At 43.1% G+C, this 60,948-nt stretch overlaps 1 protein-coding gene across 3 annotated transcripts; it reads left to right on the forward strand.

Annotated features, from left to right (window-relative positions):
• The first annotated feature begins 29,400 nt into the window (after positions 1-29,400).
• LOC115194264 (mitogen-activated protein kinase kinase kinase 7) lies at positions 29,401-57,437 on the forward strand. 3 transcript variants are annotated; one of them, XM_029753851.1, is made up of 17 exons: positions 29,401-30,165; positions 30,781-30,891; positions 31,009-31,074; positions 31,211-31,256; positions 32,724-32,862; positions 33,750-33,874; positions 35,245-35,373; positions 35,855-35,985; positions 36,235-36,316; positions 36,626-36,744; positions 37,025-37,172; positions 48,460-48,540; positions 51,030-51,097; positions 51,971-52,073; positions 52,678-52,739; positions 53,230-53,345; positions 55,231-57,437. In XM_029753851.1, the coding sequence occupies exons 1-17, from the start codon at positions 30,085-30,087 to the stop codon at positions 55,409-55,411; spliced, it is 1,788 nt and encodes a 595-aa protein (XP_029609711.1). In that variant the 5' UTR covers positions 29,401-30,084; the 3' UTR covers positions 55,412-57,437. The 3 variants fall into 3 exon arrangements, with proteins under 3 accessions (XP_029609711.1, XP_029609721.1, XP_029609730.1); XM_029753861.1 differs by having other exon boundaries at positions 29,401-29,738; XM_029753870.1 differs by lacking the exon at positions 48,460-48,540 and having other exon boundaries at positions 29,402-30,165.
• Positions 57,438-60,948: the final 3,511 nt, after the last annotated feature.

The raw sequence follows: 60,948 nt of genomic DNA on the forward strand, positions 1-60,948 counted from the left end.
GATACAAAGCACCTCAAACATCTTGGCTCACCACTTACTGAAACAGTTTTAGATTGAACAAGATTTCACATTCACAAAGCAATTGGCCCGCAGTTAGGAACCGTTTAGTTAAATGAAACTGCTGGGGAGGCGGTCGCATTAAGCCATTTGTGGGGGATATTACCATAATTTAAGAACAGTACAGGCCTGATTGCCTGGGTACACTGTCTGTCGAGGTACATTTCCTGACGTGCTAACTTTGTTAAAACTGAAATCATTTTATTGCATTTGTATTCAACTATTTATAGGCCTAAACCCTCATATGATTGAATACCATTTAGCTTACAATCAAACTCAGACAGATTTTAATTCTAATCTGTATGTAATTACCTTTCCAGCAACGCAAATATCAACCATGTGCATGTGGGTAAAACGAAACTAAGTCTCCAATGACAAAGCATTAATTGTGAATGCGCACTGTCAAATGTCATGTCAGGGTTGAGCCTGAACCCTCAATTCAACCTCTTTAATAATCAATGCCAATAAACCACGCTAATACCAACGTATTTAATACTCAATAGGCAAACACTTCTTCACCTTTAACATACCACCTTTGAAAATCAAATGGTAATTCATTCCTAACATTTGTTAGAAATTGCCTCATTGCTTATTATGCCCGGTCCTTTCAGTCAACCGCCAGTCGCTTGTAGCAGCCATGGGATGAGTGAGGCGTTAATGATGCTTGGTACACTACAGATATGCTTGCTGCTGTAGCCTGGCACAGCCCAGGCCAGCGTTCTCTAATTAAATGATGGCATACTGTATGCCATCATTACTGCTGCATACTGTATGCCATCATTACTGCTGGGAGAGGGAGCTAGCTCATCTGCTCCCATTGGGGGCCTTCATATCATGACAGCAGGGATGTTTTCCACTCCTTTAACTTTCAACTAGGTACTTCACACAGAACACTGAACACAAGCCACAACCGTCTTTATTTTTCTAACCGCTCAAAAGTATGATTTGTTTCTAATGGTTTGAAATGTACTGCTTACTTAGTTTATATGGGGATATCACGACCACAGATCAGTTATCAAATATTGGATGATGGCTGGCCGCCCCAACCCTTTGCCTTTAGGGCCAATTGTTTCCTCTTGTGTGATAGTCCATTGTTTCCTGAACCCTACTTATGTACCTCAGACAGACATCGTCTGGAACGTCACGAGTCAAGGTCCACAGATCCTCTTTTTTCATATTTCGCCTATCATCATCTCCATCTCAGCATAGAATATCAGTGACACTTGGGTAATGATAAGCAGACAAAATAGATAATATTATTCATGAAGATTTGCTGCCCTCTGAACTACATTGTTTATGAGAGAAAAGGGACGCTGGTTCTTGATGGTGCACTTCAATGGACATCACAAATCCTCTAGGCCGATTGTCCTAATGCAGGGGAAAGAGTGGGAAGATTTCTTCTCTCATGATGATGGCCTCAGCCTCACACAGCTGTCATTGGTGTTCTTCTCATTAAAGATGAACAGGATTCTGTGCATAACGGTGTACACAGGTTGCCCCTTATGACTTAGTTTCTTTTAAAGATGTACCTTTCATGAGACCAAAAGCCTGGATAGGACCCACTGGCTCCACCTCCCTCACTCTCTCTGTCATTCCCTTTGTGGATGGACAATGAAAAGTGTCTTAGATGTGAAATCCGAGATGTAACAAACAATGTCGCCGGGTCTCCTTTTTCTGGCACTATCTCCACCAGCCGATCGAGGAAACAAAGGGAGGATTAACGTTTTAATAGATTTAAACAACAGTGTTTCTACTCGGCCATATTTGATCTAATCCCCCCGTTTGAGTTTCGATTTCAGCCTCGCTCATCGAGTCATTCTTTTCAGACCAACAGAACATGCTAAAACTTTATTTAATTCCTCCCCTCTCACTCCCTTTTTTCAATCCCCGAATGAGTCCCTCTATATGTCAAGTTAATTTTGGTGCTCTTAAATGATTGGGAAGTTTTGTAAAGCTAGAAATACAGAGTTATTTTTCACAGCAAAACAAACTAAACTGCCAATTTCAACCTTGGCACAGGGGCTTGAAGGTAAATTGCTCCTCCTTCACGTTGACATGAATGGCACATCTGCATTGATAATGCCAGTTTCAAAGCACTGTACTGTAACTCTGGGAAATAACAACAGCAACTCAGCTGGCAATCTTCACAAATAAACAAATCTTAAAATGCTGGGAGTAAAATGTTTTTCACATTGACTATGTCAGCACATTAATAGCATTGACATGGAAATATGTCAATGACGTCGTTCAGCTGGTGGCCAGTGGGCATATTGCAATTGGCATTCTTTGATATGGTACAGTATGTTTTACATAGGAATGAGAAACATGTTGGTCAATTATACTACATCCATCCAATCATATCACATGACATAAATCGTTTCAGATAGGCTCATTATGGAAATGCACAGGTGTTAAAACCGATGATAACGTTACATTAAAAGACAGGGTGAGAAGCTCTGGAGAAAAAAACTGCCTCCTACTCTAAGAACAGTCACTTTAACAGAATAAAGATCCTGCAAGCAGAGGGAGAAGGCATTCGGCCAGGCAATTGCTTGTCAGCCTACACGTATGTGGCATTCACGAAATTGCCAAACTGATTTCCATAGGCTCCATTTCTCAACCTGGCCCGGTAATAATTATAGGAAATGTTTCCTGTGCATGCACACCCATGGAGAGCCTGCTATGTGTTCCCAGCCTGTCGTCTGACAGCCACGAAGCTCGTATTAAAAACACAAGTTGCCAGTCTGAAAGAAGACTCATGTGGGTTGGTGGATACGCCAGCCAGCCGCACCCTGAAAATGCTCTGGAGATAATAATTGGGCCCAGCTAGCTGGGAATTCAGCTCCGGCACATTTCTATCCAAATGTGGTGAATTGTGAGTGGCTGGTGCTAGATTGCCTTGGATATAATCTCTCTGCTGAGGTTGAAAGAAGTCTCCAGAACATGGGCTGATGGAGACCGACAGGTCCCTGTATTAGACACTGTGGTGCATTGATTAGGAGGACAGTAAGGCACTCAATCACCAGTACTGAGGATACCTGTGCTGGGCCAGTCAATAGCAGACCATCTTAGGGAAAGCATCCCGAACCAATCAATCAATGAGTAAAGTATTAAATCAAGGAGCTGATGACATGAGTTCAGATTACTTTCCTGAATCAACATCATTTGTCACCCAGGTCATGTTTTGCTGGAACGAGAATTGACATTTATTTAATCTGAGCAGCAGGACATCAGTGCTCGTTGGTGGAGGACCATATTGTGCCAATGGTGTGTGGAGATGACGTCTGTCTGTTGCGCGTATGCATGCAGCAGTGTGTGTCTCAATGTGAGCATGCAGCATAGGACTCTGGAGAGTACAGCACTGACACTCTCCATTGTTCCAAATTACACTGAACAAAAATAAAACGCAGCATGCAACAATTTTACTGAGTTACAGTTCATATAAGGAAATCATTTTTTAGGCCCTAATCTAAATCAATGAACTAGACCCTAATCTATGGATTTTACATGACTTGGAATGCAGATATGCATCTGTTGGTCACAGATACCTTTTTTTTGTTTAAAGTAGGGGCGTAAATCAGAAAACCAGTCAGTATCTGGTGTGACCAACATTTGCCTCATGCAGCACGGCATAGAGCTGATCAGGCTGTTGGTTGTGGCCTGTGAAATGTTGTTCTATTCCTCTTCAATGACTGTGTAAAGTTGATGGATATTGGTCAGAAACTGGAACATGCTGTCGTACACATTGCTCCAGAGCAAATTTGAGAGAAATAAGCTTTGTGGGGATAGAACATTTCTGGGATCTTTTATTTCAGCTCATGAAACATGGGATCAACACTTTACATGTTACATTTATATTTTTGTTCGGTGTATATACATTTTACAGACAGTATATTTTCCTTTTTTTTCTTTCTTTTTTACACCCTTCAGCTATCCTCAACCCCTCTCATCTATCTCTGGAAACCATCCAGTTTTGATTACTAATTGCCATATATTTTTCAACTGTGCTGTAATGTTTAATAAATGTTCTGAAACCTTCTATTCTCATAGTTTGTACAGATTGTAAATTAAAGATACAATTTTTGCTAAGAGTATTATCATGTTATTGATCAGCTGACTATGACTTTTCAAAATCAACCAGCAGTGCGATTTGCAGAGTTAGCTCCAAGTAAACATTGCAATTCTTCAGCCATTCCTGAACCTGCAACCAAAAACAAGCTACATAAGGGAAGTACCAAAACAAGTGATCTAATGATTCTGTCTCTTCGCAGCAAAATCTGCAGAGCTGGGATGGTGCATTCGGAAAGTATTCAGACCCCTTGACTTACAGCCTTACTCTAAAATTGCTTAAATCGTTTTTTTCCCCCTCATCAATCTACACACAATAGCCCATAATGACAAAGCAAAAACTGGTTTGTATACATTTTTGCAAATTAAATATCACATTTACACAGTATCATAGTATTTAGACCTTTTACTCAATACTTTGTTGAAGTACCTTTGGCAGCGATTACAGCCTCAAGTCTTCTTGGGTATGATGCTACAAGCTTAGCACACCAGTATTTGGGGAGTTAATCCCATTCATCTCTGCAGATCCTCTCTAGCTCTGTCAGGTTGGATGGGGAGCGTCGCTGCACAGCTATTGTCAGGTCTCTCCAGAGATGTTAAATCGGCTTCAAGTCCAGGCTCGGGCTGGGAATCTCCTGCATTTCCTGTGACAAAGGGCACAACAACGTCTCCCCACTGTGGCCTTTTTGCCCTGAGGCACATTCATGCATGCAGAGATGTATCTGGGCAGGTGAACACCACTGGTTGAAGGAGCAGTAGGGACAGAGGTAGAGGGGACAGAAGGTGCTGCAGTGGACTTGCTGTAGCTAGCAAGCTCCTGGATGAGCAGCTCTCTGAAGGCAAGCTGTGAGATGGGGGGCTGTCCACAGCTCTTGGCCATTTCCTTCTGGAGGATGAAGGAATTGACCACAGCAATGTCAATGAAATGATAGAAAAATGTTTTGTACCATTTCATGGTCTTGTGGAGCACATTATAGTATCCTATCAGTGCATCTGACAGGTCCCCACCTCCCATGCCCTTGTAGTCCTTCACAGCAGCTGGAATGGGGACATTTTTTGTGGTCCATGCCCCGTGACCGTCCTTCACACGCCTGACGACGTGATCGCCACTGAAGGACTTGTGGATACTGGAGCACATGACCACCTCTCTGGTATCCATCCACTTCACAAAGAGCAGGCCATCTTCACGAATCCATCGCATGGTACCCCGCTCAGCCCGCTTAGGCATATCGTTCTCCTTTGTTTTCGGAAAGCCCACCCTGTTGGTCCGAATGGTGCCACAAGCCCACACATCCCGCTTCCTCAGGTCTGTGAACAGGGTAGGGCTTGTGTAGAAGTTGTCTACAAACAGTTTGTAGCCCTTCCCCAGCAGTTGAAAATCGAATAGCTCCATAACACAATCATAACTCAGTCCATTACCGGTAGCAAAACAGTTTTTCCCCTCATAAACCAAAAAATTACAAATGTAGGCACACACAGAATCAGCCAAAACAAACAGTTTGTAACCCCACTTGGTTGGTTTGTTCCACATGTATTGTTTGAGGCTGATTCTGGCCTTTGAGGCTACCATCCTCTCGTCGATGGACAGGTTCTGGGCAGGCTGAAAATAGGTCTTGCAGGCCTCAACGATGTTGGGGTAGAGAGGTTTGATCTTGCAGAGCCTATCAAACCTTGGTGTGCCTCTCTTCTTGTAATTTTCCCCATCAACTTCTGGGTCACTGATGTGAAGCGCCCGTGAGATAGTCTGAAACCTTTTGCAAGACATGGCAGTCATGGGGAAAGGCAGTTGATAGAGAGCTGACGTTTTCCAGTAGTCCCTCAGAGTTTTCAACTTCACTAGGCCCATGTAAATGACCATTGAAAAGTAGCAGAAAAGGTCTGACATGGAAATGGGCTTCCATGCCTCTTTCTTTCCTGCCTGCTTCTTAGCCCTGTACTTATTGGTGTTCGACACCAGGGAATCAACAACTGACGAGGTGAAAAACAGTTGGAAAAGTTGAAGAGGGCTGTACTTTGCGGTCATGTCGAGTTAAGGGCCTGGCTGCCTTTTGGGTCTGAAAACGGGTGGAATTGGTTCCACATCGTCTTCTAACACAGAGTGCCAACGACCCTCTGGCCCTCTGTCTGCAGGTTTCTCTCTTCCCCACCTCCGCTTCTTTGTCACTGACTTCACAACACTAGATGGCCGGGTAGGTGTGGAGCCGGAGACAGCAGGGGTCCGGCTGGATGAACCAGCTTCAGAGGGGGATGGACACATAGCCACTGGTGGCTCATAATCAGAATCACTGCCACTGTGAACGAAAGACAAAACTCAGTAAGAATACTTTCACGTATGAGCCCTGTATCAACACATAAAATAAACAGATGTGTATTATATAGAGTACAGGGAACATTATGGTGAAGTGCTGTTCCATTCCACGTTTATGTAAATTCAATTTAAAATATATATATATATATATATATTACACACAGTGCAGCCAATGTGTACTTTACACATTTCATTACTGATGGTATTTTATATATATTGCAAATAAAATAAGAAAATCTCCCAAAAAATCTCAAATTAATAATATTTGATATTATTAATTTCAAACAATGACATTAGCATTAGCACTTACTTATCCAGCATGGCATCCTCTCCATGCAGAAACATGTCTTCCGCCTGGGAGTCAAACTAGCTTCGCTGAAAGATTCATATTCCTCTCGCAACTCGGTCTCACTTTCTCTATCAATTTCATCTATAATTTGGGTTAAATCTGTATACCTAGACTTTGTTTTAGATTTTCCTGATTTATTAGCCATAATTTCAATATATAAACTTGCTGAAAATGCTATCGATTATGTACTGCTATGTGTAACACTCGTGGCTCCGTCAAGTAGGATTTGCAATGGCGAATTAACCTCTTTTACGCCAGAGTTTACGACAAAGGCTGGTCTTCAAACGTATAACCATTACACATTGTCATTTACCTTAGCTCATTGGCTATCTTCCAAGCTAGATTTCAAGATGATCAGTGGTCATTGGGCCAAAATACAGTCAATCAACAATAGACCGGTCCTACCATTGGTGCGCATTGAGGTCATTGATTGCTGTCTTCAAATCGGTTTGTTTCGGTCAATACGTCCCGGGAAAAGAACCATCAAGTACAGTTGTGTTAGTAACAATCAGAGGATTGCAATAAAGCCAACCATGACTAGATAAACGTTTGTTTTGTGTGTGTAATTACCACGAATGTTTCGTCCAAAGTTGAACGAGACGGAAATCACGACGCAAGCGGTTTACAAATGTTTCGTGTTAGGCTATAAAAATTGATTTTATCAAACAAAACGGACATTCACTAAGTAGTTAGGACACTTGGCATTGCCACCAGAGGAAGATCTTCAAAGGTAATTTATTATTTTATTGCCATTTCTGACTTTAGTGCTTGGTTGGAATGCTAGTAATGCTTGTGTGCGGGAGGCTGTCCTCAGATTATTATAATGTATGCTTTCGCCGCAAAGCCTTTTTGAAATCTGACACACTGGTTGGATTAACAAGATGTTAAGCTTTTAAAAGATGTAAGATACATGTATTTACATAAATGTTTAATATTACGAATGGTGTATTTAGATTTTTAAAGCTATGCATTTTCACCGGATGTTAGCCAAGTGGGACGAAATCATCCCACCTGCCCAAGAGAGGTTTTAACAAGAAATTTGTGGAGTGGTTGAAAAACGAGTTTTTATGACTCCAACCTAAGTGTATGTAAACTTCCAACTTCAACTGTATACACCTGTTCTGAAAGGCCCCAGAGTCTGAAACACCACTAAACAAGGAACACCACCAAGCAAGCAACACTATGAAGACCAAAGAGCTCTCCAAACAGGTCAGGGACAAAGTTGTGGAAAAGTACAGATCAGGGTTGGGTTATAAAAAAATATCTGAAACTTTGAACATTCCACAGAGCACCATTAAATCCATTATTAAAAAATGGAAAGAATATGGCACCACAACAAACCTGCCAAGAGAGGGCCGCCCACCAAAACTCATGGACCATGCAAGGAGGGCATTAATCAGAGGCAACAAAGAGACCAAAGATAAGCCTGAAGGAGCTGCACAGCTCCACAGTGGAGATTGGAGTAACATCAATAGAACCACTTTAAGCCGTACACTCCACAGAGCTGGGCTTTACGGAAGAGTGGCCAGATAAAAGCCATTGCTTAAAAAAAATAAGCAAACACATTTGGTGTTCGCCAAAAGGCATGCGGGAGACTCCCCAAACATATGAAGAAGGTACTCTGGTCAGATGAGACTAAAATGTAGCTTTTTGGCCATCAAGGAAAACGCTATGTCTGGCGTAAACCCAACACCTCTCATCACCCCAAGAATACCATCCCCACAGTGAAGCATGGTGGTGGCAGCATCATGCTGTGAGGGATGTTTTTAAATCGGCAGGGACTGGGAAACTGGTCAGAACTGATAGAATAATGGATGGCGCAAAATACAGGGAAATTCTTGAGGGAAACCTGTTTCAGTCTTCCAGAGATTTGAGACTGGGACGGAGGTTCACCTTCCAGCAGGACAATGACCCTAAGCATACCACTAAAGCAACACTCGAGTGGTTTAAGGGGAAACATTTAAAATGTTTTGGAATGACCTAGTCAAAGCCCAGACCTCAATCCAATTGGGAATCTGTGGTATGACTTAAAGATTGCTGTACACCAGTGGAACCCATCCAACTTGAAGGAGCTGGAGCAGTTTTGCCTTGAAGAATGGGCAAAAATCCCAGTGGCTAGATGTGCCAAGCTGATAGAGACATACCCCAAGAGAGTTGCAGCTGTCATATCTGCAAAAGGTGGTTGTACAAAGTATTGACTTTGGGGGGGGGGGGTGAATAGTTATGCACGCTCAAGTTCAGTTTTTTTGTCTTATTTCTTGCTTGTTTCACAATAAAAAATATTTTACATCTTCAAAGTGGTAGGCATGTTGTGTAAATCAAATGATACAACCCCCCCCAAATCTATTTTAATTCCAGGTTGTAAGGCAACAAAATAGGAAACATGCCAAGAGGGTGATTACTTTCGCAAGCCACTGTATTTATTTGAATTGACTGATTTCCTTTCATGAACTGTAACTCAGTAAAACTGTAGCATGTTGCATTTATATTTTTGTATAGCTAATAGTAGACACCAGAATTCACAGCTATCTAGAGACTTGGGAGCCCATGGGCACATAAGCCAACTGGTTAGACATGATTAAACCACAGGCAACAATAACTGGCGACTATTTCTTTTTTTTTTCAGACAAATATTTTAGGAGGATAGCGAATTACTTAAATGTAGCTAACTAGATCACTGGCCAGGCAGTAGCCACTAACTGTGGACACAAGCACAAGCATTTCGCTACACTCGCATTAACATCTGCTAACCATGTGTATGTGACCAATAAAATTTGATTTGATCTACAACCTATTCTTTGGTTAACTTGCTCATACTAAGCTGCACATACCAGTCCGCTTGTGGAAAGGTAAAAATAATTATTGGTTTTATTCTTATCGGACAGTGAAACTAGATTGGTAGCTAGCTGGTGAGGCTTTCATTTATTTCACAACTAATTTGGTGATCAAAGTGAAGCTGGGTTTCCCAGGTTGCTTGGTCGGTGCTAACTGCTCATGCCGGTGGCAAGAGCTAGCTAAACAGACGGCTTCGTAGAACATCTGTGTGACGTAACGCACTCGAAGGCTCAACCAATCACCTGACAGGTTATATGTCGAGACTCATAAATATTCATGAGATTGCACCCAGCCTTCCTATGGAAGGAAATTTTGCATACTGTAACACCAAATAGCCAAAGAAACATCCATTAGGTAGGGCATTGTGACAACTGATTCATCAAAATGATTCGATCTTTGCTTAGCTTTCACAAAGTTCTATCAGCTGCATACTGACGGACTCTTCCGCAAAAATCCACAAGAGCAAAGCCTGACAGGTCATCTTAAAACAGCTGATTTGTTGCTTTTATAAAACAAACTGAAAGGTTTATGCTGCCAACACAGAGAACACCGACTGCATCATGGGTGAAGCTGGAAAATAAGGCACTGGTTGTATGTGACCTTTGCTTGACAGTTTTGCTGATGTGCCTGCTGAGGCTGGCATGTATAAATGAATCTCAATTTCCTTTATTAATTGCATGTGTCACTATAAATTTGTTTCTAAGTGGACCTGTCCTGGCATTTAAGCTTGCTGCAGTACATTGAGAAGTCCCTCACATTCTCAATCACACGGCATCATACACTTTTCTAAATGAGATCACCAGTCTACCTTTAATAGCTGCAAACAAATGCCAATCTTTAGACATCCAGTTGGAATTACACAACTAATGTCACTTTTACATACAGACTTTGCAAAGCCTTCACTTTTTAAACAATACATAGCAATGAAGAATGGGGAGTAAATTAACCCTCTGTCTGAGGATTTTGTGCCCATCTGGGTTCAATGATAGAGCCTTACCTAATCAACAGTCTTAGCATCCGTGTAATTTTAACAGACAGCATGCCTCCCATTCCCTTCCCTATTGTTTGAAAAACAAACATAAACCAGATCTCAGAATAGCTTCCCATGTGACAGGCACCGGCGTAGGGTAGAGTGAGGTAAATTGAGCCGTAAACATTTTTAAAACATTTGACCAAATAGTTCAGAAGAGGTCATCATTTCATGGAAACTGTTAAGGAAGAAACCACATGGAAAGTGGTAAGCAAGTTAGGTCAACATTTTCACCAAGTCAAATAAATGTATTGTGTTTGAGATTTCATGATGCTTTTATCTAAACCAAAGTAGATCATTTTAAGATTGTTCTATACATCATTTGAAGTTTCTATAAGCTTCAATATGAGGTCTTAAACATAGCAAGAAAGTGCATCCTTACAGCTGTGTGGGATAATAGTCCAAAGGTTTGCCTTTGGGTAAGTTGAGCCAATAACCATGGGGTAAGTTGAGCTAATGGTTGGGTAAATGGCAAGTTCAGGAAATTGAAGTGTTTTCTTCCCAGGTGTAATGCAAGGCATTATCACTGGATATGAGGTAACAACAGGGCCTGGCCTATGTTAAAAGTGTTTGTTATATGTTAAGCCTGTGGTAAAAGATTCTTAATTATTAAAAGACAAAAAAGCTATTTAGATTGTGTTGAATTGTGTTTGGAAAATAAAGATATTTTAATAAAGGTAGCGCTAATATTGAATGCAGTACAGAAATCTGTAGGTGACTTAATTTACCCTGCCACATGTCTCAACTTTCCCAATAGCCGGGGTAAGTTGTGTGGCAAGAGACCGCTTTTTTTGGACAAGCTACACTATATATACAAAAGTATGTGAACACCACTTACAATTTGTGGATTCGGCTTTTCAGGCACACCCGTTATTGACAGGTGTATAAAATCGAGCACACAGCCATGCGATCTCCATAGACAAACATTGGCAGTAGAATGGCCTTACTGAAGAGCTCAGTGACTTTCAACATGGCACCGTCATAGGATGCCACCTTTCCAACAAGCCAGTTTGTCAAATGTATGCCCTGTTAGAGCTGCCCAGGTCAACTGTAAGTGCTGTAATTGTGAAGTGGAAACGTCTAGGAGCAACCACGGCTCAGCCGCGAAGTGGTAGCCCACACAGGCTCAGGGAACAGGACCGCCGAGTGCTGAAACCGAGTTCCAAAGTGCCTCTGGAAGCAACGTCAACACAATAGCTGTTTATCGGGAGCTTCATGAAATGGGTTTACATGGCCGAGCAGCCTCAGACAAGCCTAAGATCACCATGGGCAATGAAGTGGAAACGTGTTCTCTGGAGTGATGAATCACGCTTAACCATCTGGCAGTTCAACAGACGAATCTAGGTTTGGCGGATACTAGGAGAACGCTAACTGCCCCAATGCATAGTGCCAACTGTAAAGTTTGGTGGAGGAGGAATAATGGTCTGGAGCTGTTTTTCATGGTTTGGCTAGGCCCCTTAGTTCCAGTGAAGGGAAATCTTAATGATACAGCATACAATGACATTCTAGACTATTCTCTGTTTCCAACTTTGTGGCAACAGTTTGGGGAAGGCCCTTTCATGTTTCAGCATGACAATGCCCCTGTGCACAAAACGAGGCCCATACAGAAATGGTTTGTCGAGATCGGTGTGGAAGAACTTGACTGGCCTGCACAGATCCCAGACCTCATCCCCATCGAACACATTTGGGAGGATTTGAAACGCAGACTACGAGCTAGGCCTAATCGCCCAATGTCAGTACCCGACCGTACTAATGCTCGTGGCTGAATGGAAGCATGTCCCCGCAGCAATGTTCCAACATCTAGCAGAAAGCCTTCCCAGAAGAATGGAGGCTGTTATAGCAGCAAAAGAGGGACCAACTCCATATTAATGCCTATGATTTTGAAATGAGATGTTTGACGAGCAGATGTCCACATACACTACATGACTAAAAAGTATGTTTTCAAAACTGTACTGTTTACATGAATTCTGATTATTTCCAGGAATACACAACATCCTGTAATATATGTAGATATCTTTGTTAGAAAGTATACTATATTTCCCTTAACTGAGTGATGCTGAATGTAAAAAAAAATGACTTACTCCACTCTCCTCTACATATATTCTGGCTGTCAGAGTCTGAATGCCAAAAAGAGAGAAGGGGAATAACTTTATCTGAAATATGATGACATCTGTCTCTCAGGCAGCAGAATCCTCATTACAGGCAGTTTCTTTGACTGGTTGTTCAGACATCAGCTGTCTCAGTTCATCAGCCATGCCAAGACAGAGGCAAAATAGGAAAAACAGCTGCCAGAAGAATGCTCAGTAGCACCGGAGCTGCAGACAGGCAAACACTGAGACAATGTTATTTAAGAAATTCTCCAAAGGCTGGCTGATTATGTAATAAGATATTGTTTAAACTTATGATTGTGAGGCCTCTCATGCTATTGGGAAATAATAGCAATAAAATAAATACAAATACAATCTGCAACATTAAAGCTGATCTAACCCCTAATTTTTTTTTACTAAATAAAAGAAGCATACAATGACCAGAATCTTTACATACAATGACCAGAATAAATCCAAACCTCAAGGACAGTAGTGAGACCTGAGGACCACCAAACGGCCCACCATAGGCCTTTAATATATGCTGTAAATAGCAACAACAATTAATGAAACATATGACCTGCCAAGTGCAAGTGGGTATGTAGAGGGCTGTGGAAGAGGTAGCGTTTATTTAAGAGGTGCTGTGAAAAGGTACAAAACCCTAGCAGGTAAAAGGGACCTAGCAGTCTGCCGTGTCCTCCTGTCTGACCCTCTGTGCCTTTATCTTTGGGCCAATTTGATAAAGCCCTCATCCCTGCAGGGCTTTACTATCCTTCCATCCCATCGGCATGGAGGCGCTCCACACACCTGCTCCCACTCCCAACGCTTCCTAGTGATCCCACAGCCACATTCGGAAGAGCGCGGAAACTGAAAAGCTGAGGCTTTGCTCGGACCGCGGTCGTTAAAGTCAGTGGTCAGACGGAAAGCTGTTGCTAAAAGGGTGGTCATAATCCTCCTAAATCCTTGGAAGCTTGTATACCTGACCCGATGGCACTGAAAATAAATTAGTTCCCTGCTCTGTACAGATTTATTTTGGGAGGTTCCAACTCTGCCATGAGCTGCTCTCTAAGACTCTCTCTACTTTTCAGGCTTTTTCTTATCACCTCCAAAAAGGAGTCCTGCAGACACAGAGGAATCATCACAAATAACAAGGATGTCCTTGATCCCTGCCTGACCTCCCTCTGGAGGCTGGCCGTCTGTCTGACACAGACTGTCCGCCTGCCCAGCTCATGGGTACAGACATCACCTTATCCCAGTCCTCCAAGCGTCTGACACAAGACTGACATGTCAGAGGTTGCATCCAAAAGGCACCCTATTCGCTATATAGTGCACTACCTTTGACCATCACTGGTCAAAAGGAGTGCACTATATAAGGAATAGGTTACCATTTATGGCGCATCCTATGTGTATCTGAGAAACCTCCATAAAAGTCACTGTGATAGTTCCAAATGGAGCATTCTCATGAAATGAAAAGCCAGTCTATCTTTCAGCGTGTATATATTCATGCAATTCTTGGAAATAGACAAGTCAACAAATGTGTGATAAATTACTCTTTATCAGAGGCTCCGGAAATGTAATCTTAATCTCATCTCATGACTCAATTCTAGACCATTATTTTAGGCGATGTAATCTACGAGGCCTGAAATAACCGCACATTACATTTCCAATGAAAACAAAGCATGGATTCTGAACCAGTATTCACCATCGAAGGTAATGAGTAATTTGTTTCAGTCATCGTCAAACACATAGTCTAAATAACCTCACAGACAGATATGTGGACCTGCATGGCTCTGAATGAAATGGCTGTTTACTGAGATGGGTCTCAGGGGAGAATTTTTTTAAGCTAATCTACAACTCCTGACACTGTCCATGAGTCTGAAATCACTTTAAATATGATTGATTCTCTATGAAATCAGATATAGGTACTCTGAACTAATTGGAGGAAATAAGAAAGAAAATAATCTAAAGTATTTCACAAAGACCAGTGCACCACGCAGAGATATTCAACAGGCGCATGTTTCCTACATGTGGCTGATAATGGTGAAACCCAGACTGTTGGAATCAGGGCACTGATTAATGTGGTTTACTAAACATAGTAACAAAGAACACACTTTCTAGTCTACGTTCTTTAATATCTTCCGTTGTATTAAATGTCAATAAATCATTAACATTCTGTGAGCAAAAAACTGTGAGCTAGATCTTTTTTCTATTACCCTGTAAACATGCCTCCATGGCTAGGACTAACCTAGGACTAACTCAAAAGCCAAGCATCATTTCAATCAAAACCTATTTAACCTATTATTAAGGACCTTTTTGTTTTATTTTTACTTGCGCTGCAAGACTGTGCTTATGTCGTTTCGATTAACGTAGTCAAAAACACAACTTATTGAGTGGATCATAGAGAAACAACAGTAGGCCTATAAAACGTCAAACATGCTTCAAAGGAAACGGAATCTGTATTAGATAGAACGTCTCGGGCCCCGCCCGCCTGTGGGGAAAACAACCTGTGGTTACCTACGTTACCCCACTGGCTCACAGAAAATAATTGGTCTTTTTCAAACGCAATTTTACTTTTGCCTGCTTGTTTTAGTCAATTGCAAAACTACATTTAACCAAAGTACAACATGTCTAAATATTACTTTTCAACATTGCCTGCTCCAGAGTGTTCTCACTACTTCGAAAAATACGTAATATTGTAGGGCTTCCCCCATGCCCCTTTTCATGACGGTGCTAGCATCAACATGAGTGAGCGCTATATTCTTACACGGAACCCACACCGGCTGCGCGCGTGCGCCATCGTGTATACATTTATTTTGTCCCCCTACACCAAACGCGATCACGACACGCAGGTTAACATATCAAAACAAACTCTGAACCAATGACATTAATTTGGGGACAGGTCGAAAAGCATTAAACATGTATGGCAATTTAGCTATCTAATTTGCCCTATTTAGCTAGCTTGCTGTTGCTAGCTAATTTGTCCTGGGATATAAACATTGAGTTGTTATTTTACATGAAATCCACAAGGTCTTCTACTCCGACAATTAATCCACACATAAAACGGCCTAACGAATCGTTTCTAGTCATCTCTCCTCGTTCCAGGCTTTTTCATCTTTGTACTTATATGGTGATTGTCATCTACACTTTTACCACGACAACCGGCAAAACATTGTCTTTCAATCACCCACGTGGGTATAACCAATGAGGAGATGACACGTGGATACCTGCTTCTATAAACCAATGAGGAGATGGGAGAGGCAGGACTTTCAGCTCGATCTGCGTCAAATAGAAAGGAGTTCTATTTTAGCCCTTGGCATCGCAGACGCTCGTTGGCGCAATAATTGAATAACATGGATTTCTAAATTTATTTTGCTACGCTCGCGCACGCGACGTGTCCGGTCTGGTCAGCATGTTAGAAAAAATGGTGCTACAACCTAAAAGTGTTCTCCACCTGTCCTCATAGGAGAACCCTTTGAAGGGTTCCCCAGAGGGTTCTACGTGGAACCCAAAAGGGTTATCCTATGGGGACAGACAAAGAACCCTTTTGGAACCCTTTTTTCCATGCAGCTATAGCTACCAACCGGAACATTAAGCTAGCCAAGAGCAACAACACAAATGAACAGACTATAGAGCTACAAGTAGTGAGTGGCGTTACAAACTGACTATACTAAACAAGTTAAATGCCTTACCTGTGATTATATGTTTTCCACACACATAGCTACGCTTAGCCTACTTGGACACCGGGTCCCTACATTTCCCACTCTACCACGCTGAATAGTTTGAAGCCACAGTGCTCTGTGACCAACAGATGCATATCTGTATTCCCAGTCATGTGAAATCCATAGATTAAGGCCTAATGAATATACACTGCTCAAAAAAATAAAGGGAACACTTAAACAACACATCCTAGATCTGAATGAAAGAAATAATCTTATTAAATACTTTTTTCTTTACATAGTTGAATGTGCTGACAACACAATCACTCAAAAATAATCAATGGAAATCCAATTTATCAACCCATGGAGGTCTGGATTTGGAGTCACACTCAAAATTAGCTCAGTAGTGCGTGTGCCCTCCACGTGCCTGTATGACCCCCCTACAACGCCTGGGCATGCTCCTGATGAGGTGGCGGATGGTCTCCTGAGGGATCTCCTCCCAGACCTGGACTAAAGCATCTGCCAACTCCTGGACAGTCTGTGGTGCAACGTGGCGTTGGTGGATGGAGCGAGACATGATGTCCCAGATGTGCTCAATTGGATTCAGGTCTGGGGAACGGGCGGGCCAGTCCATAGCATCAATGCCTTCCTCTTGCAGGAACTGCTGACACACTCCAGCCACATGAGGTCTAGCATTGTCTTGCATTAGGAGGAACCCAGGGCCAACCGCACCAGCATATGGTCTCACAAGGGGTCTGAGGATCTCATCTCGGTACCTAATGGCAGTCAGGCTACCTCTGGCGAGCACATGGAGGGTTGTGCGGCCCCCCAAAGAAATGCCACCCCACACCATGACTGACCCACCGCCAAACCGGTCATGCTGGAGGATGTTGCAGGCAGCAGAACATTCTCCACGGCGTCTCCAGACTCTGTCACATCTGTCACATGTGCTCAGTGTGAACCTGCTTTCATCTGTGAAGAGCACAGGGCGCCAGTGGCGAATTTGCCAATCTTGGTGTTCTCTGGCAAATGCCAAACGTCCTGCACGGTGTTGGGCTGTAAGCACAACCCCCACCTGTGGACGTCGGGCCCTCATACCACCCTCATGGAGTCTGTTTCTGACCGTTTGAGCAGACACATGCACATTTGTGGCCTGCTGGAGGTCATTTTGCAGGGCTCCGGCAGTGCTCCTTCTGCTCCTCCTTGCACAAAGGCGGAGGTAGCGGTCCTGCCGCTGGGTTGTTGCCCTCCTATGGCCTCCTCCACATCTCCTGATGTACTGGCCTGTCTCCTGGTAGCGCCTCCATGCTCTGGACACTACGCAGACAGACACAGCAAACCTTCTTGCCACAGCTCGCATTGATGTGCCATCCAGGATGAGCTGCACTACCTGAGCCACTTGTGTGGGTTGTAGACTCCGTCTCATGCTACCACTAGAGTGAAAGCACCGGCAGCATTCAAAAGTGACCAAAACATCAGCCAGGAAGCATAGGAACTGAGAAGTGGTCTGTGGTCACCACCTGCAGAACCACTCCTTTATTGGGGGTGTCTTGCTAATTGCCTATAATTTCCACCTGTTGTCTATTCCATTTGCACAACAGCATGTGAAATTTATTGTCAATCAGTGTTGCTTCCTAAGTGGACAGTTTGATTTCACAGAAGTGTGATTGACTTGGAGTTACATTGTGTTGTTTAAGTGTTCCCTTTATTTTTTGAGCAGTGTATTTCAAGTGACTGATTTCCTTATGTGAACTGTAACTCAGTAAAATCTTTGAAAATCTGTTGAATTTATATTTTTCTTCAGTATAGAAAGAAACAAACCTGTCTATATAAGGTCCCACAGTTGACAGTGCATGTCAAAGCAGAAACTATAACATGACGTCCAAGGAACTGTCTGTAGATCTCTGAGATAGAATTGTGATGAGGCATGTATGTGGGGAGGGTTATAAAACAGAACCTGCCAGAAGGACAACAGTCTCCACAGCACTTCACCAATCTGGGCTTTATGGGAGAGTGGCCAGACGGAAAAGGCAAATGACAGCACGCATGGAGTTTACAAAAAAGGCACGTGAACGACTCAGACCATAAGGCAAAAGATTCTGTGGTCTGATGAGACAAAACATGTATTATTTGGCCTGAATGCAAAGCACAACGTGTAGAGAAAACCACACACAGCTCATCACCCGTCTAACACCATTCCTACCGTGAAGCATGGTGGTGACAGCATTATGCTATGGGGATGCTTTTCAGAGGCAGGAACTGGGTGACTGGGTAAGGGTAGAGGGAGCAATGAATGGAGCCAAACACAGGCAAATCCTTGATGAGAACCTGCTTCAGAGTGCAAATGAACTTAGACTGGGGTGTAGATTTGCGTTCCGACCAGACAATGACCCCAAGGATACAGCCAAAGCAATGCTGGAATAGCTTCAGAACAAGAATGTGAAAGTCCTTGAGTAGCCCAGACTTGAATCCCATTGAATTTCTGTGAAAAGACTTGAAGATTGCTGTTCACCGACCCTCCCCATCTAACTTAACAGAGCTTGAGAAAATCTGCAGGGAAGAAGATCCCCAAATCCAGATGTGCAAAGCTGATACTTACATACCCAAGACGACTCAAAGCTGTAATCACTGTAAAGTATTGACTCAGGGGTGTGAATACTTATGTAAATGAGATTTCTGTATTTCATATTGATTAAATTTGCAAACATTTCTAAAAACATGTTTTCACTTTGCCATTATGGGGTATTGTGTGTAGATGGGTGAGAAAAAAATTAAATGTAATACATTTTGAATTGGCTGTAAGACAAGAAAATGTGGAATAAGTCAAGGGGTATGAATACTTTCTGAAGGCACTGTATGTTGTAGCTCATTTTCAAAGATGCATTATGTCATATGTTTGTCTAGTCAGCATGTGTTATAATTATGATACATTACAAGCTCCAAAAAAAAATCTACAAAAATGCCCATTATGACAATAACCGTGGCTATTTGCAGGACAATTAATCGCTACCGGAAATTCCATAATCATCACAGACCATCTCCAAAAAGTGAGTCACTGTTTGCGTCGAAATTATAAAGGTCACTTGCTCACCTCAGTTCTTTAAGCCTGAGAGGAGAAATTACAACAAAGGGACAATGGATGGAGGCCTTATCAATGGGATCGGAGAGGTGGCGGCATGACGTGGTGAGGTGCAGAGCGGAGAGAAGAGGGGCTGCTGCTGTGCTGGCCCCTCAGCCCACACGCACAGCACCACCACTTATCAAGCGTGATGTATCTGAGCTTGCACGAAACAATCGGGAAAGGTCATTCTCAGCTGGTCCCCGTGTGCAACAGTCAATCTGTGAGGAGGAAACAGCAGCCACCAGCTGCGTAGGGGGAGATCAGCTTTGTCACCTGTCGCCCAGGAGGGCCTACCAGTCTGATTCAAATCAGCTCGCTGAACTAGAATGGAGGGCAGGAATTTTAAATAACATGGTCTATGAAGCAGGCTTCAAATAAAACCCTGAAGTTACCTATCAGTATGGACCATATTATTCCCTGGGCCAATCTTTAATCTAACAGTTCCACCCATTGATCTAGACTAGAGCTTTAGAGCTTCTCATTCAGGAGGGCCTCTTTGAGTCACAGGGGCTACTATATTCTAGTGGGTGTTCAGCCACCGCAAACTGCAAGCAGAATACCTCAGACGAATAATAATAATAATTAGGCTGCAGGATTATTTTTCAGTAGATTTTTTTGTTACTGTGTCACATAAATTCAGTGTAAATGAATGGAGCGTTTAGATTAAAGTTAAAATGATTTATCAAAATGACTGCATCGTGGTCCCTGGTGCCTGCGCTGTTTACTTGTCGGGGTGCAGCCCTGGGAATTGCTCTACTTACATTAAATAATTTGTGTGAATATTTGCAAAGAGTGGTCTTCTTTTCTCACCACTCTAATTAAACAATGTTAGTTATTATTTAGGACATATATATTCATAATGCCAACCTAGGAGAACTGGTGGTAACTAAAAGCCATAAACATAAAACAAATGTTCATCAGCTGCAAGAGTGTTATGTCATCAATCTTGTGATTTATTGGATGAAACAGATTATTTCCAGTGTAAGAGAGTGCTGATCCTGGCATAATGATATTAATGAAGGCATTCTAATTGTATAAGATCTATTCATATACCCAAATGCCTGAAATATGCTGTCGTTTTTTTCACTGATTAGGCCTAGACCATAAAAGGAGTAGCACATCACTCTCAGCAGAGACCAAGGCCTCCTCTCTGAAGTACACCAGCATCCCCCTGTGGTGATAAAACCACAGCACATCAACTACAGGAGCTCCACAATTGCATATCGTAAGTCCGTGACCTTTTTGCTTGAGTTGAATTCATGCTCCATGATCATGAATGCTATATGCCTAATTAACATCACAAAGACAGTGAGCCAATAATGCTACAAAAGAGATAACAATTGGGCAGACCTTTCAAAAGGGCCAACTTCAACATGATTAAATACCTCATCAAATCTACAAATATGAACAAATTGACTACGATGGATGACTAAATGTGATAAGTTAATATAATTGGTCAATCATGATTATTCAACACTTTAAATGTATCTGGCTACAGAGGGTAAACAAACGTGCTAGATTCTGAAGAGCACAGATCCCCAGCCATCTGGCAATGTTGGTAGTCTCAGATAACACTAATGGAAGAGCATTTTAAACAACCTTTCAGTCAAGTGATTAAAAATGATTATTGCTGTGGGATTTGGATAGCACTTGGGGCCAGCACAGCAGCAGCCCCTCTTCTCTCCGCTCTGCACCTCACCACGTCATGCCGCCACCTCTCCGATCCCAGTTCAATATACAAAAAATAATTTATGCTCATTAGTACAAGTTATGCTTGCCTTGTGGTTTACCAAGCTTGATGTGGGAACTCCTTTGAGTGCTCGTTGTAAACAGAGATCCATGTGTTACTGTTTCATCATGCACTGTGTTTCTAAAGACATAGCCTAATTTCTCTTTTACGAAGCGTGGTAAGCTAGGATATTGGTTGTTAAAAGTTTAGCCCAATATTACTTCTTTGAAATATTGTTCTTATAGAGCAACACTGATTTACTTGTATGCGAAAAGTATTCTCATGAGACACTTACCTGGACTGACATCAGCTGTATCCTTTTTGGGACTTGCATTTGGTCTGAGGGTCCTTCTGAAAGTGACATGGAGAACATCAGTAAGTCGGCCCAAATACTAATAGATGTACAGTAGATATTAGACCAAAATAAGAATAGCAAGTGGAAAATCAGTTTCTTTCTAAGGAACTCCTATCGATGCTTCACCGATATTGAAATAAAAAGAGTGTATTTATTTATTGAATGTATTGTAGTGACTCAACATTCAGCAGTTAATCTAGCCCTACAGAGCTTGCCATCACGTATACAGGTACAGCTGAAGACGGAAGCTTACATACACTTATGTTAGAGTCATTAAAACTCGTTTTTCAACCACTCCACAAATGTCAGGTTAACAAACTATAGTTTTGGCAAGTCGGTTAGGCCATCTACTTTCTGCATGGCACAAGTAATTTTTCAAACAATTGTTTATAGAGATTATTTCACTTATAATTCATTGTATCACAATTCCACTGGGTCAGAAGTTTACATACACTAACTTGACTGTGCCTTTAAACAGCTTGGAAAATTCCAGAAAATGATGTCATGGCTTTAGATGTTTCTGATAGGCTAATTGACATCATTTGAGTCAATTGGAGGTGTAACTTTGGACGTATTTCAAGGCCTACCTTCAAACTCAGTGTCTCTTTGCTTGACATGGGAAAATCAAAAGAAATCAGCCAAGACCTTAGAAAAAAATTGTACATCTCCACAAGTCTGGTTCATCCTTGGGAGCAATTTCCAAACGCCTGAATTTACCACATTCATCTGTACAAACAATAGTACGCAAGTATAAACACCATGGGACCACGCAGCCGTCATACCGCTTAAGAAGGAGACGCATTCTGTTTCCTAGAGATTAACGTACTTTGGTGCGAAAAGTGTGAATAAATCCCAGAACAACAGCAAAAGACCTTGTGAAGATGCTGGAGGAAATGGGTACAAAAGTATCTATATCCACAGTAAAAACGAGTCCTATATCGACATAATCTGAAAGTCCACTCAGCAAGGAAGAAGCCACTGCTCCAAAACCCCGATAAAAAAGACAGACTACGGTTTGCAACTGCACATGGGGACAAAGATCGTACTTTTTAGAGAAATGTCCTCTGGTCTGATGAAACAAAAATAGAACTGTTTGGCCATTGTTATGTTTGGAGGAAAAGGGGGGAAGCTTGCAAGCCGAAGAACACCATTCCAACCGTGAAGCACGGGGGTGGCAGCATCATGTTGTGGGGGTGCTTTGCTGCAGGTGGGACTGATGCACTTCTCAAAATAGATGGCATCATGAGGCAGGAAAATTATGTGGATATATTGAAGCAACATCTCAAGACATCAGTCAGGAAGTTAAAGCTTGATCGCAAATGGGTCTTCCAAATGGACAATGACCCCAAGCATACTTCCAAAGTTGTGGCAAAATGGCTTAAGGACAAAGTCAAGGTTTTGGAGTGGCCATCACAAAGCCCTGACCATAGAACATTTGTGGGCAGAACTGAAAAAGCATGTGCGAGCAAGGAGGCCTACAAACCTGACTCAGTTACACCAGCTCTGTCAGGAGGAATGGTCCAAAATTCACCCAACTTATTGTGGGAAGCTTGTGGAAGGCTACCCGAAACGTTTGACCCAAATTAAACAATTTAAAGGCAATGCTACCAAATACTAATTGAGTGTATGTAAACTTCTGACCCACTGGGAATGTGATGAAAGAAATAAAAGCTGAAATAAATCACTCTATTATTCTGACATTTCATATTCTTGATATAAAGTGGTGATCCTAACTGACCTAAAACAGGGAATTTTACTAGGATTTAATGTCAGGAATTGTGAAAAACTGAGTTTAAATGTATTTGGCTAAGGTGTATGTAAACTTCAGACTTCAACTGTTTATGTGGAATGAGTAATGTAAGATATGTAAACATTATTAAAGTGGCATTATTTAGAGTGGCATTGTATAAAGTGACTAGTGATCCATGTATTAAAGTGGCCAGTGATTGGGTCTCAAAGTTGACAGCAGCCTCTCTGAGTTAGTGATTGCTGTTTAGCAGTCTGATGGCCTTGAGATAGAAGCTGTTTTTCAGTCTCTCGGTCCCAGCTTTGATGCACCTGTACTGACCTTGCCTTCTGGGTGGAAGCGGTGTGAACAGACAGTGGCTCGGGTGGTTGATGTCCTTGATGATTTTTTTGGCCTTCCTGTGACGTCGGGTGCTGTAGATGTCATGGAGGGCAGGTAGTTTGCCACCGGTGATCCGTTATGCAGACCGCACCACCCTCTGGAGAGCCTTGCGTTTGAGGGCAGTATAGTTGCCATACCAGGCTGCGATACAGCCTGACAGGATGCTCTCGATTGTGCATCTGTCAAAGTTTGTCAGGGTTTTGGGTTACAAGCCAAATTTCTTCAGCCTCCTGAGGTTGAAGAGGCGCTGTTGTGCCTTCTTCACCACACTGTCTGTGTGGGTGGTCCATTTCAGTTTCTCTGTGATGTGTACGCCTAGGAACTTAACTTTCCACCTTCTCTACTGCTGTCCTTTCGATGTGGATAGGGGGATGCTCCATCTGCTGTTTCCTGAAGTCCACGATCATCTTCATTGTTTTATTGACGTTGAGTGAGGTTGTTTTCATGACACTACACTCCGAGTGCCCTCACCTCCTACCTTTAGGCTGTCTCGTCATTGTTGGTAATCAAGCCTACCACTGTTGTGTCGTCTGCAAACTTGATGATTGATTTGGAGGCGTGCATGACCACGCAGTCGTAGGTGAACCTGGAGTACAGGTGGGGGCTGAGTACGCACCCTTGTGGGGCCCCAGTGTTGAGGGTCAGTGAAGTGGAGATGTTGTTTCCTACCTTCACCAACTAGGGGAAGCCCATCAGAAAGTCCGGGACCCAATTGCACAGGGCAGGATTGAGACCCAGGGCCTCCAGCTTGATGATGAGCTTGGAGGGTACTATGGTGTTGAATGCTGAGCTATAGTCAATGAACAGCATTCTTACATAGGTATTCCTCTTGTCCAGATGGGATAGGGCAGTGTGCAGTGTAATGGCGATTGCGTCGTCTGTTGACCTGTTAGGGCGGTATGCAAACTGAAGTGGGTCTAGGGTGGCCAATAAGGTGGAGGTGATATTATCCTTGACTAGCCTCTCAAATCACTTCATGATGACAGAAGTGAGTGCTACGGAGCGCTAGTCATTTAGTTCAGTTATCTTTGCCGTCTTGGGTACAGGAACAGTGGTAGCCATCTTGAAGCATGTGGGGACAACAGACTGGGATAGGGAGCGATTGAATATGTCTGTAAACACACCAGCCAGCTGGTCTGCGCATGCTTTGAGGACGCGGCTAGGGATGCCGTCGGGCCAGCAGCCTTGCGAGGGTTAACACGTTTAAATGTTTTACTCACGTCAGTCCTTGTTAGCGGGCCGCGACGATGGCACTGCATTATCCTCAAAGCGGGCAAAGAAGGTGTTTAGTTTATCTGGAAGCGTGACGTCGGTGTCCGTGACATGGCTGGTTTTCTTTTTGTAGTCCGTGATATCCTGTAGACCCTGCCACATACGTCTCGTGTCGGAGCCAACTTATAAGGAAACAGTCAGGAGGCAGACATAAAACACTTCTATATTGTCCAACTTGAAATAATAAACACTGATAATCATACTCAACACTTACTGTACCTTCTGACCACAACTGCAACAGTTGTCTTCAAGACAGCATGGTTATCAAAGGTTCTAAAACTGTTTCTCAAACAGACATGATGCCAGGCAGTCTTTACGAACTCCATGTAGGCATGCTCTTGCACATTCTTCGATGAGGTTTAACGGCGGTTGGCATCCAATATGTTGCTTTACCGCCCCCTACCAGACTGGAGTACAACTCTTATACCTAGCCTGAATTTTTTTTAAATAACCCTACCATTTAACACTACACTCATAAAAAAAATACTAAATAACTCCACCCTACTCCACTATTTAAATATATTTAGTCCTACCTCATGCCAACAACCTGAAAGGATGGGACATCACCACTTAACACACCATGTAATTCTTCTGATGTTAAGTCTCGCACACCCAAATACCTCTCTGCAGCTGCCACCACAACCTCTTTTCTGCGACTTACATTCCATCCCTGCAGTACAGTTGATAACCATTGCTATAAATGCTAAAAAAAAAATCTTACTGAAACATATCACTTGTTGGCCTATCCCTCTGTACTGGTACAGATCTACTCACACCACTCCTCTCAGGATCCCTCCCACCCATCTTCCTCTACTTTCTTCACTGCCTAAGCATATGACAACTTCTGCACTACTCTAACCCTGGAAACCGCAACCTGCCTCTCTCGCACAGGACATTTCTGATCCCCAGCCCCATGGGCATCCCTACAATTAACACACATACCACTACTTTTCCCAGTGCTACACATTCCTTTGTCTCATGCCCTTCTGCACACTTCTCACACCTAGGAACCTCCCCCCTACACATTTCTGTCACATGCCCATGAGCGTGACACCTGTAACAACGTAATGTATTTGGCACAAAAGCTCGTACAGGATAACTTATACACTGCTCAAAAAAATAAAGGGAACACTTAAACAACACAATGTAACTCCAAGTCAATCACACTTCTGTGAAATCGAACTCTCCACTTAGGAAGCAACACTGATTGACAATAAATGTCACATGCTGTTGTGCAAATGGAATAGACAACAGGTGGAAATTATAGGCAATTAGCAAGACACCCCCAATAAAGGAGTGGTTCTGCAGGTGGTGACCACAGACCACTTCTCAGTTCCTATGCTTCCTGGCTGATGTTTTGGTCACTTTTGAATGCTGCCGGTGCTTTCACTCTAGTGGTAGCATGAGACGGAGTCTACAACCCACACAAGTGGCTCAGGTAGTGCAGCTCATCCAGGATGGCATATCAATGCGAACTGTGGCAAGAAGGTTTGCTGTATCTGTCAGCGTAGTGTCCAGAGCATGGAGGCGCTACCAGGAGACAGGCCAGTACATCAGGAGACGTGGAGGAGGCCGTAGGAGGGCAACAACCCAGCAGCAGGACCGCTACCTCCGCCTTTGTGCAAGGAGGAGCAGGAGGAGCACTGCCAGAGCCCTGCAAAATGACCTCCAGCAGGCCACAAATGTGCATGGGTCTGCTCAAACGATCAGAAACAGACTCCATGAGGGTGGTATGAGGGCCCGACATCCACAGGTGGGGGTTGTGCTTACAGCCCAACACCGTGCAGGACGTTTGGGATTTGCCAGAGAACACAAAGATTGGCAAATTCGCCACTGGCACCCTGTGCTCTTCACAGATGAAAGCAGGTTTACACTGAGCACGTGACAGACGTGACAGAGTCTGGAGACGCCGTGGAGAACGTTCTGCTGCCTGCAACATCCTCCAGCATGACCGGTTTGGCGGTGGGTCAGTCATGGTGTGGGGTGGCATTTCTTTGGGGGGCCAAACAGCCCTCCATGTGCTCGCCAGAGGTAGCCTGACTGCCATTAGGTACCGAGATGAGATCCTCAGACCCCTTGTGAGACCATATGCTGGTGCGGTTGGCCCTGGGTTCCTCCTAATGCAAGACAATGCTAGACCTCATGTGGCTGGAGTGTGTCAGCAGTTCCTGCAAGAGGAAGGCAATGATGCTATGGACTGGCCTGTCCGTTCCCCAGACCTGAATCCAATTGAGCACATCTGGGACATCATGTCTCGCTCCATCCACCAACGCCACGTTGCACCACAGACTGTCCAGGAGTTGGCGGATGCTTTAGTCCAGGTCTGGGAGGAGATCCCTCAGGAGACCATCCGCCACCTCATCAGGAGCATGCCCAGGCGTTGTTGGGAGGTCATACAGGCACGTGGAGGCCACACACACTACTGAGCCTCATTTTTACTTGTTTTAAGGACATTACAACAAAGTTGGATCAGCCTGTAGTGTGGTTTTCCACTTTAATTTTGAGTGTGACTCCAAATTCAGACCTCCATGGGTTGATAAATTGGAATTCCATTGATTATTTTTGTGTGATTTTGTTGTCAGCACATTCAATTATGTAAAGAAAAAAGTATTTAATAACATTATTTCTTTCATTCAGATCTAGGATGTGTTGTTTAGGTGTTCCCTTTATTTTTTTGAGCAGTATATATCCTAACATCACTTTGTCTGTCGGGCAAAGACAACATCAAAACTCAAAAGAACGGAGTCTTCTGTTTCACCACTCTCGCCAGCCTGTCTGCGTCGCACCAAACGACGAGCATCACAAACACAGCGATTCTTCCCCTTCAGTTGGTCAACTTTTACATTTACTGCTACCCCAGTAATCACTCCTTTCAATGGCACCCTTTTCTTGAGAGAGAAACAATTCACATTTCTTACCCCCCTTCGTTTAACGCTGAGCGCTTTCTCCCTCTGACCAGCAGAAACGCAAACAATTATCACAAAACTACTTCTGGTTACCCTTACTGATTCCACAGTACCAAACAATGTTTTCACCCACCTTGAAACCACAAATGTATCAGGCAAAAGGCAAGGGTCCACTTTTTCCAGAAACGTAATTTCTACTGCCACAGACTCATCTTCATCCTGACCTTCGGTGCAAGCCTCGGGCTCCGAACTTCACCACACCTACCACCTTCAATACTTCGACCTCATTCACTTCCATTTCCCCAGTCTTCAGCTCACTCTGCTTACACTTTGTACCATTCTTCTTTAACAAACCTTTTCTCCCTTTTTTTACGCCATTTTTAACCGACTCAAGCTTACCGTCTTCCTCCCTCTCTCTCTTAGACCTCCTCTGCCTCTCTTTTCCCCTCCATTCCTCCTCCGTATTCCAAGTATACGTCTCCTTATGATAATACTGCCCTTCTGACATACATTTTGTTCTTGCTTTCTCAAGAGACACCTTTTAACCGGTTGTCACAATCTCCGTACAATCAGCATGAACCCCTTGGGATGTAGCGCTCAACAGTACCTCCCACTTATAAAGCAGCTGCTTCGTCTTGATGTTATTCTTTATCAAAAGCTACCACAACAGTTTTCCATTTCAAACAAGCACACTCTTCCAACCACCATCCCCGTGTGTATAGCTCACTCTGGACATGTACTCTCAGCTACGTCACTTCCTTCCCTGCTCTTGTACATCTGCGCTATTATACTTTTTGAACTGTCCACAACCTAATTAGGCTCCCCTGGGAAACGCTGACCAAAACGATGGTTCCTACTCTGTCACTTGATTCTGGGGTGAATAGGGATTTACAGATTTAATCAGGGGCGAAACTTTCACTGGGGACGAGGGACATGTCCCCACCATATTCTGAAATTGCACCCCCCCCTCCCCCCCAGTTTTATAATTGGAATGTGACAGAAAACGAGGCAAGGATGTGCTTTAGGACCATGCAGACGCCTCCGAGTGGTCAGGTTGGCTGTTTTGAGAGTTTATTAAAAAATATATATAATAATAAATTATGTCCCTCCCACTTCTAAAACCAAAACTGCGCCCCTGGATTTAATCCACATTATATGGGCAACAACTGAATTGTATTTTGTCCGGAGTACCAGACAAACTCTGATTGATGGATCATGATTGATGCGCCATTTGATAAATTTACAATTTCATTTTGAAACACTAAAATGAGTAGCATTGTATTATACCTGTGTCACTCTAACAACGTTTACATTCAGGCAGTAAATCACAGCTGTCATTTGCGTTTTACAACTGTATGTATATTATTAACATGTAAGAGACTTATACAAGAGGCACACACTTATGCATGCATTTATTGTAATAATGTTAATAAAACTCGCATCCTTTTTATTATAGCAACACTATTTACGAAGTTGCATCTGCATGCCATTCGGGGAACAAAACTGGTGGGTCATAATTAAGGTAGCAAACTTCCTGGAGTTGCTTGCCTGCAAGAACTGTGGGGGGGAAAACACAAGTATATAATGGAAGAAGTCTCAGTGTCGTCATTTTAAAGTTATGTCCGGGAGTCAAATCGATTCTCTGAGTTTTAAATGTTGAGGAAATCAATCACCCAATGTCTCGAGCCACTAGTACCGGTGGGGTGCAGCGCAGTCTACCGCGGCGACGGCCTGCCATACCAGGCCACCAAGCGGCCTAGTGTCATATATAGCTAGCTAACTTGCCGAATTACTTTAGTCAACAAACGTCGTTGGCGTACATGATATGGCAATTGAAAATGTATGTATTCAAATTGTTCGCTAACTAGTTAGCCAGTCGTCGTCTTTTTAGGTAACGTTAGTAAACTGCCTTAGCTAGTTAACTAGCTACAGTAGCTAGCTCAGTTAGCTACCAGCTGGCTGTGTATGATTGTACTGAGCTGGCTATCTAGCCAGCTAACACAGCTTATGAGCTCCAGTTTTTAAAGTTTATTTATTTCCGTGTTGGGTCCGCCAGTGTCTTGGCAAGTTATGTCATGCAATATTATTTTTAGCTGTTTCTTCGAGTGCGCGTGTTATGCATGTTTTAGCTATTTATTTATTTGATTTTAGAACATCTTGGTTTTAATGAGTAACGCTAGTTAGCGATGTCTTCCGCCGATATGCTCGAAACGCCACCTGGATATCCCTTTGAAGAAATAGATTATGTGGATATTGAAGTTGAGGAGGTAAGTAGCTAAAAAGCTATATATCAACAACATTCCATTTGATTGGCACGTGTGAGGTCATCCTCTTATGTTAGTGGCATGACCATATACATTAAAACCAGGTCATGACGCTGAAGTTGCCACAATGCTTTATCTCAATTGTCATACTAACTAGTTCTACCACGCAAGGAATGTTTGTTTACGCTGGTTTTGAAAAGCTCGGTAATTAAACATGACCATTAACTATGTCACTATAGCTATGCCCATTCATCAATGAGTTTGCCCAAGCCATAGATGGACATGATAGAGAATAGTCAGTTAGCTAGCTACCTATGTTCCAAGTCGATTTGGCAGTTCTTGTTTTGATTATGTAGCGAGTTAGTTAGTTGCAGTTCCCCACAGGTGGGCCCTACACATAGACATAAGACCCCTCTCCATCAACTGATGTTGACTGCGCACATACTGTGATTGATATGCTGGATTGTGTAATGGAACTTGCCCACAAAAATAACGACAGTGTTAGCTAGGCCTAATATATCCATGTTGAAAGTGGATTTAGTATTGTCATGATTATAAGGGATTAATAACAATGCATCCAACACACTTTGCTTATGTTGTCTACCTCTTCTCTTTCAGGTCGTGGGGAGAGGCGCTTTTGGTGTTGTCTGCAAGGCCAAATGGAAAGGCAAAGACGTTGCAATCAAGACAATAGAGAGTGAATCTGAAAGGAAAGCATTCATAGTTGAGGTACTGTCATATTATACTGGGCTACAAGTAGAGATGTTCTGTAAAGTGGTGACAAGGCTGTTTATTACAACTAAAGGAAACCAATCTTGATTGTGTTGCCTTCTCTCCCCTCCCTAGCTGCGGCAACTTTCACGTGTGAATCACCCCAACATTGTGAAGTTGTATGGCTCATGCAATAGTCCAGTAAGTCAGCTTTTAAAAACTCCAATATTTCAGTGTGTTATAGCCTATGGTTTTGCCAGTTGTTGTTGTAAATACCTTGGAACAGTACATTGTTAGCCTTCTGTTATTCTTGCCTAATGCTAATTTTCCCATCTAGGTCTGCTTGGTGATGGAATATGCTGAAGGGGGGTCCCTGTACAATGGTGGGTCTCTGGGCGATTATGTAGGATGGCCTACTGCACTACCACAGTAGACTTGGCCATTGACATGGTTTGTAAATTAGTGCAACACATGCCTTGCCATACCAAAAAAGTGGAAATATTGCAGTCAATGTGTCATTAACTCCAATACCCACATGCAAACTATTCTCTTAATAAGCCCACTATTGTCATGATTCCTTAAATAGCTCACTATTACATTGGCCAGTCCTTGCACAGTGACCTGCAAGAGGAGTATCAGAGTTAGGAAGTGTAAATGGCCTTTTACCTGCACAAGCACTTTACCCCCTTGTCTCCTGTTATCCCTCTGAATCTCTATCAAAGGAATCTTTTAGGATCAGTAAAGTCGACGTTCTTAGTTGTGGTTGTCAAAACTTTGAATACTTGAAACTATAACTTTGATGTTATTCGGTGGTTATTTGTGTATTTGAATGGTGTATGCCTACTCTTAATTCTTTGTCTGACATGTCTGTAAGAGTGTGTTCTGTGCAGTGGTGTAAAGTAATTAAGTAAAAATTATTTAAAGTACTACTTAAGTAGTTTTTGGGGCATCTTTACTATTTATATTTTTGACTACTTTTAATTTTACTCCACTACATTCCTAAAGAAAATAATGTACTTTTTACACCATACATTTTCCCTGATATCCAAAAGTACTCATTACATTTTGAATGCTTAACAGGACAGGAAAATGGTCAAATTCACGCACTTATCGAGAGAACATTACTTGTCATCCCTACTGCCTCTGATCTGGCGGACTCACTAAACACAAATGCTTTGTTTGTAAATTATGTCTGAGTGTTGGATTGTGCCACTGGTTATCCATAAAAAAAAAAACAAGGAAACCTGTGCCTTCTGGCTTGCTTAATTAATATAAGGAATTAGAAATGATTTATACTTTTTTTGTTTTTACACTGCTGTTTATTATCTATGCGTAGTCACTTTACCCCTACCTACATGTACAAATTACTTCGACTAACGTGTACCCCCACACATTGACCTGTATATAGCCTCGTTATTGTTACTTTTTATTTTATTTTTTACTTTCGTTAATTTAGTAAATATTTTTTTAACTATATTTCTTGAACTGCATTGTTGGTTAAGGGCATGCAAGTAAGCGTTTCACGGTAAAGTCTACACCTGTTGTATTCGGCACATGTGACAAATACAATTTGATAATTTTTTACTTTTGATACTGAAGTATATTTAAAACCGAATGCTTTTAGACTTTTACTCAAGTATTATTTTACTGTGTCACTCACTCACTTAAGTCATTTTCTATTAAGGCATCATTACTTTTACTCAAGTATGAGAATTGGGTACTTTTCCCACCACTGGTTCTGTGGATGAGTGTTTGCATTGGTTTCGAGGTCTCTTGTGGAGATTTGTGTTGCATGTGTTCTGTGTTTATTTGGAACTCTCTGTGGTAGTGACTGTGTTCTCTGTCCACAGTGCTGCATGGTGCTGAACCCCTCCCCTGTTACACTGCCTCCCATGCCATGAGCTGGTGTTTTCAGTGTTCCCAAGGGGTCGCCTATCTCCATGGCATGAAACCAAAGGCTCTCATTCACAGGGACCTCAAACCACCCAAGTATGCTCCTCCCCACCTCCTCACTCTTTGTTGTCTCTTGTTTCACTGCCCATAAAGTGGCTTGCTCTGCCACTCAAAGTTTAATTTGCTAGTTGTGTGTTGTAGCCTATGTTGTACTATGCAATAGCGTGAAATGCGTTATCTGACTTTTTAAACCAAAATAGCATAGCTTTTGTCATCCTCTAGTCCTCTGTTATGATATACCAATGTTTGTTTATTTTTTTGTCTGGCATCAGTAGTGAGACCTTAGTGTTTTCATAGTATGCCTCTGACTGAATTGCTTAGAGTAGCTGTACCGGGTCCAGAGGTTATTTATTGGGCTCTGACGGGGAAAAAGTCCCTGGCAGTGGCAGGGCACTGTGGGAATGACCAGCTGGTCCATTTCCTAGAAACCTGTCCAGAATTTACTCCCTGGGAAGAAATGGGTCAGGCCTGTTGACCACTGGCTAAACTCACAGGCTACATCCCAAATGGCACCCTATTCCCTTTATAGCACACTGCTTTTGACCAGGACTCATATGTAGTTAATAGGGTGCTATTTGGGATGCTACCACAGAGTGCTGTTAACCTAACCTTCATGTCCTTTGTGTTACACAGTGGGTACTGCCAGAATATCTGTGTGGTTGTACAGTTATTTTCTGTAGGGGATTTGACTTCTCCCTCTTGTATGTTTAAAAGTAAGAATCTTACTTGCTGTATTTCCTTTTTCAGGGTTTTTTATGATTTGAAATGTTTGCCTTGAATCGAAATTGGATTTATGAAGTGTTTGTAACCCAGTAAGACCTCAGCAGCCTCTGGTAGTTACCTTCACGTATTCTCACACGTCACCAACCTCTGAAGTTCACGTCTAGCATTAGAGTAGATCTTTGTTTCCTTGTTTGTTTTAGCCTGCTCCTTGTTGCCGGTGGCACCGTGCTGAAGATATGTGACTTTGGAACCGCGTGCGACATACAGACCCACATGACCAACAACAAGGGAAGTGCAGCTTGGATGGCCCCTGAGGTGTTTGAAGGCAAGCATGAGCTGCATGGGGAGCTTTTGAAACGCATGGAAAGAGATGCCTGTCCGGCCTCTGTCTTAGAAAGCCCTTGTTCTCAGATTTGTGCGATCTAAACAGGTGTATCCTTTCACGAATGCGTTCACCTAGAGTTCATTCATAGTCAGTGTTTAAGTGATAATACTGTTAAGACCAGAGTGTTTATAGTAGAGATCATGTCTAGTGATGGAAGTGCTCATTAATTGTAATAGTGCTCCGCTTTCGATTTGTCACTCACTGGAAGGCACTGCAAACACGTAGACGCCGTAATTTCTCAAAGCATAATTTATCCATCTTTTGTTAGTATTCTCTTAATTTACAAGTCATTCATATCTTGAGTGGTATGCATGATTGTTGCACACAGACTTTTAGGTGAATGCAGTGTTTCACTGTTAAATTAAATGACTTAAACCAGAAATAAAGTATGTAGAAAAAAAATTGAGCTATATATTTTTAAATAAGATAATCTTTAAGAACTACCAAATAAAAACAAGACAGTCAGGGAGAATCTAAAATTCCCAATGATTTTGTTATGTTTGAGTCACTCAGATAGCATAAGCCATGGCAAAATGTGTAGAATTGCAGGAAACTAGCTTTTAAACAGCAACATTTTGTCTCTACGCTAACTTTGCCACCGCTGCTGAAATAAATCCTAGGAGAAAAACTGGAATGGAAGGAAAGGTTTCATCCCTGAGAGAATGTAGCATTTGAGTCTATGCTCTCGGGTGGTAGCCTAATGTACTTTGTTTTACAAAACACATTGAGGCGGTCAGGAGGAAACACAAATGAGGTAGTCATTATCTTGTTTGTTGAGGGAGTAACATGACTCCATGCAATTAAGCACCTCACATTTGCCCCCAGAATGACCTTAAAGCTAATTTGCATCACAGGGAGAAATGTTTTCTAAAGGCCTAAGCAGCACATCAACTTTAAGGCTGAGAACCAAATGACACTATTCCTTATATAGTGCACTACTTTTGTCCAGAGCCCTGGTCAGAAATAGTGCACTAAATAGGGAATAGAGTGCCATTTGGGACATAGCCCATAACGTGTGTGAAGAGCAGTTTAATTCCGCAGTAATAGCCACAGTAATTATGCATCTCCGGAGAGGCCCTGAAGTAAAATTGCCTCCTTATTTTCATCACATTTGTGGTCTAAAGGTGCAGACCAAATAAAGGCTTCCTGTGCTTTCCCATAAACATCCCCTCCCTCAACACTCCTCACTTAACTGTGCCTCAGAGAATTACCTTTCATCAGTCAATCAGAGCTATGTCAAGCCCATAGTTTTTTCCCCCCCCCATCTGAAAGGCCCTGAGTGGAGCTCTTTCTCTCCTCTGTGCTTTCAGGCAGCAATTACAGTGAGAAGTGTGATGTGTTCAGCTGGGGAATCATTCTCTGGGAGGTGATCACGCGCCGGAAGCCCTTTGACGAGATCGGTGGGCCGGCCTTCCGCATCATGTGGGCGGTGCACAACGGTGAGTCCAAGTGGTGGGGGTGGAGGTTGGGGAGGTGAATTCGTTCATGGTGGTGCTGACATCGCCCTGGTGTTTCAGAGCCAGGTCCCCAGTGAGACCTGCTGAGAGATTAAATGAGTTACGAGGCTGATGGTGAAGAGCAATTAAAAGACACTCGCCTGTGAGGCGCTCCCCGTGGTTTCTTCCATCACACACAGAGTGATGGCGCAGAATGCTAACGAAACACTGACTGTCTGAGAGCAGGAGCACACCTGGGGCCACGACACTGCTGCTGCGCCTGTTTCTCTGACACGTTAGCAGAGCCTCCACAGCAGGGCTGTCATTTGCAAGTGTTCTTCGTGTTTTGTACTGCAATGAACTTTCTGGAACGTCCTCATGTTAACAGATTTGAGTTTCCATACGTTTTACTGTGACTGTTTGTATTCATAGAGATGAGTATTGATCTAATGTATCCTTATCTGTTTGTGTTGATGGTGTTCAGGCACCCGGCCACCGCTCATCAAGAGCCTTCCCAAGCCCATCGAGAGCCTGATGACCCGCTGCTGGTCCAAAGACCCCTCCCAGAGGCCCTCCATGGAGGAGATAGTCAAGATCATGACCCATCTTATGAGGGTAAAGGCCCTCCTAGACACACACTCATACTCATAGAGATGCATTAAATGAAAGATTGCTTGACCAAGATGGCCGTCCTGCACTCATTGACCGCCACAATGTCCATTCCAGTGTTCTTTTTAATTCTATGCCGACACTAACCCTGGATGCATGCAGGACTCTTTCCATGGTGTCCTGTTCTCAGACTGCTTATATACCAGTCAGTGTTGGTAATGGCACTCTTACATTCTTTGTCAACCTCTTTTCCAGTGCTTCCCAGGATCTGATGAACCCTTGCAATACCCTTACCAGTATTCAGATGAAGGACAGAGTAACTCGGCCTCCAGCACAGGTATTTCACTGAGTTTTGTTGTTTTTCATGATTGTGTTTTATATTTTTCTTGACGTATTTGAGATGCTCCTATGCTGCTGATTGGGTTATTGTTGAGCTGCAGGGCTCCCTTGCAAAAGAGACCTTGGTCTCAATGGGACTGCCTGCTAAAATAAAGGTTAAATAAATAAATAGAAATCTATATCCTTGAAATAATGGAAGCTTTTTTTACCTGCACTATAGTTTTACCTTCATGAAACATCATTGATGTAATGTGGAATATTACGGAATATCTCCGTTGTCTCACTACTTCTCCATTGGGTATTATAGGTTCCTATGTGGATTGCACTAGCAGCAAGAGTGACACAAACATGGAGCATGGGTATTCTCAAGGGAGCAACGACACAATCAAGATCAAACCTCAGTTTGCACATCAGTTCAGGCCAAAGGTAAAGCAGCAAGCTGTACTGTACATTGCTAGCCATTTCTACCACAACAATTAAAGTGGAACAATTTACTTTGTCAAGTGACTAGAAAGAAAAGGTAGACAAATTAAGGCAATTACGTGTGTGTTGATATAAACAAAACGATTTACACAAGCCTCATATGAAAGTAATCATGGTCATTTTGAAGTAATCATCAGTACTCTAAACCATAATTTGGTGACCTAAGTGAATAATAGTAAAATGTACAGTAGCCCAACAGTATCTGTTTTGTCTGTGCTCTCAGGGAGACCCATTGCGAAGCCTGCCTCTGTCCAGAGGGGGCAGTGTTGAGAGCCTGTCGGGGCGAACCCACAGCCTGGTGGCCTCCGAGAGCAAAAGAATGAGCGCAGACCTGTCAGAGCTGGAGCACAGGGTGCCTTTCGCTGCTGCAGGTAACGTCAGAATCTACAACCTACATACCCCACAATGGATTATGCAAGAGGACAGGTATAGGTCTACATATTTTTGTAACACACCCACACACTGCTGTAGAGTATGGAGATCAGTGTTGCGGGTAACAATGTAATGTTTTGCGGTAATGATTAATATAACGGAGTTACCGTTCCAATTTGAGTAATAATATTACAGTTACTGATCAAATAAATGGGTATTTACTTTTGCTATCATTCCCTTCCTATTACAGTTATTGATCTTAATTAAATGAGTGATTTATTCCCTCTTGGCGCAATATAAAAATATAATGAATTTGTCTTCTCACCAAGTTCCTGTTTATACACACACACTTTTAATAACTGTTTTAGTGGGGGAGATGAAAAATGGCAGAAGCATCTAAAACGTTGACTTTGGTAGGACAAAATGACAAGAATATAACTGTAAAATGTTGTGCCCAAGCGAGAAACACGTCTCCACTGCTAGAAACACGACTTCCAATCTCTTGAAGCACCTGCAAAGGCAACACGCCAACACAAAACTCTTAGAGGAAGACCCCCGAGATCTGACCACTGCTGCTGAAGATTACTGTAGGCCAGTGTTCCCCAACTGGCAGCCCTGTTTTTATTTGGCCTCGAGTTTTCTGAGCTAAAATAAATGAAATAAAAGATATATACGGTGCCTTCAGGAAGTATTCATACCACTTGGCTGATTCCACATTTTGTTGTGTTGCAGCCTGATTTCAAAATGGATTAAACAGATTTTTACACACAATACCCCATAATGGCAAAGTGAGAACATGTTTTTAGAATTTAAGTTGTTGCTAAATAAATACTGAAATATCTAATTTACACATTGTAAGTATTCATACCCCTGAGTCAATACTTTGTAGATTCACCTTTGGTGGCGATTACAGCTTTGAGTCGTCATCAGTATATCTATCAACTTTGCACATCTGCATTTGGAGATTCTCTTCCTTGTAGATTTTCTCAATGGGATGGGGAGGGGCGGTGAACAGCAATCTTCAAGTCTTTGCACAGATTTTCAATGGGATTCAAGTCTGGGCTTTGGCTGGGCCACTCAAGGACTTTCGCATACAGCCAAAGGGCTGTATGCTTGGGGTCATTGACCTGTTGAAATGTAAATCTTCGTCCGAGTCTAAGGTTGTTTGTACTCTGAAGCAGGTTCTCATCAAGGATTTGCCTTTATTTAGCTCCATTAATTGTTCCCTCTATCCTTACCAGTCTCCCAGTCCATGCCGCTGAAAAGCATCCCCATAGCATGATGCTGCCACCACCATGCTTCAAGGTAGGGATGGTGTTAGGTGGGTAATGAGCTGTGCTTTGCATTCAGGCCAAATAGACCAATTTTTGTCTCATCAGACCACATTATCTTTTGCCTTATGCTCTGAGTCTTTCACGTGCCTTTTTGCAAACTTCAGGCATGCTGTCATGTGCCTTTTTCTCAGCAATAGCTTCCGTCTGGCCACTCTCCCGTAAAGCCCAGATTGGTGAAGTGCTGAAGAGACTCATGTCCTTCTGGCATTTTCTCCCATCTCAGCTAAGGAACTCTGCAGTTCTGTCAGAGTGGTCATTGGGTTCTTGGTCACCTCTCTGACAATGTCCTTCTAGCCTGGTTTCTCAGTTTGGTCGGACGGCCAGCTCTAGGCACAGTCTGGGAATAACATTTCAACACTCTAGGAATAGTTGTATACCCCTCCCCAGATATATGCCTCGTCCCAATTCTATCTCGGAGATCAACGGCCAGTTCCTTGGACTTTCTGCTCTGACACTGTCAACTGTGGGACCTTATCTAGACAAGTGTGTTTCTTTCTAAATCATGTCCAAACAATTGAATTGGCCACAGGTGGAGTCCAAGTTCTAGTGACATCTCAAGGATGATCAAAGGATATTGGATGCACCTGAGCTCAATTTGGAGTGTCATAGCAAATGTTTGTGAATACTTATGTAAATGAGAATTCTGTATTTCCTTTTCAATACATTTGCCAACATTTCTAAAAACATTTTTTCCTGTTGTCATTATGGGGTATTGTGTGTGGATGGGTCAGAAAAAAATATTGAAATCAGGCTGTAATGCAACAATGTGGAATAAGTCAAGGGGTATGAATACTTTCTGAAGGCACTTTTTCAGTACCAGTCAAAGGTTTGGACACACCTACTCATTCAAGATTTTTTCTTTATTTTTACAATTTTCTACATTGTAGAACAACAGTGGAGACATCAAAACTACAAAATAACACATGGAATCATGTAGTAACCAAAAAAGTGTTAACTTTTTAGTGACAGGGGGCACTATTCGGAAATTCAGATGAATGACGTGCCCAAATTAAACTGCCTGCTACTCGGGCCCAGAAGGTAGGATATGCATATTGTTAGTAGATTGGGATAGAAAACACTCTGAAGTTTCTAAAACTGTTTGAATGATGTCTGTGAGTATAACAGAACTCATATGGCAGGCAAAAACCTGAGAACAAATCCAACCAGGAAGTGGTTTGCAGTTTTTCAACTGATTGCCTTTCCAAACTACAGTGTCTGTGGGATCATTTTGCACTTCCTAAGGCTTCCACTAGGTGTCAACAGTCTTGAGAACCTTGTTTCATGCTTCTACTGTTACTGGGGAGAGAATAAGAGCTGTCTCAAGCCTGAGACCAACAAGTTGTTTACTACGCAGGCGCACCGTTTCTTCTTTTTCCTCTGTAATGAATACGCTATTGTCCAGTTGGAATATTATTGAAGATTTATGTTAAAAAGACCCTAAGGATTGATTGTAAACATCGTTTGACATGTTTCTACGAACGGTAATGGAACTATTTTGACTTTTCGTCTCAGGTTTTGCTCTAGCGCATTATGCCTTTGGAGATTAGTGATCTGAACGCGCGAATAAAACGGAAGTAACTGTATAACTTGCTTTGATGGCTGAGCTCTGTACTCAGAATATTGAACAATGTGCTTTCGCCGTAAAGCTATTTTGAAATCTGACACAGCGGTTGCATTAAGGAGAAGTGTATCTATAATTCTTTCAATAACTGTTGTACATTTTATCAACGTTTATGATGAGTATTTTTGTAAATTAATGTGCTCATTCACCGGAAGTTTTGGGAGGCAAAATATTTCTGAACATCACGCGCCAATGTAAAATGTGGTTTATGGATATAAATATGAACTTTATTGAACAAAACATGCATGTATTGTGTAACATTGAGTCCTGGGTGTGTCATCTGATGAAGATCATCAAAGGTTAGTGATTAATTGTAGCTGTATTTATGGTTTTTGTGACGCCTCTCCTTGCTTGGAAAATGGCTGTGTGGTTTTTCTTGTTTAGGCGCTGTCCTAACATACCGTAAATTCCGGACTATAAGCCGCAACTTTTTTCCCAGGCTTTGAACCTCGCGGCTTAAACAATGATGCGGCTAATATATGGATTTTTCCGGCTTTCCATTTTTTTTTCTCCAAAAAAACACATTCTGTGACGTGTTCAGTTTTTTGGCGGCATGAAGCTTTCATTAGAGCAATGAAATTGCCGAACGTGTTAAGGTCAAACAACTTTTTTGTTTACTGTTTAGATTAAATCGAGCGCTCTCAAACTTCATCATTCTGATTACGGTAGTCATTTTGTCACCCTCATCATGATAAAGACACAGAGAAATGCATATGATGCAGCTTTCAAGTTGAAGGCGATTGATCTGGCTGTTGGAAAAGGAAATAGAGCTGCTGCATGGGAGCTTGGTCTTAATGAGTCGATGATAAGACGTTGGAAACAGCAGCGTGAGGAATTGACTCAGTGCAAAAAGACAACTAAAGCTTACTGCTAATTATTTTTTTGTTACAAGCCGTGTTTCGTTAAAGCCTATTTATTTTTGTTACAAGCCGTGTTTCGTTAAAGCCTGTGTAAAGTTCATTTGTTTCAATGTACCGGTAGGCACCTGCGGCTTACAGACATGTGCGGCTTATTTATGTTCAAAATAAATAAAACAATTAAATTCAGTGGGTGCGGCTTATATTCAGGTGTGCTTAATAGTCCGGAAATTACGGTAATCTAATGTTATGCTTTCGCCGTAAAGCCTTTTGAAATCGGACAATGTGGTTGGATTAACGAGAAGATTATCTTTAAAATGGGATATAATAGTTGTATTTTTGAGAAATTTGAATTATGAGATTTTTGTTGTTTTGAATTTGCCGCCCTGCTATTTCACTGGCTGTTGGCAGTGTGTCCCGAGGGCTAGCGTCCCACATGTCCCAGAGAGGTTAAACAAATGTTAGAGATTCTTCAAAGTAACCATCCTTTGTCATGATGACAGCTTTGCACACTCTTGGTATTCTCTCAACCAGCTTCACCTGAAATGCTTTTCCAACCGTCTTGAAGGAGTTCCCACGTATGCTGAGTACTTGTCGGCTGCTTTTCCTACACTCTGCGGTCCAACTCATCCCAAACCGTCTCAACTGGGTTGAGGTCGGGTGATTGTGGAGGCCAGGTCATCTGATACAGCACTCCATCACTTTCCTTGGTCAAATAGCCCTTACACAGCACAAACCAGTTGGGATGACGGTATCGTTGCAGAATGCTTTGGTAGCCCTGCTGGTTAAAAAAGTGTGCCTTAAATTCTAAATAAATCACCCACATTGTTCCCAGCAAAGCACCATCACACCACCTCCTCCATGCTTCACGGTGGGAACCACACATGTGGAGATAATCTGTTAACCTACTCTGCGTCTCACAAATACATTGCTTGTGTTTCTTGGCCCAAGCAAGTCTCTTCTTCTTATTGGTGACCTTTAGTAATGGTATCTTTGCAGCAATTTGACCATGAAGTCCTGATTCACACAGTCTCCTCTGAACAGTTGATGTTGAGATGTGCCTCTTACTAGAACTCTGTGACGCATTTATTTGGGCTGCAATTTCTGAGCCTGGTAACTCTTATGAACTTATCCTCTGCAGCAGCGGTAACTCTGGGTCTTCCTTTCCTGTGGTGGTCCTCATGAGAGCCAGTTTCGTCATACCGCTTGATGGTTTTTCCGACTGCACTTGAAGAAACTTTTCTGGATGGACTGACCTTCATGTCTTAAAGTAATTGATGGAATGTCGTTTCTCTTTGCTTGTTTGAGCTGTTCTTGCCATAATATGGACTTGGTCTTTTACCAAATAGGGCTATCTTCTGTATACTACACCTACCTTGTCACAACACAACTGATTGGCTCAAATGCATTAAGAAGGAAAGAAATTCCACAAATTAACATTTGACAAGGCACACCTGTTAACCTGCATTCCAGGTGACTACCTCATGAAGCTGGTTGAGAGAATGCCACGAGTGTGCAAAGCTGTCATCAAGGCAAAGGGTGGCTACTTTGAAGAATTTCAAATATCAAATATATTTTGATTTGTTTAATACCTTTTTGGTTACTACATGATTCCATATGTGTTCATAGTTTTGATGTCTTCACTATTACTCTACAATGTCGGAAATAGTACAATAAAGAAAAACCCTTGAATGAGTAGGTGTGTCCAAACTTTTGACTGGTACTGTGTGTGTGTGTGTGTGTGTGTGTGTGTGTGTCACCAAGTTATAAAAATAAAACAAATGTATCTGTTCACAAGTATTCCCACGCATACTAGAGAGACGTGATCATATACAAATGTAAGCAAGGTTTGAAATGATTGTTTTAGTCAAATATTCTATATGTTTGGGCTTCTTGCGGTTAGTTTGCAGTCTACAATTATTTGTAATTATGTTCCGATCCCTCGATCGTCCCCTCAAGAAAAATTTGGTTGAAATTAGTTGACGATCCCTGCTTTAGGCCTACCTCATTCAAACAACCAAGACTTGATTTGAATTGTTCTGGAGGACACGTTGTAACCGATGGAGAGCTCAACAAACTTGTAGCTGGGTATGTAGTTGAGGAAATGCTGCCCTTATCCACAGTAGAATCTGTCATTATTGGGCAACTTTTTTACTTTTTTTTTAATGTAACCTGTATTTAACTATGCAAGTCAGTTAAGAACAAATTCTTATTTACAAGGACGGCTTACTCCGGCCAAAACTGGACGACGCTGGGCCAATTGTGCGCCACCCTATGGGACTCCCAATCACGGCCGGATGTGATACAGCCTAGAATTCGAACCAGGGACTTTAGTGACGCCTCTTGCACTGAGATGCAGTGCCTTACATTTACATTTAAGTCATTTAGCAGACGCTCTTATCCAGAGCGACTTACAAATTGGTGCATTCACCTTAAGATATCCAGTGGAAAAACCACTTTACAATAGTGCATCTAAATCTTTTTTGGGGGGGGGGGTAGAAGGATACTTTATCCTATCCCAGGTATTCCTTAAAGAGGTGGGGTTTCAGGTGTCTCCGGAAGGTGGTGATTGACTCCGCTGTCCTGGCGTCGTGAGGGAGCTTGTTCCACCATTGGGGTGCCAGAGCAGCGAACAGTTTTGACTGGGCTGAGCGGGAGCTGTGCTTCCTCAGCGGTAGGGAGGCGAGCAGGCCAGAGGTGGATGAACGCAGTGCCCTTGTTTGGGTGTAGGGCCTGATCAGAGCCTGAAGGTACGGAGGTGCCGTTCCCCTCACAGCTCCGTAGGCAAGCACCATGGACTTGTAGCGGATGCGAGCTTCAACTGGAAGCCAGTGGAGAGAGCGGAGGAGCGGGATGACGTGAGAGAACTTGGGAAGGTTGAACACCAGACGGGCTGCGGCGTTCTGGATGAGTTGTAGGGGTTTAATGGCACAGGCAGGGAGCCCAGCCAACAGCGAGTTGCAGTAATCCAGGCGGGAGATGACAAGTGCCTGGACTAGGACCTGCGCCGCTTCCTGTGTGAGGCAGGGTCGTACTCTGCGAATGTTGTAGAGCATGAACCTACAGGATCGGGTCACCGCCTTGATGTTAGTGGAGAATGACAGGGTGTTGTCCAGGGTCACGCCAAGGTTCTTAGCACTCTGGGAGGAGGACACAAGGGAGTTGTCAACCGTGATGGCGAGATCATGGAACGGGCAGTCCTTCCCTGGGAGGAGGAGCAGCTCTGTCTTGCTGAGATTCAGCTTGAGGTGGTGAGCCGTCATCCACACTGATATGTCTGCCAGACATGCAGAGATGCGATTCGCCACCTGGTTATCAGAAGGGGGAAAGGAGAAGATTAATTGTGTGTCGTCTGCGTAGCAATGATAGGAGAGACCATGTGAGGATATGACCGAGCCAAGTGACTTGGTGTATAGTGAGAATAGGAGAGGGCCTAGAACAGAGCCCTGGGGGACACCAGTGGTGAGAGCACGTGGTGCGGAGACAGATTCTCGCCACGCCACCTGGTAGGAGCGACCTGTCAGGTAGGACGCAATCCAAGCGTGGGCCGCGCCGGAGATGCCCAGCTCGGAGAGGGTGGAGAGGAGGATCTGATGGTTCACGGTATCAAAGGCAGCAGATAGGTCTAGAAGGATGAGCGCAGAGGAGAGAGAGTTAGCTTTAGCAGTGCGGAGAGCCTCCGTGACACAGAGAAGAGCAGTCTCAGTTGAATGCCCAGTCTTGAAACCTGACTGATTAGGATCAAGAAGGTCATTCTGAGAGAGATAGCAGAAGAGCTGGCCAAGGACGGCACGTTCAAGAGTTTTGGAGAGAAAAGAAAGAAGGGATACTGGCCTGTAGTTGTTGATGTCGGAGGGATCGAGTGTAGGTTTTTTCAGAAGGGGTGCAACTCTCGCTCTCTTGAAGACAGAAGGGACGTAGCCAGCGGTCAAGGATGAGTTGATGAGCGAGGTGAGGTAGGGGAGAAGGTCTCCGGAAATGGTCTGGAGAAGAGAGGAGGGGGGATAGGGTCAAGTGGGCAGGTTGTTGGGCGGCCGGCCGTCACGAGACGCGAGATTTCATCTGGAGAGAGAGGGGAGAAAGAGGTCAAAGCACAGGGTAGGGCAGTGTGAGCAGGACCAGCGGTGTCGTTTGGCTTAGCAAACGAGGATCGGATGTCATCAGCCTTCTTTTCAAAATGGTTGACGAAGTCATCCGCAGAGAGAGAGGAGGGGGGAGGGGGAGGAGGATTCAGGAGGGAGGAGAAGGTAGCAAAGAGCTTCCTAGGGTTAGAGGCAGATGCTTGGAATTTAGAGTGGTAGAAAGTGGCTTTAGCAGCAGAGACAGAAGAGGAAAATGTAGAGAGGAGGGCGTGAAAGGATGCCAGATCCGCAGGGAGGCGAGTTTTCCTCCATTTCCGCTCGGCTGCCCGGAGCCCTGTTCTGTGAGCTCGCAGTGAGTCGTCGAGCCACGGCGCAGGAGTGGAGGACCGAGCCGGCCTGGAGGATAGGGGACAGAGAAAATCGAAGGATGCAGAAAGGGAGGAGAGGAGGGTTGAGGAGGCAGAATCAGGAGATAGGTTGGAGAAGGTTTGAGCAGAGGGAAGAGGGAAGAGATGATAGGATGGAAGAGGAGAGAGTAGCGGGAGAGAGAGAGCGAAGGTTGGGACGGCGCAATACCATCCGAGTAGGGGCAGAGTGAGAAGTGTTGGATGAGAGCGAGAGGGAAAAGGATACAAGGTAGTGGTCGGAGACTTGGAGGGGAGTTGCAATGAGATTAGTGGAAGAACAGCATCTAGTAAAGATGAGGTCAAGCGTATTGCCTGCCTTGTGAGTAGGGGGGGAAGGTGAGAGGGTGAGGTCAAAGGAGGAGAGGAGTGGAAAGAAGGAGGCAGAGAGGAATGAGTCAAAGGTAGACGTGGGGAGGTTAAAGTCACCCAGAACTGTGAGAGGTGAGCCATCCTCAGGGAAGGAACTTATCAAGGCATGAAGCTCATTGATGAACTCTCCAAGGGAACCTGGAGGGCGATAAATGATAAGGATGTTAAGCTTGAAAGGGCTGGTAACTGTGACAGCATGGAATTCAAATGAGGAGATAGACAGATGGGTCAGGGGAGAAAGAGAGAATGTCCACTTGGGAGAAATGAGGATTCCAGTGCCACCACCCCGCTGGCTCGATGCTCTAGGGGTATGCGAGAACACGTAGGCAGACGAGGAGAGAGCAGTAGGAGTAGCAGTGTTATCTGTAGTAATCCATGTTTCCGTCAGCGCCAGGAAGTCTAGGGACTGGAGGGTAGCATAGGCTGAGATGAACTCAGCCTTGTTGGCCGCAGACCGGCAGTTCCAGAGGCTGCCGGAGACCTGGAACTCCACGTGGGTCATGCGCACTGGGACCACCAGGTTAGAGTGGCAGCGGCCACGCGGTGTGAAGCGTTTGTATGGCCTGTGCAGAGGGGAGAGAACAGGGATAGCCAGACACATAGTTGACAAGCTACAGAAGAGGCTACGCTAATGCAAAGGAGATTGGAATGACAAGTGGACTACACGTCTCGAATGTTCAGAAAGTTAAGCTTACGTTGCGAAAATCTTATTGACTAAAATGACAAATGCTAGCTAACTAACACAACGCTGCACTAATCAAGTCGTTCCGTTGTAATGTAATAGTTTCTACAGTGCTGCTAGTCGGTAGAGGTTGGCTATTATACAAAAGCAACTTTGTAGCTAGCTAACATAACATAACACTAATCAAGACGTTCCTGTGTAATGTATTTAGTTTCTACAATGCTGCTCGTCGGTAATAGTTGGCTGGGTATGGAACAATGGCGTCGCGGGGGACGGAAATAGCTGGCTAGCTAACCTAGCTAACCTAGCTATCCTCGATAATTACTAAACTACACAATTATCAAGCTATGACAAAGACAGCTATGTAGCTAGCTAGCTAACACTGCACTAGTCAAATCGTTCCGTTGTAATGTAATAGTTTCTACAGTGCTGCTAGTCGGTAGAGGTTGGCTATTATACAAAAGCAACTTTGTAGCTAGCTAACATAACATAACATAACACTAATCAAGACGTTCCTTTGTAATGTATTTAGTTTCTACAATGCTGCTCGTCGGTAATAGTTGGCTGGGTATGGAACAATGGCGTCGCGGGGGACGGAAATAGCTGGCTGGCTAACCTAGCTATTACTAAACTACACAATTATCAAGCTATGACAAAGACAGCTATGTAGCTAGCTAACAAACACTACACTAATCAAGGCACGGTCTAAGCCTTAGACCGTGCCTTAGGCCTATGTAATGTTGACATTGTTTACACTGAGTGTGGACACAATGTTTTGGGGGTGTAATGCAAAAGTAATATAACAAGTAGTGTAACTAATTACTTTTCCCAGGGAGTAATAAGTCAAGTAATTTGTTATTGTTAAAAAAGTAATAGGTAATATATTAAACATTTTTTTTAGTAACGACCCCAACACTGATGGAGATACAGATTCTGTCACATTGAAGTAGGCCTAGCCAAAGATATAGTCCTCAGAGATGCACATATGAATATGCAAATGTTTTACATAAACTGCCCATGGCGTTCTGTAAGAGATCGATAGATACATACATACATGCATGCATGCATGCATACATACATACAGTAATCTTACATCAGCTACTGAAGTGGGTTTCATCCCAATACGAGAGATGGAGAATTATCTATGCCATTAGAAGCGACTATCATGTCTCCTTCTCCGTCAAACTGCATGCCTCACCCCTCATATAAACGCCTCCATATGCCCCTCGGCACTGGTGCCAATCATCTCCCCTCCCTCACACAGATCGAAGGCTGAGAGGATGCCTTGTATTCATCATCAGCCCTGTCATGTCTACATTTTAGGCTTTGGAGGCAGTCAAATACTGTTTGGCATGAAAAAGCTATAATTAAGTCTCTTGTCAGGGTTTTCCCTCATGCTTTCTTTGAGAATGTTTTTGCTATATCAATTATTTTCAACATTCCATGTGTTATTGTTGTCAATGGTATATCATATGAATAATAATCATGTATTTAGCTTTAATCTGTATATCCTCAAAGCTCTTCAATAGTTAAATCAATTATGCTGTAGTTACTGTGTATATTACAATCTTCAGAGCCATCTATCTGATTTGATCATCTTTTCTAAGTGGATTCATAATAAATATCCCTTTTAGTACATTCAAACTGCTTGCTGCGTGTAGCTGGATGCCTAACATGTCTGTGCTGAGACTTCCCATGCCGGGCCTAAATCGGCATCGCTAGCGCTGTGATGTCGAACCAATCAACTGACCACAGGATGCATGCTTCCCGTGCAATGTGCATGTACTTTTGTGCTCTGCATGCCAGTAGAGTCCAGAGACGAGTGAGGGGGAGAGGGCACCGTCCGACATGTATGCTCCAGCTTTGGGCCCTCTCTCTTTGTCTGCATGCATGTGTACGCCAGCTGTGTGTGTGTGTATGTGTATCTGTTGCAGCACGTCCCCAGTATAAACGAGGCCACCGTAAAACGGCGTCATTTGGCACCATTCTGGACGTTCCCAAGATCGTCTTCACAGGTACCAGTGCGGACCACCAGGCTACCTGGTGCCCTGGGTGTAGCTGGCTTGACTGAACTGAATCAGCGGGTTCCTCTGTTTGCTCTGGGCTCTGACACTGCTGTTCCTGTAGTGTCTGTTACTCCAGGTATCACAGCCTACAAGGGTCACTGGCTCCTGTAGGGGCCAACTGGCCAAACACCTTATACTTTGTCTTTCCATTTTCCATTTGAATTGAAATATGGGGATATTAAAAAACGAAATATTCCCCAATCTAAATAAGTCATTATTTTATGAATGATGATAAACCTGGAGTAACACAGAGTTCTCTTTCCTCGCTTGTCTTTTGTGGATTTGACAAGATGTTAAAAGGGGCATGAGTTAACATGGTGGCATTCTTATTGGGGTTTCACCCTCTAGCCACAAGGTGCTGATGGAGCCATTTCAATTCACATAGATCCGTCTTTTAATCTATTTATCTAATCCAGATTCATGGATGAATCCAGACTTGAGTTAGCCTGGTGCAAAACTAATAGAATAAACTCTTGATTTAGGGGCACAGACCGGTTATCTAATCAGCATATTTGCCATCGGAGAGGAGGGGGGTGAAATTGGTGTGATAAGATGCATAACTCATGGTCCTGTTTGTCTCTCAGATGTCGTTCTGCTTTTACTGCAGGCAGGGAGGGAGTAAATCAGTTGGCTTGGTTGCTAGCTCCCCTCTCAGCTCTCTCCTCTCAGCTCGTCCTTGTCTCTCATGCATAGAGGACGTCTGTTAAAACCTCTGCGAATATATTTTTTTGCTTCTTCTCTTTACAACCATTAACTTTGTAAAAGTCATTTTGATTAATTTCCCTCACGTTGTGGGTCACACAGCTATTATTACCATCCGAGATAAGGATGAAAGAAATGGGGACAGCAGCACTGGATATCACAGTCCTTTTCTATTTAGGAAGTAGGAGCTGTATAAGACATGTTGAATGAGTAGTTAATTAAACCGAGTGACTAAGGGAGAGGGCTGACGTAAGGGGATATTAAAGGTATGACAGGGTTGTTATCACTGTATGTGGCACACCTGGATGTCACTCATTCCTCCAGTTCATTTGACACCAGTCTCTATTTAGTAGCTCAATTAGTACGAGGCGTTACTTGATTTTTTTTTTTTACGTTTTGGATTGGCATTCTAATTCAAATGTCTTCAGTTTTGTATCGTAGTAAGCTGGACCTTAAAATGGCTATAGTCACCAAGTATTCTTTTTACACGCAAAAGGACAATAACAGGACCTTTTTCTGATGTATACGCCCTAGAGCAACAATCACTGCAGTGACAGATGAGCATGTGTCTCAATCCAACGTTCAGTGTATTGTTTCTGTGTGTCTCTGCCTGTGTGTCTCTGCCTGTGTGTCTATTGGTTTAAACGTGTTGTGCTATAGATATATCCTACTTTGGAGAGGTAAAGTTAAAATCCCAAGACCATTAGACCAGTACTTAGACCAGTAAATAGACAGAGGGGCAATTGCCCCCATCCCTGTTCCCTGTAGTGCCACATTTCGCAAACCTACATTCCTGGTAGTTTTAGATGTTAGGTTCCATACCAGGATTTTTATATAAAAAACAACTATTTCAGGTGTTGGCAAGTATTTCAAATTACAACCTAACACAGGTTTGTCATATTGCAATGTCATATTTCTAGCAACTGACTTCAATTGTCCCAAATGTAATATTTGAATGGTTACCATTAATGTGTCCCACATTGCAGTAGTCTAAATTGTATTGTATGGGTCTCTGAGATTGACAGCAAGGAGTGTGCGGAGGGTAAAAAGACCACAATGCTCTCATTGACAGGTAATTTCCAGCAGCTTGATATTCCAACGGTAAGACGTGACTCTGAAGACATTGTTCAAAGTTCTCTGGCAGAGATGGAACTAATAATATCTTCAACTGCCAGATGGCTGGAATTTCTCCTGTTATTCTGAAGATGCCAGGCAGGTCAGAGCCAACCTCAGGTTTACCTTGGCTGGGGATTAATGAGGAAGACTGCAGGACAGGGCCAGGCCTGCTAGTCTTGTCTGAGACCCTACAATGTGCTGTGAGCCCTGAAATAGCCTAGTTCCCCATCACCAGCCCCACCAACCCAAACAAGCAGATCTGCACAAACACGTGACACAGTGAGGCTTACCTATTCATGTGGTACAGTAGGTGTGGTCTGCAATGGAGTGGTGGTGTTTGCGCGTGTGTTGTGCCGTGTTAGTGTAAAGGTTGGGGGGATAACTGCTGCTCTATGGTCACGTTACGGCCATGCCATAGCACATGTTGACAGGCCAGGAAGTCGGGGGTTAAATCTGTGCAGCTGTCCTGGCTCTGTGGATTGGACCCCCCCCCCATCCCACACCACAGGCAGGCAGACAGGCAACAGACAAGTCCCCCTGGAACTGTCTCTGGGTCTCGCTCATGTCCCCCCCTCTATTTCTTCTCTCTATCTCTCCCTTTTGCTCCATCCTTTCCACAGCCTCCTGTGAGGCGCAGAGGCGTAGATCTGTACAGGACCTCCCGGGGATCGGCACAGACTCCAGCCAGGTAAGATGCTCTGCAGTAGAACAGGGCCTAGGTTGTCGAGTGTAGCACCGTACAGAAGCCTTTCAGAAGCCTTTCATTTGTTTTCCTTTTTAGAATGGTATAGTATCTTCTCTCCCCTTTTTGGATTGTTTTGCATTTTGACTGATCACCCCTATCATGTTTTGCTTGCTCTCGGAGGATTTGATACATGCTCGGTCAAACAAGGTGTCCCATGGGGGGGAAATGCTACAAGATGTGACGGAGAATACTGTTTGATATGTCACTTTTGAGAAGATCAAGATATTCCAGGTGTAGGAAGAACATTGTCTCCTCCCCCCCCCCCACGGACAACCTTCAAATAAGCCCCTACATCCTTGCATTCTTAAACGTTGATTTCTACAGTATATTTTGTTAAAAGGCACACCTCTTCCTGTGCAGCGCTATGCAGTAGCAAAGTTTACTGAGTTTAGTAAGAAGCTAGACTTTGGACGCGGATGTATTTATTCTTGTGTTCTTTTGTGAATTAGGAAAGAGAATATTTTGATGAATTCCCAATGGTGTGACAGAGATGGTGGCACCTCTGATTTTTCTTCTGTGTTTCTCTCTTGCGGAAGTGTGTACATAACCACAGACTGACTTTAGACCTTGTTTTTCACCCTTTATACTTGACACTTTTTACTTGACAAACTAAGCATTGTTTTACCCCACTGGAACAGGCTCAGGATTGCCATGTGGGTTTCTGTTGCCGCTGTCATTGTTGACTTTGCTTGAGTGTCAGATGTATGCACCATGGACAAAAACAAAAGGGACATTTCTTCTATGAGTGATTGACAGTGTTGTTGGCCTGTTACAGGGGCTGTATGCGTGATTGACTGTGTTGTGGTCCTGTTACAGGGGAGTAGGAACAGCAGCAGGTCCTCCAGTCCCAGTGTGAGGATGATGCCGCCTGATAAGACCAACAGCAGAGGGTACAGCTTCTCTCCCGATGACCCCACAGGTATAGTAGTCTACCTCTGTCTCTCAAACATGCTCATCTCTACAGCTACTTCTACAGATGAAGCTGGAAGGAGTTTTGCACATGTGAAAAATAATAATAATTTGATTAGCAAATTCACTCATACTGCCCATGTTCCTTACTGTATTATCCTATATTGATGCTGGTGCTCAACTTGTTGCTTAATGTAAGATCCCAAGACATTGTATCCCATTCCCTTTGTACTGTTGAGAGAGGAAAAAGTGAAGGTTGGCGTTTAGAACCAGTTTGATTGAATGAAGTCAGCGTCTCGTGTTGGTTGTGTCACCCTCTCACAACCCTGAGTGCTGTAATGGCATCAATGTCATTGTGGATGGGGGCCTAAATCACTTGAGCAGGTTCTGCAGACATTACGTAATCCTCATCAATGATTTAAGGCGCTGGTCTCCTGTCACACGGAGCCTGAGAGGGGCGGGGACACTGACACAGGTCTATTTCTGTTGAAGGACTTCTGGTGTCTATTGATAACTGTGTGCCTGCCCAGTCGACTCATCTTGCACCGCCTGGGCCTGTGCTGGTGTCACTGTCAGACCAAAAACAAACACAAGTCTTGCTCTCTCCTGCCCAGATACCAACGGCTCAGACAACTCCATTCCCATGGCATATCTCACTCTGGACCACCAGCTGCAGGTAGGGTTCCATTTCATACTGGACCTCCCCCGACCCTGTCCTGCTAATGTTAAGCATTATTTTATGCCACAAAACAGCTTGATCCCACTCCCATCCCATTCAAGTGTTTGTGTGACCTGTCAAAATTGGCCTCGAGATTGGCCATTTGACAAACTCTTGATTATTTTTCTTTTGTAGATTGCTCTATTTTGTGTTTGAATTCAAATGTTGAGGTTTTCCCTCTCAACGGTGTTTTCAAGGACACTGAAAATTGACTGTATTAACTCAATTAGTGCAGGGATTACTTCTGTTGTCAAAGTGAGAAAATGATGCTATCTCAAAAGCGGAATGTTTTTTTATAAATACCCACCGGCAACGGCGGTGAGACATGTTGTGTATTTTTAAAAGCTCTGACGATTCTGAGAGCTGATAGAAATACATTTTGCAATACATCTAACTGGCTATAAGCTCCCTAGATCAATTAATGACAACATGCGTGGTTTATTTTCAGCCCCTCGCTCCTTGCCCGAACTCTAAAGAGTCCATGGCCGTGTTTGAGCAGCACTGTAAAATGGCCCAGGAGTACCTGAAAGTGCAGACAGAAATCACCTTACTGATCCAGAGAAGGCAAGTAGTGAACCCTTACTGTACCTCTCCATCTTGTCGGGCAAGCGTTCAGCCACTACCAAAGTGCTGAGATAATACGCTATTTGTTCATTCTGGGTTGTTTTTTTAAGGGGACTGATGTGGTACTGCAGTGTCTAATGTAAATTACCTCTTGTACTGTAAGCCCTGCTGAATGTGACCATACACACATTTTTGATATAAACAGACAAAAGAACATCTCCGTGTTACGGGATGGGCTGTCTTGTGACTAACATAACAAGCAGCTCCATCGGATGTGTAACACGTATTTAGACTTGGGCGTATGACTATGCAGAAGGCCACCCAAAGGGATTTACTGAATTTCGATGACAAATCCAAGGCAGACGGGCCATCTATGCGGTGGAAGTCGAGCGCAGTGGAACAACTGGCTGTGTTTGGCTAAAGAGCTCAGCTCATATTTATAGACGATGACTTTAGCAAGGAAACTACCGTGTTTGTGGAGTCAGCGTTTTTCTCACACGATCAATCCGATGCTTTGGTGCTCCTTTGCATCTCTCTCCAGACTCTGTTGTGCTTATTGTGAAGTGCCCCTGTTCAAGCACAGCTGAGTAATTCACCATTATCGGAATAAAGGCCCAGTGTAGTCAAAAGCGTGATTTTCCTGTCTTATATACATTTCCACACTATGAGATGCAAATAATACTGTGAAATGGTGAAAATTATGATCATGCCCTTTTAGTGTAAGAGCTGTTTTGAAAAGACCAGCTGATATTTCAGCCTGTTTTGGTGGGATTTAGTTTTAACCTACCTGGTGACATCACCATGTGGTAAATATACCAATAGAAAGAGTTCCAAACCTCTCTGCCAATAACAGCTAGTTTTCTCTCCAATCAGAGCACTCTGACAGTGATGAGTTCAATTCTTGCTTGAGAAAGTGCGCTTTGCTGAGAAACTATATTTGTTTTAAATAAAAACTGTAACAAATCAACAATCACAGTGAGGTACTTGTTAACCAGAAAATGTTTGACATTGAGAAAAAAACGGCTGCATTGGGCCTTGTAAATGCAACAGTTTCAACGATTTTACCCAGTTACAGTTCATATAAGGAAAAGTACATTTGAATAAATTACTTAGGCCCTAATCTATGGATTTCACATGACTAGGCAGGAGCGCAGCCATGGATGGAGCTAGGCCCAGCCAATCAGAATAAGATTTTCCCCACAAAAAAAGGCTTTATTAAAGATAGAAATACACCTCAGTTTCATCAGTTGTCCGTGTGGCTGGTCTCAGAAGATCCCGCAGGTAAAGAAGCCGGATGTGGAAGTCCTGGGCTGGCGTGGTTACACGTGGTCTGTGGTTGTGAGGCCGGTTGGATGTACAGTACTGCCAAATTCTCAAAAATGATGTTGAAGTCGGCTTATGGTAGAGAAATGAACATAAAATTATCTGGCAACAGCTCTGGTAGACATTCCTGCAGTCAGCATGCCAATGGCGCACTCCCTCAAAACTTGAGACATCTGTGGCATTGTGTTGTGTGACAAAACTGCACATTTTAGAGTGGCCTTTTGTTGCCCCCAGCACAAGGTGCACCTTTGTAATGATCATGATCATACTATTTTTGTGCGTATGGAACATTTGTTGGCTCTTTTATTTCAGCTCATTAAACATGGGACCAACATTTTACATGTTGCGTTTATTTTTGTGTGTGTATAATATTATAATAAATAAAAAATGTATTGTTCTTTCTGTTTGCATTTTTACAATGTGCTTCTCTTTTTAGTAATGTTCTTGTTATCTGATGTAAGCTGCAGCACTGCAATTCAGTTTTCCATATTGTAAACTGCTCAAGTCCACCATTGTGGCAGATATATTTGTATGTGTAAATAAAACCAATTTCTATCTCCAGGAAAGAGTTGATCGCTGAACTGGACCAAGACGAGAAGGACCAGCAGAACACGTCCCGCCTGGTCCAGGAGCACAAGAAGCTGCTGGAGGAGAACAAGTCTCTGTCCACCTACTACCAGAAGTGCAAAAAGCAGCTGGAACTGATCCGTGCCCAGCAACAGAAGAGACAGGGCACCTCGTGATGGGCCACGAGCTGGCCGCCACCTGGATCATGCTGCAGAGACACACAAACAAAGTGTCCCCATGTCATATCCCCTGTTCTCCTCTCCTGCTTCTGCTCTGTCCTGGGTCACCTGTAGTCTAGTCTGAAACCCAGACCCTACCTTCAGAAGAATTGACACTATCTCCTCCTCCTCCCTCTGCCCCATGACAACTATGATCTCAACCTAGGTGCCCACGCCTTCACCCTGTAGGTTCCAGTGAGTGGATCTTGTTTTACCTTGTACTGTAAAGAGACCTGTGTTTTACTGTGTACCTGCATGTTGCGTTATAGACACACCCTGCTGATAACATGGAACGGAATATGAGGTGTGCACTCAATCAAGCTGTTATGGAATGTCTCTCGCACATCTTTACAGTATATTCTTTGATAGCAGGCCAAAACAATCAGCATGCATCTGCTCTCTCTGCCCATAAAGAGCTGGAGTCCTGGGGTTGCCTGTCCTGGTTTCAGTGAACACACTGGGCAGAGAGGTGGGCTTCTAGGCATCGATTGTCAGCCATCCTTTTGGTCAGGAAGCAATGCTTCTTGAGGTGTGTGAGCGTAGTACAGTAACTGCTGCTGCTTCTTGAAGTATGTGAGTACAGTAACTGCTGAGCCTGATTGGAGGGGGAGGCCAGTGAGGGGTGTGAAATGTGTTTGTCTCTATTGCTCTCAGGGCCCCTCGGACCCTCCCCTGGGCTGCCTGGTCAGTGTGTGTCCACCCCTCCTCCCATTGGTTAGTTTTACCCTGACCTGTCCTCCTAACTGGCCAATGGCCATGTGTCCTTGAGAATGTGAAAAACAGACGGTATAGACAAAAAGTGTGAATTATGTGCAGAAGTTGGTGTTTTAATGAATTATGACCAGAATCTATTTGACTAATCTTTAAGTGTTTTTTTGTGTGTTTTTTTTACCCTTTAATGCAAAAATAGCCACCCTTTTTTGGGGGGGGTGAGCACAACCCCTTACAAAAGAAATCCACCACAACCTATCTGAAAGTATTTAATGTATGTTCTATTTATTTTACCGGGGGATGTATTTTACATATGCCTTGCACATCCATGATGTCTTTGATAAAAAAAGGAAGGACTTGGCTTGTCACAAGTACCTGGATCGAAACATGGATTGAGCCTCAAACAGAGATTAAATATTTATAGTCTGCTTTCAACAACCACAAGCAAAGACGACAGACTTCTTTTCTCAACCTGTTTAATTAAAATAAACTATTTACGAGGTTCAAAGTGCAACATGTTTATCATGACTTCATTTTGTTTCCTTTTGTTTTTTTCCTATCCATTTTGGTGTTAGGAATTATAATTTTATCTGGTATGGGAATGCAGAGATGTACAAGAGGCCTATCCTTCGCCTTTATGTATTTTGTTTTTAGTTCACATGTTGCCTTAGAATTTGATTGCTAGATTTTAAAGTATTTGACTTGTTTTTTCGTTCCTTTTTTGCGGGGCTCACTTGCGCCTCATTTGAATGTAATGGACAGTCAGTCAGTGAGAATGGTATGACTTTTGTTTTGAGGGAGAATTGTATATTATGCCAATGGTTTACCAGGAGGCTGATTGTCTGGTCAAATGAATGATGTCAATAGGCTGCAAAATAAAACATGATATCTGTCACTGCTTTTCCCAATTAATAGAATGAATCCCAGTAGCTTTAAGTTTCCATGCAAGATGGAAGTTGATTTAGAGATCTACACTTACAATGAGAATTGATCTTACTTTGAAATGTTGTCTTGCCGTTTCATTTGACCAGATCTGACGTCGCTGCTACAGTCCTTCAAATGTTTTGCACAATCCTCTGGTTTTACTGATTTACATGTAACTAACCGTTTGGGTCTTGTACTTCAAAGTATATATTATGATGGTTTACAAGGGAGGTGACAGGTGAAATTGTGTAAGGGTTCATTTGCTGCAGTTATATCCCTAGTTTTTCCCTTTCTTAAAGTTATATTCACTATCATTTTATTAACCATTACTGTATATAAAATGTTTTCTTAAACTATTGGGTACAGTGCCTTCGAAAAGTATTCAGACCCCTTTGACTTTTTCACATTTTGTTAGGTTACAGCCTTACTCTAAAATTAATTAAATATCTACACACAATACCCCATAGTGACAGAGCAAAAACTGGATTTTAGACATTTTTGCAAATGTATTAAAAATAAACTGAAATCACATTGACATAAGTATTCATACCCTTTACTCAGTACTTTGTTGAAGCACCTTTGGCAGTGATTACAGCCTCGAGTCTTCGGTATGACGCTACATGCTTGGCACACCTGTGTTTGGGGAGTTTCTCCCATTCTTATTTGTAGATCTTCTTAAGCTCTGTCAGGTTGGATGGGGAGCATTGCTGCACGTCTATTTTCAGCTCTCTCCAGAGATATTAGATTGGGTTCAAGTCCGGGCTCTGGCTGGGTCACTCAAGGACATTCAGAGACTTGTCCCGAAGCCACTCCTGCATTGTCATGGATGTGTGTTTAGGGTTTTTGTCCTGTTGGAAGGTGAACCTTCGCCCCAGTCAGGTCCTGAGCACTCTAGAGCAGGTTTTCATCAAGGATCGCTCAGTACTTTGCTCTTTTCATCTTTGCCTTGGTTCCTGACTAGTCTCCCAGTACCTGCCGCTGAAAAACATCCCCACAACATGATGCTGCCACCACCATGCTTCACCATAGCGATAGTGCCAGGTTTCCTCTAGAAGTGACACTTGGCATTCAGGCCAAAGAGTTCAATCTTGGTTTCATCAGGCCAGAGAATCTTCTTTCTAATGGTCTGAGAGTCTTTAGCTGCCTTTTGGCAAACTCCAAGCGGGCTGTCATGTGCCTTTTACTGAGGAGTGTCTTCCGTCTGGCCACTCGCTACCATAAAGGCCTGATTGGTGGAGTGCTGAAGAGATGGGAGAACCTTCCAGAAGAACAACCATCTCCACAGAGGAACTCTGGAGCTCTGTCAGTCTAACCATTGGGTTCTTGGTCACCTCCCTGACCAAGGCCCTTCTCCCCTTATTGCTCAGTTTGGCCGGGCGACCAGCTCTAGGAAGAATCTTGGTGGCTCCAAACTTCTTCCATTTAAGAATGATGGAGGCCACTGTGTTCTTGGAGCTTCAATGATGCAGGATTGTTTTGGTACCCTTCCCCAGATCTGTGCCTCAACACAATCCTGTCTCGGAGCTCTACGGACAATTCCTTCGACCTCATGGCTTGGTTTTTGCTCTGACATGCACTGTCAACTGTGGGACCTTTTATATAGACAGGTGTGTGTGCCTTTCTGAATCATGTCCAATCAATTGAAGTTACTACAGGTTGAAGGACATCTCAAGGATGATCAATTGAAACAGGATGCACCTGAGCTCAATTTCGAGTCTCTTAGCAAAGGGTCTGAATACTTATGTAAATAAGTTATTTCCGTTTTTTTCTAAAAACCTGTTTTCACTTTGTCATTATGGAGTATTTGCTGAGAGGCTATAATGTAACAATGTGGAAAAGGTCTAGGGGTATGAATACTTTCCGAAGGCACTGTATGTGCCTGGGAGGGAGGCATCCTGAAATAAACTTTAACATTGAGAAATGGTATTTTTTAACATGTTTTATATTTTGTTGTGTGTGATTGAATTTATGGTCTACACGCCCACCGGAATAATTCATAAAACGTATTGATCCACATGGCTCATTATTACAAAAAAATGCCAAAACGTTATCCCTCTTGTTATGATTAGATGATGAGCTAAATTCATCTTGCAGATGTGTTTTCATCTTATCTCTCAAAGCTTCCCATAACACCCTTCTGTGAGGGTTGTGGGGTGCTGGTTAACTGGCAACTGGCAACACAAATTAGTCTTCTAAAGGACTGACTACTGATGACTGGCATCACATCAGTCAAGAACCTTACTGTGTTCAATCATTACTGGGGGGGGTTTCTTCCCGGTTATCTTTTTTTGGTGGTTCTTTGTCTTATATAATGGGGATTTCTGGGTGTTGTGGTGTTCTGCCAGGAGGTGGCGTACAAGATCTAGACATGTTCTCTGTCCAGGAACTGAGGCTGTTTTTCACAGACAAAGAAACTGAGCATTTGCCACTGTATGGTGTAACAATTGAGGGGATCAAACCTGACCCTTAATACTTTGTGTAATGATTCAAGACTTGTGACCTAATTTATTGATTGTATGAAATTATAATCTTGTTTTATATGGCAAAAATAGGATTAGTTACACAAGTCCCTAACAAAGCTGGTCAGATTTGTCTTTGAAGTCTTAGCAAATACCGATGATCTGATTCCTCTTTCAAGGGCGAAAGGTATGTAACACAATGTTTTATATTTTTTGTTAAAATTATCTCCCTTCTGCTTACAAAGGCTTTGTTTTCACCCTCACAATAGAGTTAATCTTGTGTGTTTTGAAGTTGACAGCTAAAGAGAAGACTAATTTTGAGGAGAAATGATGTCATCTTCCTTCTGCGGCCAGGTATTGTGTTGCTTGCTTTGGCTGGCCTCCATGCCCTTGTTGAACTGTTGAGTGTGGTGGAAATAAGGAACTGAGCGTTTTGTTAGCAGGCCTGTCCTGTGCTGCGCTGCTTTGTTCTCACAGTGGCATTCTCATCTTGTGTTTTGCTTCTTGTCTCTGCCGAGAGGAAATGGATGGTGAAGGTCTGTGTCTGGCCAAGGAAACAAGAATACCATCTTTGGGCCTGTGTCCCAAATGACACCCTATCCTATCCCGTATAACAAGTGTAGTAGGCAACCCTTGTCCTGGAGTGCCGCAGGCAGTGTTGAATTTGTCTGTTGAATTTAGGCATTCACTGAACTGATCAATTAGCTCACTTGGTCAGGTGTGGTGCCTAGTTCGTGCCTACCCCTGCCCTATATAATGTACTACTCCTGGTCAAATGTAGTGCCCTATAAAGGGAATGGGGTGCCATTTGGAATGAAGTCCTTGTCTCTTGCCTAGATATGCAGATGTCTTTCTTTTGTGAGTGTGTTTGTATGCACACATCAACACTGATTTCAAATCCTATGCTTGGATCCAACTGTTACATGTTTATATTCTTGGTAGGGGATTAGTTAAATTCGTAAGAACTATTGTGCATCTGTCGTAGGAAGATATGACACACTGCATTACATGATTACAGCCCATAATACCTGTTTTGTTGTCAGTCATCATGCTTTTGCACAGTCTTTCCTCTTGACTTTGCCTAACAATGATGTAAGTGGTTGGCAATATGAATGCCTATAGTACAAGCATTTCACTACACCCACAATAAGATACGCTAAATATGTGTGTGACCAATACAATTTTATCTGAGATATTGCACAATGATATTGTTCATTACTACTATTTGTAGACACGGCTGTTGCGGAGAAATTACAGCTTGTGTTGAAGTCTAACAATGTGTGGCGCTAGAATGATCATTCATCTTCTCTCTGAAAAGGAAAGTTGAAGTTGCACTTAATGTGCACTAGAATTTCTCTATCTCACGGTAGCCATGGAAACTGTGTGACATAAATAGGCTAG

Source organism: Salmo trutta, chromosome 1 (genome assembly GCF_901001165.1).
Source record: "Salmo trutta chromosome 1, fSalTru1.1, whole genome shotgun sequence".
Lineage (NCBI taxonomy): Eukaryota > Metazoa > Chordata > Actinopteri > Salmoniformes > Salmonidae > Salmo > Salmo trutta.

What these genes read in the sequence shown, in the direction of transcription:
- LOC115194264 (XM_029753851.1), top strand. Translation starts at nt 30,085, where the DNA reads ATGTCTTCCGCCGATATGCTCGAAACGCCACCTGGATATCCCTTTGAA. An exon ending in TGGATATTGAAGTTGAGGAG is followed by an intron (nt 30,166 to 30,780) that starts GTAAGTAGCTAA and finishes CTTCTCTTTCAG; the next exon opens with GTCGTGGGGAGAGGCGCTTT. An exon ending in TAACTCGGCCTCCAGCACAG is followed by an intron (nt 36,317 to 36,625) that starts GTATTTCACTGA and finishes TGGGTATTATAG; the next exon opens with GTTCCTATGTGGATTGCACT.